General features: G+C 38.4%; 2 protein-coding genes across 2 annotated transcripts; one reads left to right on the plus strand and one right to left on the minus strand.

Annotated features, from left to right (window-relative positions):
• Window positions 1–1668: 1668 nt before the first annotated feature.
• On the minus strand, window positions 1669–6825 carry LOC143630623 (uncharacterized). The gene is made up of 8 exons (XM_077099590.1): window positions 6556–6825; window positions 3341–3397; window positions 3154–3229; window positions 2958–3037; window positions 2743–2792; window positions 2478–2562; window positions 2284–2382; window positions 1669–2175 (listed from the first exon to the last, which is right to left on the minus strand). The coding sequence occupies exons 1-8, from the start codon at window positions 6823–6825 to the stop codon at window positions 1960–1962; spliced, it is 933 nt and encodes a 310-aa protein (XP_076955705.1). The 3' UTR covers window positions 1669–1959.
• A 2566-nt stretch (window positions 6826–9391) lies between these two features.
• On the plus strand, window positions 9392–13530 carry LOC143630705 (RNA polymerase sigma factor sigB-like). The gene is made up of 7 exons (XM_077099637.1): window positions 9392–9613; window positions 11040–11317; window positions 11401–11931; window positions 12010–12240; window positions 12453–12593; window positions 12679–12879; window positions 12963–13530. The coding sequence occupies exons 1-7, from the start codon at window positions 9520–9522 to the stop codon at window positions 13242–13244; spliced, it is 1758 nt and encodes a 585-aa protein (XP_076955752.1). The 5' UTR covers window positions 9392–9519; the 3' UTR covers window positions 13245–13530.
• Window positions 13531–72089: the final 58559 nt, after the last annotated feature.

Genomic DNA, 72089 nt, shown 5'->3' on the forward strand with positions numbered 1-72089 from the left:
TTCAAATTTGCGATTTTCGTCCATGTGGTTTCATTTCACTTGCAATTAAACCTGAATTCACTAATCCCGTTAAGTATGATTGTTAAACCTATCAGCATGCTCTTCATGTGAGGGGCAGTTTTGTCCCCTTTTCCCCAAATACACCCCAGCCCCTCACGTGAGGGGGCTTGCGAATTCGGACTGGGGTTTATTTGGGAAGAAACAGGACAAAATTACCCCTCACGTGAGGGGAACGCCGGGGTTAATGAATTCGGGTTTACATGCAAATGAAATGAAACCATAGGGATGAAAATCGCAAATTTGAAAATATATGACTAAAACCGCTATATGGACAAACCACGGAGACGAAAATCGTAGTTTACTCTTACACATATTTGATATTTTAGTCTTAACTAACATCAACAAAATATGTAACCTGGATAACATGGAGCAGGTGGTGGATAGCTAGCGGGCGGGTAACAGCCTGGAGGAGGGTGAGGATGTCCATGATTCGGGTACGGGTATGGGTATGCAACGTGTGGAGGATAGTGTCCAGCGCTGTTGATAAGATGATTATGTTTGCATCCGCCCATTGTAAGTCTGATCAATCAATCAATCAATCAATCGAGACGGGTGCATGGTGCATGAGGGGGGTTGTGGTTATTTATGGTACTACTAGTGATGCAAAGAGAAAAGTGGATTCCAGACGTATGTTTTTGCATGTCGTTTATTCCGTTCACGCGTTGCCTCAACGCTGTAATATTTTAATTATATTCCACATTAATTGATTGATATACTATTTTATTACTACTGTGTTAACCTTTGATATTATAATTTAAGAAAAAGTTGAGATAATAAAGTAGTTATTCCACACAGGGATTCTATGACTTAATTATGGAGGTGAGCAAAAAAATCGGAACATACTGGTAAACCTGACCCGTGAGTACGAACTAGATTTCAGTTTCTCAAAAAAAACATACCCAGACTCACCAGAACAAGTTTCACCTCTACCCGGTTAAAACATAATAATAACTTGGTCAAGGAACTGTTTTCTACCTGACCTAGTTCTTGACTTTTGTTGACCAAACATAGAACCGGTTCCTACTCGGTTCTAGTTTGTGAAAATACCCGGTTTCCCCACCTCTAACTTAAATACGGGGATTGATCAAAGAGAACACACATTTCTTCTATCCCAAATTCCCAATACGCTAGTATAGATAAACCTTCTGACGTAATTATATGGGCTGTACGACTGACAAAATATGGTCATACGGGCAGTATGACCTTGTTATAGTGGCGTGTGTCATCACATCAGTCAATTTTGTGTAAGCCTGACATAATATACGGCCCACATGATGTGTCATTAAAACACATCATACGACCCATATGACCATTTTTCATTTTTCATGTGGGTCATGGTTAATTGTGGATACTCATCGGACAGTATGCCTTGTTGTAGTGGCGTGCCCTCACATCACACTTTTGTGTCAGTCTAACATATTATACGACCCACATGATATGTTATTGAAACATGTCATACGATCCATATGACCATTTTTCATCTTTTATGTGGCCTGTATGTAACGTGGATACTAGATAGCGTGTCAGTATTGTTTGTTTGGGTTTTCCTTTAAGCTACTAAATCATCTGTGAATAAAGACATGAGAATTTATGTTATTGAAATACAGAATGATGCCCATACATTCATTCTAAGTTCTAATATAACTATTCTTTCCTAATACAAGTTCTTGAATTATAATAGTCAAGACACTTCTTTAAACAAGCTACCAACATCTTGCAGGGGTCTTTACATTCGGGTTGCGGATTACAAACGAACCGCATTTCAGACACCGGTTTAATTTGACACCTTAATTTCTAACAGGTCTAACTGATCAAATATCTTTTTAGCAAAAATAGTAACGGGTTGAAAGCCAACCCGTTTATCCACCTAAGCAGGTAGTGTTGAATGGGAAGGAAAGCTTATGATAGTTTTTGGTACATTCTTCTATAAATCTTTGCACCCTCAAATTCTGCATGGATCTCTCTTTCGGTTCCAATCCCCATTGGGTTACTCACCAACCATCCTTCATCGTCACACTCAAGACTACTGTCTACGTGGACAAGCTTACCTGACTCAGCATCAAAATACTTCTGCATGTCGACAGCAACTTCAAGCACATCAGACTGTATAAACACCTGTTTCAAACATAATTCATGTGATTTAGGCTCATAACATAAAGCAACATCATGCTCCTCAGTTGAAACTTGAAAATGCAAAATAATAAACAATATTAATTAAAATACCTGTCCTCCAGGCATCAAAGTATCCACAATCGCCTCCACAAGAGGCTTCTGCACGATTCTTCTTTTATGGTGCCTTTTCTTAAAATGAGGATCTGGGCACTGAATAAAGGTCCAATAATATGTTAAAACCGAGAAAATGACCAACCGATTCGACGGGCATTACATTAATATGTTAAACTGAATAATATACTCACCAGTATTGAAACCAACATCAAAGGTCCAGGGTACGTTGAAATGAGCTGCTTGAAGGATATTGAGGCGTTTGCAAACAGAAAATGTCTGCACAAATATGCATAATTATTAGAGCTGCAATAAGATGCATATTTATAGGAATACTTATAACTTATTTGCTAAAGAAGCAAGGATGTGATGATAACTGTAGAGGTGTAGTTAATAACAGGCATGCGTTTGTACGAAAAAAACAATATATGAAAATTTAACAGGAACTTAGTAGCTTACACATTACTAAGAGCCAGCTCTTTCACCCATGTTTCAGCGCGTGTGACTAACTACAAAGGTAAATAATCCTAGCATTAAGACTGATGCAGAATAATATCACATACTAATCAAGTTAACAAACGTACGTAAAAAGTGGATTTTTTTTTTGTAGATGTGATGTTAACAAACTACACAAATTTAAATAAAAAGGTTAAAAGAATAATTATTTACAGTACCTTTTTACGTATTTCAAGGCCCAAATAGTTCTTGGAACCGGGATTTCTCTTAGCAAGCCACATGAGAAATCTACCACTACCTGAAGTTATATATATTCATGGAATAATTAGAATTCATTTGAATAAATCTATTAAAAACCGATTTTGCTTCACAATCACAATGCATTAAATGTAAGACATGCTTATAAGTTATTACCACTGCCTATGTCCATCACTAGAGGCAACTTCGGGTCTTCAAATACATCTTCCCAATTTGGTACTTCAGCAGGAACCTATTAAAATACAAAGAAAACCACAAGATCATGTTCATATCGGCTGTCGCATGACAAAGAGCTTAAAAATATAAACTTATTTTACCAGACTTGAGAAGAGAAACAACATACCGATAAACTAGAGCTAAGGGGGTTAACATGCTGCCTCACCCGAAGAACACCTAATTCCTGATAATCCATGGAAATAGAAGAAAAAAATGAGAATTGATTAAAAAGAAATCACTAAAATAAATATACCAATGTTCACTTTCACTTAGGAGGTCAAATGCACATTCATCATTAGTGGTGCAAAACTGCTAACGAGCCGAGCTGCTTGCAAGCTACTCGAGATCGGACCAATAAAAAGCTCGAAACGGCCCGAGCCTTATTGAGCCCAACCCTCAAATAAAGCTTGTCTAGTTATCGAGTCCAGAGCTTGAGCCTTGTATGGGAAGATCATTTAAGCTCGACAAGCCTTAAAGAGCCTTGTGAATTTCTAAATTTTATCTCTTTCGGACCTCAATGTATTAATTTAACACTGCACAGCCGATCTCGAGCTATGGGTGCAAACGAGCCGAGCTGCTCGCGAGCTACTTGAGCTTGGATCGATAAAAAGCTCAAAATACAGCTCGAATAGGCATCGAACCCGAGCCTTAACGAGCCTTGTGTATTTGTAAGTTTTACCTATATTGGACTTCTATGTATTAAGTTAACACTTCACAGCCGAGCTCGAGCCGAGCTTTGGTTCGTTTTTGGTACTAAATAAACGAGTAAACGAGCTCGAGCGGAGCTTAGGCACATTTAAGGTTTTTCTCAAAATATATAAAAATAAAAAGAGATATAAATTAATTAATATATAATAAACGAGTCGAGCCCGAGTTTGAAAAAAAAAACTCACGAGCCGAGCTCGAGCTTTAGAAAAAAAGCTTGAGCTTGAGCCCTTGTAAGTCAAATCAAGACGAGCCCGGGCTCGACTCAGCTCATTTACACCCCTAGCTCGAGCCAAGCTTTAGCTTGTTTAAGGTACTACACACGAGATCAAGCCAAACTTTAGCTCATTTAAGATACTGCACACGAGCTCGAGTCAAATAGGCACATTTAAGGGTTTTCTCAACGTAATAAAAACAATTAAATTTTATATAAATTAAAAAAAACAATAAACAGGCCGCCAAGCTCTAGCTTGAAAAAACGACTCACTAGCCAAGCTCGAGCTTTAGAAAAAGATATCGAAACAAGCCGAGCTTGGCTCAGCTACACCCTAAACCATCATATGCAAATTAATTAATATTTCACAATTACAAATTCAGCATTGATTGAAAAGTTCAAAATCATACAATAAATAACTATCATCAGTAATAAATTACACAAATGAACCTACCGAGTCGAGCTTAGGCTCGTTTACGGGTTTTCTCAATATATATAAAACAAAACAATGAAAATTTTATATAAATTAACTAAATAATAAACGAGCCAAGCTTGAAAAAACAACTCACGAGCCGAGCTCAAAACGAAACCGAATTCCATGTCATACCCAACTAAAATTCTTAGGTTGAAAACTTAAAAGCAAAAGGTTAACATTCAAAATGATATAACATAACGTTAACGAGTAATAATAAGTGGGGTGGGGTGGTTGTTTTTCCATCACTTGCAACACCCAATGGGGGTGTGCCACCTCACCCCATCCCATTCCATTGCTAGTGATGGAATTTAGTGGGGGTGGGATTTTTTTTTTTTACAACTTAAAAATTAAAAACAATATTACTAGAACATATTGCAACTTAAAAATTATAATTAAAAAAACAAAAGTTACATTAAACAATCTACTCCTCGTCCGAATCCGGAAATTCCAAACCTAAAGAACCTACATGTTCAACTAGATCATATCTCAACCGATGGTGAATATCTTCATCCCGCAAGTCTAATTGCACATTCTCAGGAACGGGAACTTGAGTAGGAGGATCCGGCACCCAATCTGGAGAAATTGCACGTCCGTCTTCTTTTATTAGCATATTGTGTAATATGATGCATGCATATACTATGCTAGAGATCATGGATTTTTTCACTGCACGAACAGGTCGACTAAGTATGCACCATCTACCCTTTAAGACACCGAAAGCTCTCTCGACATCTTTTCTTGCCGATTCTTGCAACTTCTTGAATGCCTTTTCGTTGACCTCGACAGGAAACGAAAAGGCTTTCACAAAAACAAACCATGTTGGGTAGATACCATCGACAAGGACGTAGCCACGCCTGTAGTATCTCCCGTTGACAAAATACGGACAGAAGGGTGCGGTACCATCTGTTACGCTTTGAAACAACGGCGATGTGTATAGAACATTGATGTCGTTGTTTGAGCCAGGAACACCAAAATAAGAATGCCAAATCCATAAATATTTGACGCAACCGCTTCAAGTACGATCGTTGCTCGTTTGATATCACCCCTAGCATACGCCCCTCGAAACTCCCGTTGACAATTCCTCCATTCGATATGTGTACAATCGATGCTACCGAGCATCCCTGGAAAATGCCATCTAGCCTCATGCGCGGCGTAAAGACGTGTAATGTCGTGTCTTGTTGGTTTTCGTAGAAACTCTTTGCCATACAATTTAATAATCGTGTTACAAAAGAATTGCAGACATTCACGTGAAGTTCTCTGAGACATTTGTAAGTATTCATCGAATTGGTCGGGTGGGTTACCTGTCGCTAATTGACGAATAGCGGATGTGCATTTTTGAAGCGCCGTAAAACTTCGTTTGCCCCTCGCGTCGTAAGAATCTTGAAAACATTCTTCGCTTGCTTCGACGTAGGCTACAATATTTAAAAATAAAGATTTCGGCAAACGAAACCGATCCCTAAACGTCTCGTCATTGTGTTTCGGCAAACGATCATCCACAAAATAGTCGTTCATTAGCACTTTGTGGGCATGTACACGATCACGATCCATCATTTTTTTCTTTGGACGGCTCGAGCCTTCAAGTTCGTTATATAACAACGGGAACCATTCAAGAATGTCATCGTCCGAAGACGAAGAGCTATCGGTGTCTAGCGGAAACGAGTTACTCGGAAATTCCATATTTTTTTGTTTTGTAGTGGTGAAAGAAATAGGTTTTTGAAGTAGAAGATTGAGAGTGTTTTGAATTGGATTTGATTTTGAGTCGGATTGAAATGGTAGGTTATTTATATTGTAAACTTTTTATTATTTTTTTTATTTTCCAACGGTCCATTAACGTTAATATTCTCCACCCCCGTGATGGCCACCACGGTCCAACCCCCATCACGCGTGATTGGGGGACCGGCGCCGGTGTTACAATACCCATCACGCGTAATGAAAATCATTTAGTTAGTACATCGGATACGATATGCGGGATGCTGAGATCAGCGTACTCCAATGCGACGAGCTGAGGGCTTCTAATTTGGGGTTGCCTTTGCTGTTGAGATACAGATGCAGCGGTTGAACAATTGCAAATATGGCGGACATAATTATTATAACTATAACTATGAAGCAGCAGTGAAGAAGAAGAAGAAGAAGAAATATTAAAAGATGCTGATTTGATAGCAGCAGTTGATGTGATTATAGTTGTGAAGATTGGGGTTTTCAGTATTATTGCCTTAGCCATAATCCAACCCAAGGGTTTGTATTGTAAGAGGAATAGGTGATATAACTTTCATTTAACTGAGTAAAAGGAAGGAGAAGGAGTAACGGAAAAAATATGTTACGTTAAAGTCTCATTTGAAAAAAGAAAAGGAAGGAAAATTTAAAAGAGGTGTTCTCGAGTTTCATTAAAAGAAAGAAAAGGAGAGGAAAGAAGAGAAAATGATGAGTAAAATAAAAGAATTTGTGTCTTTCTAAACTGGAAAGATATGAAAGGAAAATAAGGTGAAGAGAAAGAGATGATACCAAAAGAAAAAATAAGAAGAGAAAACTTTCTTTTCCTTACTCTTTTTTCATAAATGAACTCGGGAACACAGCGTAGGTGTCATGGTTTGAAAAACACAAAATTTAAGAAAGTTTTAATGATTGTATTTTTTTCTTAACAAATTACTATAACGTCCTTGACGTATATAAAAAGACGAAATTTGATAAAGTTTGAATGATTGCATGTTTAAGGGTAAATTTGGAAATTAATTAATAAAGTTTGAAAGTGGACATTTGTACTTAGACAAACTAAAAAGGAAATGTGGACACTTTCAAAAGGACGGAGGGAGTACTTCTTAGGACAAACTAGGAATTTACCCGTCGGGCATGTCGGTAAAGTCTGGGTAATGGTAAAACTCAAGTGTTGTCGGTCTCGAGCATTGAGATGATAAGTCGACGTGAATTCAGTCGGTTTCTTACGATACCAGAACTAAAACAAAAATGGCAGTTGATCGGTTTTCGTTACGGTGGTACTGGAACTAAAACAAAAGGCACTGACTTTACGCGAATTTGGTCGGTTTCTTTTTCATTTGTTACGGTACCGGAACTAAGACAAAAATAAAAAAGAAAATTGGCATCTGGTCAGTTTTCCTTACGTTCATTATGGTACCGGGACTAAAAAATGACATCAAAACCTTTGCATTGTCAATCCCGGTCTCCCGGACGTTGATGCAATGAGTTTACAAGAATTCAGTTTGTTTCCGTTACGTAAACAAATTTGACGTTAGGTTGGTTCTCGTTACGTTCGCTATGCTACTAATACTAAAAAGGAAAATCAAAATTGTATGGACAAGTTTGGTGCCGCCACTTGGTTAGCGACACCAAACTTCTCTTTTATATATATATATATATAATAATGGATATTAAATAAATTAGTTTTCAAATAAAATATTAGGCTAAATCTCTTTGGCATTGTAAGAAAAATGAACCGAATTACCTATCTGGTTATCATCAACTTTTAATGAGAATAAACAATTTTTTAAACATTTGTTTTTGAAATTATACATTAAAGAATTCAACCAACAAAAGAGCCAAAATCAAACTTGCTAGCTAAGACCAGGTGTTATGGTTGGGGCACCACTCAACGTCACATAAGCAAGCGATGCACCACCACGACAAGTGTTACGGTTGATTGGTAGAGTCAATATAGCCTTTGAGCTATATTAAAAAAAAATGGTTAACTAACACACATTTAAAACACTTGTTTTTGGGTTGGTTAAATAATGTTTCACTGTCTACGTGACATCACTTTTCATTAACTAATCATTAACCACAACAAATAATTTAAGCAAACCAAAAGCTTAGCCGACACCCAATGCATTGAAAGTCATGCAAGTCGCCACATGTATGCTTCGGGGATGAGAAACCAGTCATGTTGGAGGCTACACTAGTTTGTAAGCCCACGTTACTAGCCGATAATACCATGTCACCTTACAAACTAAATTAGTTGGCCATTATGATGCAGACTTAGCCGTCCCCGAAACATTCACGTGGCGAACGCATTAGAGGCCGGCAATAGAGGTGCACAAATCGGGTATTAGAAAAACCCGGTTTGGGGTATGGAATCAGGTTCGGGTATGATCGGTATTGGAAAATCGGGTATTAGCAATACCTGGGTCGGGTTTGGGTTTGGGTCCGGGATTTGCCTCTAAAAACCATACCCTATGTATCGGGGTTGGGTCGGGTATAGAACCGAGTATTCTAAAACCAGGTATTTGAATATCCTATTTTCGGGTATTGAAAAAACCATATTTTCGGGCTTTTTCGGGTATTTTTTGGGTATAGATTGGAATTTTTTAGGGGTTGCACTTTTTAGGGGTATTTTTCGGGAATTTTCCAGTTATTTTTCGGGTATAAATCGGGTATTTGAAAAACCCGGTTTCGGGTATGAAACCGGTTCAGTTTTTTGGGTATTACCGGGTACAAATTGGGTCCGGTTTGAGTACCAGTTTTGGTACTAAAATGCATACCCTATCCATACCCTGTAAGGTATGGGTCGGGTACGAGTTCAGGTATTAAAAACGCAGATATAAAATAACCGATTTCATGTTTTTTTTTCCAGGTCCGGTTCCGGGTTTGGGTTTGATCACCCGGATTCAAGAATGACTCTGGAACTTTAAACCCGAATAAAAAAAATCTATTTTAAAAATATTATGTTGAGGGGTGTCCATTTTGGTAATTTCACTACTTTGAGTTTAAAGGCTGCTTGTCAATGTTTGGTCCTCAGTTTCTGGTGCCTCCTTAAACAAAATCTCGTCTCTCACTTTCGTCATCTTCATACACTCTTTATCAAAAACAACTGTTTACAAATGTATGTCTGAATCTTGTTTACATGTATGCCACCAATATCATCATTACATGTATGCATCTACACAGCTTGTAGCACAAACAAAACATGTCCTCCTGTTTGCTACCTCAGTTCAAGTGCTTGCCAGATTCTTTCTCCATCCAGTTCAAAACACATAATAATCATCCTCATCCAAACCCATGTAAGATTGATTACATATCTTCATTCAGTTCTTTACTGTATATATTATTTTTTTAGTATTTTGATCTTGCATTGTTGTTTTGTTTCTGGATTAGATTTGTTAAGGTTTAGTTATAGTTATTTACCTACACTGTGCAATAATATCAAATTTCTAATTAAGTAAACTTGATTTTTTTTTTAAATCTATGGAATAATTTTGGCTTTAGTACTTTGAAAATGATCTGTTATAGTTATAGTAATGAACTTGCTATAGCCGATGCAATGACGATTCCTTTTATGAGTCGGCCTAGGCCTGTAGACAGTGGCGAAGCTTGGACATACACGTCGAGTGGGCCAGACTCAATATGTATTATAAAAGTTCATAGACTAGAGTGGGGCGGGCTCAAAATTTCGGTCGGAAACGGGTGAATTTATACCATGTATAAAAAATTTCGACTGAAAAAGGATAAATTTATACTGCCGAGTGAAAAAAAGGAGGATGGGCTCAAAATTTCGATCGGAAACGGGTAAATTTACACTATGTATAAAATTTTTCGGGAAAATAGTGGATAAATTTAAACTACCGAGCAAAAAACCGAGGAGGCCGGGCTCAAAATTCCGGTCGAAAACGAGTAAATTTACACTATGTATAAAAAATTTCGGCCGAATAAGGATAACTTTACACTATCGAGCGGAAAAACGGAGGGGGCCGGGGCCACCTCTGGCCCCAACTAAAGCTACGCCCCTGCCTGTAGACGAGCATAACAAGAATGTTGCGGTTTGTGAACCATTTGGCAGGACATGTTCGTTTATTTAATAAACGGATGAACATATGAACGAAATTTTGATTCATTTAATTAAGCGAATGAACTTGTACACATTTGTCATCTGTTTGTTTATGTTCGTGAACGCTTGTTTACGCTTATTTATGTTCGTTTGTTTAAGTTTGCTGTTAATATATTCTTCCCGTTACAACTTAGTTTAGGCTATAGTTTTAATAACCTTTTAGACTTAATACATTGTTTTCCACATTACTTTTAAGTTTTAGCTGGTTTTAACTCATTTATGTTTGTTCATATATGTTCAGTTATGTTCATTAACCTTCATTTATTCTATTAACGAAAGAACACGGACAAGAAAACCTCGTTCTTTAATTGTTTGTGTTTGATCGTTTGTACGGTTAAAGTTAAACGAAAGAACATTATGCATCTGCTTGAACAAATTTGAATCCCTGCTCAGTTGATTAACTGCTAAAATGTTACTCGACTTCATAGGTCTGTTTTTAGACCACTTTTGCAGTCTAAAAGAACGAAAATAGGCATGAAATAGTGGTCTGATTGCTATGTCAATGGAACTAGTACCTTCTCTACATGAATGAGATTTTAAAGTTGATTATTGTTTCTTGTGATCAAATTTGCTCTTAATTGTTTAAATCGGTTGAACTGCAGCAAAATGCAGAGAGCCTACTTCGTCCACGACTCGGTGCGTTTTATCAACCACAGCACCACCTGTATCAGTACAATCTACGGTTCTTAATTTAGAAAAGCTACAACTGTCATCTTTAGAACTTCATTCAAGTTCAAGTGCTTCTGACAGACAGTGGTCATCATCATCTTCATCATCGTCAACTGGAGTTCTTGATATTGAAAATTTAAAGCTACCGTCTTTTGAATCTCATTCAATAACCGCGAACAGACCATGGGCCTTTAATGGTTCAGTAGGTCAGGTCAGAATCTGCTAATGAGTCACTTTACATATCCAGTTGACTTATCAGAATATTATTAATTGGTATTTAAACCGTTTGTTTAGGTGAATAAAGAAACAATCTTGCCATCCGAATTAACCACAAAAGAATACGAAACTGCAGCTGCTGAAGCAGTTGCATTAGCAAAGGCTGCAGTAGAAGTTGCCAAAAGTGCAGCAGAAATGGCAATGAACAGTCAACAGCCCAAAACATTAGACGTCAACGAAAAACTTAAACTATCCAAGTCAGATAATTTCATAAACGGGCTCGGGTCGCAAACTGAAGAAACAGAACCAATAGCTGAAGAACTTCAGCTTCTAGAAGAACAACTATCAGCTAGCATAGCTGTGAGATCAAAGCGCCAAGTGGAACGCAAAGAAAGAAGAATTCGGGCAGCAGAACGGGCTGAAGCTGGTAGTCTGTCTGTGAAGTCTGCAGGCGGCAGAGGGCGGGGTGCCGCCAGTACCGTGGCAGTTAAACCTGGAGCAAGCAGAAGACGTGGCGAAAAGAAAGATGTTTTGGCGTTTTTAGGCGGAATGACTAATGCTAAGCTTTTAACTGCTGCTGAGGAAGTTGAATTTTCTAAAGGAATACAGGTATACAAATTTTTTTGTTTAATATTAATTAAATTAGTTTTTGTAATTTCAGAATATTATGTTGTTAATAATATACAGGATCTGCTGAAACTGCAAGAAGTGCATAAAGAGTTGGCGGCCCGTTTTGGGGTCCCGCCGACTTTTGCAGAATGGGCTGCTGCTGCAGGCATTGATCAGGTACAGTTAGGGAGACGGTTGCATTATGGTGAAGAATGCAGGGACAAAATGGTCAGAAGCAATATCCGACTTGTTATTTCTGTTGCAAGAGGTTATTATGGAACAAAGGTCCATCTTCAAGATATTGTTCAGGTATGCATCACCTTTTTACTTTTTTAGAAATGGCATTGACCAGTTTGACCGGGCAAAATGGGCCAGGCCGGGTTGACCCACAAACACTTTTTGGTCAGTTCGATAATAATACGTATTGTTGAATAGAACCATTTGACTTTTTTTGACCCATTTGATCCGTTTGGGATTAAACATAACAAAAATAACAAAACGACCCGTTTGACCCGTTTCAGGAAGGAATCCGAGGTCTAGTGAAAAGTGCAGAGAAATTTGATGCTTCAAAAGGTTTTAAATTCTCGACATACGCTCATTGGTGGATAAGGCAAGCGGTCCAAAGGTCACGAGTTGAACAAAGCAGGATTATTCATGTTCCAGTAAGAAAAACCAATGATCGTATATTCGCATGTTATGGGCATATTTGTCATTTCACTCACTTCATGTTTTTCTTTCATTGTACAGTATTATATGGTGGAAGTGCAATCTAAGGTGAACGAGGCGAAACAACGATTAGATAAGCAGCTCGGAAGACAACCAACCCGTGCAGAAATTGCAGTTGAAACAGGCATTTCCATTAAACGGATTCAGTCTGCAGAACACGCCCCGAAGCCAGCTCGGTCTATTGATATTCCTATCGGGTTCGATAACAATACCAAACTCACGGTTAGTCCTCGTCTCGTTAACTTTTTCATGATAACGGGCTTGTTATTTTTAGTAATAATAATATGACATTTCGGGCTTTTTAGGACCTTATTGATGATCCTGACCAAGAGACGCCCGAGGAGATATTAATAAAACACACAATGTCTGAGGATTTAGATAAGGTGTTGAATACATTAAATGAAAAAGAACAAAAGGTGATTAGGTGGCGGTTCGGGTTAAAAGACGGTAAAACCCGAACATTGCAGGAGATCGGGGATGTGATGGGTGTGAGCCGTGAACGGGTCAGACAGATTGAAATGTATGCGTTTCGCAAGTTAAGAAACACGGATAGAACTGACATTTTACGCCAATACTTTCCTCAATAAATCACACTCAGATGGAAGTCTGGAATATGTATATGTATATGCAAATGTGTACAGGGGAATCTAATGCAGTTAAGGTGTTCGGCTCGGGTCAAGTGATCGTTTTTCCTTTGACCCGAACCGAGACCTTGTTGCTAGATGAGTAACTATACGGGTTATTGCAAGACTTGGGCTTTTTTCGCCCTTTTATATTTTTATTTTTATTATTTTTAGCCATGGCAATGTATCATAATATTCCGAGGATGTTTGGTTCTTTATTCATGCATACAAGTGAAATAATTTAATTTACTTGTCCCAGTTTATTTATTATAATGATAGTGAGTTCATAGCCCTTTTAATGCTTTTGATCATGTTGTGAAAACATGCAATAACTTATTTTATGCTATGTTATAAGTGTTTAAATATATTCATGAAATCTTTTTGCGTAATTGAATGTGTGCATGTAATTTTTAATCTACACAACCATTAACCTTGCGAAGCCCATGGTAATACGATGATAGATCTATTGGCCTGACCAACCCACTTAGGTTCTCGTGAAGGCCCGTGTGTTTAGAGAACGACGTTAATCATTACATATTATTATTTTTTTGAACAGTGTTAATGAATCCTTCAAATGTGTTGCTGACTAAACTCATCACATCGGGATACCCTTGTTTTTCGATCTAGGAAAAACCCTCACATAAAGCCAACACCTGTGAAAATTTGGCCTAATACACGAATGTACGGTAAGATAAAACCCGTTTAGTTCAAGAATCCAACTAGTGAACGTCACCTACTCGCCGCTGAAACTAAATGACAGGGGCATGAATCGAACATGAGTCATATGAAACGCAAAGTCTCAATGGCTATAATAATATTAATAATACTATTCATTGAATTATATTATTAATATTATTCATTGAGTTGTAAATAAAATAGTTGAAAACTATTTATAAAAATTAAGAGCAGTGTTCTATGTATTTTAACTTTTACGTCATTGTAGATTTGTAGATGTAATTGGTAATTATTATACCATAAAATTTATTGGAATGATAGGCCAATCTATTCTTTCCTAGGCTCAATTACACATCCAATTTTCTATAGTGCTCCAATTATATAAATCCAAAAATATCACGCCCTACTTCATACAAAATCACAATACCTAATTCTCCTATTATTATCTCATCAGATACATATATTCAGTCTTGCGGCGCCGCAGCCGACAACGCTAATCGGTAAACTTTTGGTTATCATTGTTAGAGGAAAACAACCACCATCATCTGAGGTTACGATTTATATTTGCGTTACTAATTGTTAATTATTATATCTTGTTTTGAATTATTTCTATAATGAGAATTTTGTATTCATTTTATAATTAACTTTCATTTTTGTTACGAATATGCATACTTACTTCTAACCGGTTTTATAATGTAGGGAACTAAGGAATTGGAGATCCTATGCATCAATCATTATATCATGTTAATTATGGCATGTTCATGGTTCATAGCAGTATAACAAGCATATATGAAAATTCACACGGTAATGTTAAACTTCGTAGTTATGAAATTTCTATTCAACTACTTATTAGATTTATTGCACTATGTCACTGCTTAGGGTTAGTTGTTAGTTCGTCTTCTCTCAATAAAATTTTTTGTTTGAGGTTGTGAAATTCTTGTTATATTTAAACTCGTATTCAAGTTACTCTTCACATAATTACCATATATGAAATTTAGGCTGACTTATGCGTATCAACTTTCAAATCGTGTCTAAAGGTAAATTTGATATCCAGATTTTAGCAACCAACTTTAAACTAGATGTGATCAGCTGCTATGGCAGATGCCACATATGAAAAAATGCTTATGAGAAAACTTTTTTAGAAAATGGAAGTATTTATGAGGTTGATGAAGTTACATGTACCGTCAAATGAAAAGTATTCTATTTTTGTATCTTAAATGAAATCAACGAGCTATAATCGGCAGTATTCTATGTGATCCGAGAGTATGAGTAAGAAATAAATTCCTTACCATACTCTCTATTGTTGATAAAGTTACCTTTTAAAAAATATATTTTTAAGAACAATTGTTAAATGTGAAGCACATGTCATGTGTAACAGAGAGCATATATTTTATTGACGGATAGAAATCTAACTTACAATTTATTTATTATTGATACATGATATATATTGTAGTGGTTTCTTTCGGACAATTAAACACAATGTAATTATTGTCAAAATAAAAAAAAGTCAGAGATGTTAACCAATTGGTATTAATATATAATGTCTTGTTTTCATCTTCAGATAAGCGATTCGATACCAATCTCATACCAAGAAAGGAAACATGTAAAGCCATTGCCAAAGAAGTGTTGGACAAAATATACAACACAACAGATGATAGCGAATAATTGGCATTTTCTATTGATCTTTTAGTTCTTGACATCATGCTTTGTTGGCTGCAGTGGCGAAGCTTGGACTAAGATAACGGGGTCCAGACTCAAATGTACTACAAAAATTCACAAGCGAGGGGGGGTGTCGGAAACGGCTAAATTTACACTACGTATAAAAAATGTTGAGGAAAACGAGTAAATTTACACTACTGCACAAAAAAATAGGGGGCGGGCCCACCCGGGCCCTAAGTATACTTTGCCCTTGGTTGGCTGTCTTTTAATGATTTGTAATCTGTAGATTGAAGTTCACAAAAAACATCTTAAAGATAGAGGAGTGGCTGATGCTTAAGTTATTTTGGCTTTTGTTGATTGTGTATGCAAGAATATTTATCTTTTTTACTTTTTGTGGATTTTGTACTTTCATATGGTATGTTGATTTTAGCTTTTGTTTTTTATGTGAACGTGTGTATATGGATGTGTGAGGTAAACCATGAAGTCAATTGTATATTGATTGTGTGTATGCCCGGTAAAACATGTGGGTCGGGTTGAAAACACTGATTTTGAAGAATCACTATACTTCTCCCATAATCACGTCACGAATTCCTTTAGACGTAAACTTAGTAGCTATTGATGAACTACCAACTGTTTGTCACTGTGCCTGATGAGAAGTTGATCTAAAAGTTAGCAGACACTTATATGGACTAGCTTAATAGAGTGAAAGAGGGAAAAAATGGTCAAAACTTAAAATGACATAACTTGGGCTACTAGTGGAATGATAAGTCCCATTATGAGCCAAGGGAAAGCTCTTAATTGATGAGTTAGACCTTGTGAAAAACAACCATAGGTTGTTTGGTCAGCTATAACACCCGAATTCCTTATAATGGCAAACAATCAGATGTGAATTTTTAATAAAAAATTATTAACGTATGAAAAAGTTATGGCCGATTAAATCGTGAGGGGAAGTTGGTTTAAAGTTAAAAGATATATGTCAGTAAGGATCATGGGGAAACGTTGTTAGTGTTTTCTAAATTCTCAAAAGTTGAGTAAAGTTTATGTGGTAAACGTGTAACTTATAATAGAAAAGACAAGTCCGACTTACTCTTACAATTACTTAAAACTGAAAGTGTGTTGCTTTTCTAATGTGAGATCTATTATAAAATAGTATAGATAAAGATGTGTAACACGAAATGCTAACTCACCGACATATTATATACGCTAAGGTTTTTGGCTATAATGTATTTAATACATGAGGGTCAAGTTATTCTACAAATGGTAATAAAAATGAGAAGTGTGAGAAACTATAAATAATTGACACGTGTCAAGTGGGAACCAAAAGAAAAAGGGTATAGAGGTAATTGTACACATTTTCTCTCTTCAAATGCAAGGCACATGACCATCATTTTAGAACGTCTATAACTTTTTCGTATGATATTTTTTTTTAAAAAAGTTCATCATGATAACAAGCATTTTTTTTATCTTTAATATGAGTATGATTTTTGTTATATAAAATTTAAAACAAAAATTACGTCATTGTGTCTTTTCACACACCATTGTGTCTTTCAACTCATCATTTTGATTTTTTAAATACTAATAATACCGTTGTGTAATAATAATATGTAAAAATAATGATAAAATAACAACAAATTATCTAATACATAAAACACAATGATTAATACATGTTACACAATAACTTGAAACGTAAAACACAATGGTGAATATGTATAACACAATGACCTAAAACGTAAGACATAATGGTGAATACGTATAACACAATGACCTAAAACTTAAGACACAATGGTGAATATATATAACACAATGACTTGAAACGTAAAACACATGGTGAATACGTATAACACAATGACCTAAAACGTAAGACACAATGGTGAATATATATATAACACAATGACTTGAAACGTAAAACACAATGGAAACAACATATTCCACAAAAGAAAATTCTATAATACAATTCATATGAAAACTCAACTAAAAGACACAATGAACAACAAAAAAACACAATTAAAAAAACCCATTGATTTTTTTTATTTTTATATAACAATATGATACTCATATTAAAGATAAAAAACGATTATTATTATGGTGAATTTTTTTTTAAAAATAATGTCGTATGAAAAAGTTATGGACATTTTAAAAAGATGGAGGAATTTACATGTGCCTTGCATGTGGAGAGAGAAAGTCAACAAAGGTCGGTTATTACCTTCATGCCCTTTCCATCAATTTTTATTTATTAAATTAATCTTAACCATTCAAATCTAAGATCAATGGACTAGATTCCTTCTCACACTTCTCATTTTTGTTTTCCTTTGTATTTTAACTTTACCTTAATACATGAATTATTTATATCCATATGATAAGGAAGTATTTAGTATTTAAGAATTTTATATTTACAAGTTTTAATTATCTTTCTAATAATTGTAAATTGAACGTTATTTTGGTTAAACGTTATATTTAAGAAACACTTGTTTTCATACTGGTATTATTAAGAAATATATATCATGTTTTCGTCCAAAAAAATATATAACAAATTATCTCCTCCTTTGAAATCATATGTGTTTTTCAGACGATTTCTATATTTTCGCCGGTCGTACACGAGTCAATAGCCTAGTTCTTCAAATAAAGTTACTGGCTAAATTCATCACATAGGGATACACTCGTCTTTCGATCCAATGAAAACCCTCACCTAAGACCAACACCTGTGACATTTGCCCGAAGGAACGACAGTGCGATGAGATAAAACATGTTTAGTTCAAGGATCCAACTAGTGAACTCCACCTATTCGCTTAGTCTTCCATCATCGCTCGGTGCCACCGAAACTAACTGAGGGGGAGGGGGGCATCAATCAAACACAAGTACGTCACATAGAACACTAGGCCTCTCCCTTACCACTTCACCACCAACTCATTGGCTAAATTAATATTATCAATACTATTCATTGAATTATAAATAAATAGTAGAAAAATATTTATAAAATTTAAGAATAGTGTTATCTACATTTTAACTTTTACATACTTGTAATTATTATAGTGTATAATTTATTGGAATGGCCAGCCCACCTATTCTTTTCGAGGCCCAATTACACATCTAATTTTTTTAATGGTCCAATAATATAAATATCACGCCCTACTTCATACATAATCACAATACCTAATTCTCCTATTGTTATCTCATCAGATGCATCTATTCAGTGACGCGGCGCCGCAGCCGACAACACTAATTGGTAAACTTTTGGTTACCATTGTTAGAGGAAAACAACCACCATCATCTGAGGTTACGAATCATATTTGCATTACTAATTGTTAATTATTATATCTTGTTTTGAGTTATTTCTATAATGAGAATTTTGTATTCATTTTATAATTAACTTTCAATTTTGTTACGAATATGCATACTTACCTCTAATCGGTTTCATTATGTAGGGAACTAAGGAATTGAAGATCCTATGTATCAATCATCATATCATGTTAATTATAACATGTTGATTGTTCATAGCAGTGTAACAAGCATCTATGAAAAATCACACGGTAATGTTAAACTTCATAGTAATAAAATTTCTATTCAACTACTTATTATATTTATTGCACTATGTCACCACTTAGGGCTGGTTGTTAGTTCGTCTTCTCAATAAAAGTTCTTGTTTTAAGGTTGTGAAATTCTTGTTATATTTAAACTCGTATTCAAGTTACTCTTCACATAATAAAAATCTATCACATTAATTTTGCTTGTTTTACATAAAATATTTTCCTAAAGTTTAGTGTATATAAAATGATTTTCTTGAGATGCAATGTTAAAGTTTTCTAATGGATAGAGAAAGTAAGTTTTATTATTATTATTATTATGATTTCTTCAACCATATATGAAATTTAGGCCGACTTATGCGTATCAACTTTCAAATCGTGTCTTCTATGGCTAGATTGTGGATTAATTACTGAAATTCTCTATCGTTAATGCAATAAAGTTTATACCGCATTAAAAGTGTACACATATTCGAATTTTTTTAGCTGATTTAGAGTTTAGTCTCATTTTTGTTACAAAATAATAGGGATGTGAAACTCGTGTTGGGCCGGAACACGTTTTTAACCGATACTCAATCTGAAACGAACCCGTTCTGAAACAAATCCAGTCAGAATCTCACCGAATTTGTGTTGATCCGAAACCCGTCCCGACACGAAACGCATTCCATGCGGAAACTCGTGTTGGCTCGAAACCCTATCCGAACCAAAACCGATACAGAATACGCTTCGATCTGAAACCCGTCCTGCATGGAAATTTGTGCATGCCCGAAACCCATTTAGAGTCGAAACCCGTCCCGTGTCAAAACCTTTTCCGTGCCGATACAAGCTTGTCTGAAACCCGTGTCGGTCAAAAATCCTATTTGAACCAAACATGTTACAATTCTATACTCGTGTCGTGCCGAAACACATCTCGTGCTGAAACCCGTGTCGACTAGGGATGATCATTCAAACCGGTTTCTGGAACCGAACCGGTGGACCCGAACCGGAACCGAACCGGTTCCTACCCGTTTTTGGTAGGAACCGGACCCTATCTGATTCAACCCGATGATCCGGGACCGGTTCTTGAATTTTTGAGTTGGGCCGGGTAGGAACCGAAACCGAACCGGAACCGGTTCTGGAACCGAACCGGTTGGAACCGGTTAGGAACCGGTTCTAGCCGTTATAACCATTCTAGCCGTTGGAACCTGGTTTTATGGCCGTTTTTTGACCGTTGGGGTCAAAAATGGCCGTTTTTTGGCTCCCCCAATCACCCCACTACTAGTATAAATAGGTATTTGGTGTCATGGGTTCATCATAACACTCAAAACGCAAACCCGAACGCAAAAAAATACAAAAAAACGCTATTACAACGTTTTGAGTTCTCTAATCTCTTGTTTTCTCTTCTTCTATATTCATATTTGTTGTTATGGCTGCCTCACAATCATCGGTTGGTCAAGGTTCCATCGCCGAACCAAGTTTCGTTCGTATTGTACCTCATAATCGTAATCAAGAGATTTGGTGCAATTGGGATTTGGTTGAATTGAGTGACCATTCAATGAAGGCTCGGTGCAAGTTTTGTGGGATTTATTTAAACCCAATTTCGAATTCAAATTTGAAGAAACACATCGAAAAACCGTATTGCAAGGCGTTGAAAAAGAACGTCGATTCGCAACAAACGCAAATGGATAGTGAAGGCGGAATATTTACATACCAAATTGATCGAGTTCAAGATCGTATGGCGAAGTTTGTGATTCAAGAAGCTTTGCCGTTTAGCCACTTCGACAACCCTCGCTTAACCGCCATGATTCGAGATACGCTTCAACCACAATACACTCACGTAAGTCGTCATACTCTTAAACGTTATTGTTTAAAATTGTGGAAGAAGGCCAAAGAGGTACTAATTGCATATTTTGAAAATATAAATACGGGAATAAACTTAACTAGTGATGTTTGGTCGGCTCCACATGGTCTACCCGAATCTTATCTTTGTGTCACCGCTCATTGGGTAGACCCGTCATCGTGGGAAATGATGAAACGCACCATTGCTTTCGAACTCTTTGAGTATCCACATACGGGAGATAATTTGTTTGAAATTTTAGATTATGTTATAAAAACTTATAAACTAGAAAATAAAATATTTTCAATGGCATTTGATAACGCGTCGAATAATACATCGGCGGTTGATAAATTAAAATTAAAATATACGCCGATTTGCAATGGTGTATTTTTTCACTCAAGGTGTGTTGCACATATCATTAATTTAATCGTGCAAGACGGACTTGCTTCGGATGAGGTTACATCGGTTATAAACGATTTTAGAATAATGTTACATGAAGTTTTTAAGAAAAGTAAAAAAAAACAAATGGAACATAGAAAATTTTGTAAAGATACGGGAAGAAAAGCTTTGGGAGCTAATTGGGATGTACCTCATCGATGGAATTCCACTTGCATAATGTTACAAAGTGCTTTGAAACAAAAAGAAACTTTACAAATGTTTCGTTCTAGTCTTGCCGAGGATGATTTGGCAATCCCCTTTTCAAATGAGAAATGGGAAATTATCAATGACTTATCGACTTTTCTTGAAGTTTTTAAAACATCAACTACGAAACTATCGGGAACGTATTATCCGACAAGTCCCTTGGTTCTTTCGGAGTTATTTTTAATCGTTAACAATCTTAAAGAATTTGAAAATAAAAGTCCAATGTTTTCAAACATCATATTACCAATGAAGTTTAAATTAAAAAAATATTTTCTTGAATTGCCACCGATTTTTACTTGCGCCGCCGCTTTAAACCCAATGTTAAATGTTACGGGGGTTGAATGTGTTATAGACGAAATTTTTTCAGGCTTAGATATGCATGAAGTTGACCCAAACTTTTCAACAGAGGCAAAAAATTATTTTAACTTGAATTTTAAATTTATGTATGACTTTTATTTAAATAAATATGGGTCAAACATACACATGCCTACGCCGGGGGGGTCTTCATCAAGTTCAAGTGCTACTAGAGTACGAGATCCCATGATTAGCCTTATGAACACCGTTCGCAACGTAACGGCTAAAAAACAAAGGGGTAACACCCCTTCAAGCGAACTAGGAAGGTATAATGCATATGATTACTCTACCGGTTTATCCGAAGAGGAATATGGCACTTTTGATGTTTTGGCTTGGTGGAAGGTAAAGGAAACCCAGTTTCCGATTCTTGCCACCATGGCCCGTGATTTACTAACCGTCCAAGCTTCTACGGTAGCTTCGGAATTCGCTTTTTCTCTTAGTGGCAGGGTAATATCGGTGAGAAGAACAAGACTAAATTCGGAGTCGGTGGAGATGTGCATTTGCTTAAAGGATCACTTGGACTCAATCGATCGTATTCAACACGTAACCACTCTCGAAGATGAAACACCACTTGATGTTCGAGTGCACGACGAACAAGAAGGCATTTCTACAAGTAATTCCGAGGAAGAAGTCGCCGCTCAATAATTACGACGAACAAGAAGGCTTTTCTAGAAATAATATGTCACAACTTTATATTTATAAGTTTAATGTTTTGTTAGTTTGTTTTTGAAGATTTTAAAACATGTAACCTTTTTTTTTTGAACTTCTTAAAGTAAATAAAATGAATATTATGTTAATTGTTTTGTTTATTTTTCATGCTATACAAATACGAATCGTAGTTTAGAATCCAAATCGCAAACGAAAAACGAAAAAAAAAAAAAAATTTTTACAATGTAACCGGTTGGAACCGGTTACAGTGTAGGAACCGGTTTAGGAACCGGTAAGAACCGGTTCCATAGGTTAGGGGTCCGAGGGTGGGAGAACCGGCTCGGTTCCCTAACCGGTTCGACCCTGGAACTGGTTTAAAAGGGGATTTTGATTATAGGAACCGGTTAGAAACCGGTTCCGGTTCCTAATCCCAAACCGTTTTGAACATCTCTAGTGTCGACCCGAAACCCCTTTCTGGGCATCCATAACATGTCCCTTTTTTTGAGATAATAACCCACATCAATCCTTTTTTTATAGTTGTCACCCGACCGGCCCAACTGTATCCAAATCCAAGTTAAGGCTTTGGGCCCCAACAAAATTTAAGGCCCCCATTTTAAATGAGCTATATAGATAACATATATAACTTTTATTTAGTTGTTATAAGCAAAGTATTGTTATACCGTGGTGGTAGTTTGTCTCCGTTTTTTCTTTGTGATGATAACCAAGGTTCGGGCATCTTACATGTCAACATAAATAATATTTTTCTAGAGCCCCAACAAATAGAACAATAAAAGCCCAAAATGCATACATATAAAAATCATCTCTCTGTTTAGCAGGTCTTTTTTTTTTTTAAGTAATCTTAAATTAAATTATGTATTAGTTCAATGACTGAGTATATGTTGTTAAAAATGAATAATAATTTAAGCATATGCACTAGTTCCTAATTAGCGATCAAAACTTGTTTCGAGTTCATAAGGTTAATATTCAACATTATCTTATCTTGCTTATTTTTTCTCGAAATTAAAATGATATACGTGTATCATAATTGTAAACGTCAATGTTAAAAAGGACCAATTTGTGTGTTGTTTTCCACATGATGTTTTTCAGTATTCTGCAATCAAGTTGCATCATGACGTGTTAAAACATATTTAAATTATCGTTAGTTTTTTTAACGAAAAATAATCATGTACTAGGTTATATTATAAAATAGAGTATCTAAAGACAACTGAAACTATTTTAATTAAAAATTAACCCATTCAATTAATTGAATGTGAATTGGGATGATTTTTTTATTTAAAAATCATTTGGTGATTGATTAAGTTTTATTATTATTATTATTATTATTATTATACACACTAATCCTAAAGTTTTAAATTTATAACTATTATTATTATATTATTATTATTGTATCGACTGAACTAAGGTTTGAAATCTAAAACTATTATTATTCTTATCATTATAATTATTTTATCAAAGACTTGAAGATAAACTAAAATACCTTATTTGTTGTTTATGGGTTAAATTAATACATGGATTAGTCTATAGGTTTTTAAGTTAGTGTATGGGTTTCTAACTGGTTTACCGACCAAATATTATATCATCTAATTATTTATTAGCAATTTAGCATGTCTGATGGAAGTGCGTTATACTTTACAGTGGCTCACAAGATATCGAAAAAGAAACCGGCCAGTGAGACATTGAAACAGCTCCACACTGTCCTGTATATGAGGACAGGAAAGGTAATTGAGCTTCAATTAGTTAAATGTATGCATATTTGCTAGATATTTATTATTATTAAAATTGTCATCTCTTGATAGTAATTCATAAAGTTGTTGATGAACTCATATAAGCTAGATATTTATTATTATTGCAGGAAAAGCAAAAAGCTAAGATGCACATAAAGCTTAACAAGTTCTACAAGGAGAAGTTAATTAAGTTCTGTGATCTCCTTGATGTACCAATCACCAGAACCACTGCAAAAAAGGTTTGTTCGGTTCTTTTGTTATTCCAAGTATTTGTTGTCAAGTTTTCAAAAGAGTTATCCGCTCTCATATGATATAATACATACACGCGCGCACGCTCATGCACACACACATATATAGTTCTTTGGATGGCTTTGATTTAAACATACTATTGGACATAATACATCCTGTTTAAATCACATGATTTTGATTTTCTGGTGAAACCAACATGACATAATTTCTTTTTTCGGTCGCAGGACGTCATTGCAAAACTAATAGATTTTTTGTTGGTTCCACATGCCACAACTAGTGTGCTGCTTGGAGAGAAAGAACAGGTTAGTAATTTCAGCCTTAACTCCAAATATTGTTTGCAGACTATTTTCATCTCTAAGACCATATCCAACGTATGCACCGAAGTAAGAAAGTACCAAAACGATGACTAAACTTCGGGGCATATATTGTAGCTGAAATGAATTTGGCTAAACCGTGTAAATATTTAGTGTATACATTGGAAATGCTCTTATAAATTAAATATGTTCTTCAGTCAAGCAAAGGCAACAAACGCAAGAGGGTGAGCATGATAAGTCTAAGTGCATCAACTTCTGAGGTTACACCATCAAAGGTACAAAAATTTTACCATATAGGTTTCATCTTCCACATACATTATCTCATGCAATTAATAAAAATGGTTATATCCATATGGTGTTTATTTTCACAAAAGCAGAAAAGTACAAGTGCTTGTGAAGCAATTGTTGAGACTGAGAAGGAAGAAGTACAAGAGGAAAAGGATGCTGACACGGAAGCGGAAAATGGAGAGGAGGAAGATGAAGCAGCAAAGGAAGAGGAAGAGGAGGAAGAACATGATAGTGAAGAGGTTAGCTAGTCATTTCCACGTTAACTTCAAATATTGTTTGGAGCTACGTGTTGGACCATCAAGATATGTGGATTTGGATCTACGTGTTGGACCATCAAGATATGTGGATTTGGAGCTAAGTGTTGGACCATCAAGATATCTGGGGACTGTTCTAATCTCATACGTACCGGGATTAAATTTCTTATAGGGTGGTTGTGAATTTCATGATATGTATACAGTTTAATTTACTCATGAAAATTTCCAAAGATAGAGTTACTGTTTATTTTATTATAAAATCTATGTTCTCATCAACTATTTTAGTTGACACTTCGTATCTTTTTTAAGTAATGAAAATTAATAAGTTGAAATTGCATGATCATTTAGGGAATAAAGATTTAAAAGACCATTAATCATTTAATCAAGTTTATGTGTAGGTCCCTTGTTTTGGATCTAACAACACAACTAGTCTACTTGGATCAACCTCTACACTAGCTAGAGGAAATCACTAGTGAGGACTGGGATCTTCGATCTTGTTTGGTTATGTTTATTTCTGTGTGGGAAGAGAGAAGGGAGAGTGGAGACAGTTTGTAAAATAAGATAAGGATAACGTGAAATGGCAAAAGGTTAGTTTGCATGAGATGCACACACTATTTATAGTGTGTGTACTCATGCATATTCTTTTCATTATTCACGGCCCATTGGGCTCCAACATACATGGCCTTGGGCTCAAACATACAAACAAACAAAGTCCAACTAGCTAACGTACATTAACGATACATTATGATCAAATACGAAAGACTAACACAAAATGGGCCTAACAATCTCCCTCTAGTCTTTGGTATTTGTACCGTTAGCTTGCATCTTCAGACGGACTCAGACTCGTACTCAAACACCTCGTTTTGATCGAACAATTGTTTTTCAACAAGAAGACGGACAAACTTGTTGAATTTTACCACGATAGCGTTGGTATAGTCCCGACGCACATCTTCAACTATGCATAAGGGTGACTTGAGAAGCTTCATCAAGTCAGCCTTTCCGAACCCTGCCGGTTCATGTTCATCAAAGAACCGAAGGTCATGAGATCGTTCACAGTGAATAATGACCTCACCGTGAACGTTGTCGAACTCCCAAGCAACAAAATCATAAAGAAAGTCATCGTCGAAGGGCAAGCCATGAAAGATAGGTTCTCCATGATCGTCAGGCATTTTGTATCTTCGTCCCTTAGCCGGCTTCTTGGTGATAGGATTAACTTCCTTTGACTTGTATGACCTACCAGAATTTAGAGTGAACTTCGGGTAGTCATATTTCCACTCATGATTCAAAAACCGTTTGAACCATCCCTCCAGCATGCTTTCCTATTCTGGTCAACCCACCGTCTTTTTGAAGTAGTTCATGTTAAGGATTGACAAGGTGTATATCTCCATAAGTGAGACATGTCAGGTCGCCGTTTGCACGTTGAACAACCCAACTTTTGATGTCCTTGTGCCACCTTGCGTAGAGGATCGGAGCGAAGTCATGGTACAACTTTGATCTGCATCTCAGGCTTCCCATTCTGCTCACACTGTAGTATTTGATGCACTTTCTTGACATTCTTGGAGCAGACTTGGAAATGAGAGTCACAACATCCTCTTGAACAATGGGTTCTTCAATCACCCTCTCCGGAGTGTCCGAATTAGATGAGTAGTTGATGTCGTCATCAAGACTGTCACCTTTATTTTCTTCCACGGCTTCTTGAACTGACGAGCTGGTACCTGCAAAAGAATAAAGGTTGGTTGTTAGTTCGTCTACTCTCGATTAGACTTCTTGTTTGAGGTTTTGCAATTCTTGTTATTTTAAAATCGTATTCAAGTTACTCCTCACCCGATAAAAATCTATCACATGTGAATTTGCTTGTTTTGCATAAAATATTTCCATATATTTTGGTGTATATAAAATGATTTTCTTGCGAGACGATAGTTAAAGTTTTTCTAATGGCTAGAGAAAGTAAGTTTGATTATTACTAACTATCATATATCAAAATTCAAATCGTGTCTTCTAGGGCTAGATTGTGGATTAAATACTGAAATTCCCTACCGTTAATACAGTATAGTTTATACCGCATCAAAACTATATACATATTCGAAATTTTTTAGCTGATTTAGAGTTTAGTCTCATTTTTGTTGCAAAATGATAGGGATACGAAACTCGTGTTGGGCCGAAACACGTTTTTAACCGATACTCAATCTGAACCGAACCTGTTCCGATCCGAAACCCATGCAGAAACCATATCCAGTCGGAATCCCAATTCAGCTGAATTCATGCTGCTCTGAAACCCGTCCCGACACATAACCCATTATGTGCGGAAACTCGTCATGTTGGCTCGAAAACCTATCCGAACCACTTGTTTTCGTACCAATATTATTAAGAACTTTATATCATGTTTTCGTCAAAAAAAAATATATTACAAATTATCTCCTTTAAAATCACATGTGTTTGTTAGACGATTTCTATATTTACGCCCGTGTCGTACACGGGTCAATAGCCTAGTTCTTCAAATAAAGTTACTGGCTATATCATCACATAGGGACACACTCGTCTTTCGATCCAATGGAAACCCTCACCTAAGACCAACACCTGTGACATTTGCCTGAAGGAACGACAGTTCAGTGTGATAAAACACGTTTTGTTCAAGGATCCAACTAGTGAACTCCACCCACTTGCTTTGTCTTCCATCATCACCCGATGCCGCCGAAACTTATTGATGGGCGCATCAATCGAACACAAGTACGTCACATAGAACACTAGGTCTCTCCCTGACCACTTCACCACCAGCTGTCTAAATTAATATTATCAATACTACTCATTGAATTATAAATAAATAGTAGAAAAATATTTATAAAATTTAAGAATAGTGTTATCTACATTTTAACTTTTACATCATTGTAGATGTAGTTGGTTATTATAGTGCATAACTTATTGGAATGGCTGACCCACCTATTCTTTCCGAGGCCCAATTACACATTCAATTTTCTTTAATGGTCCAATAATATAAATATGAAAATATCACGCCCTACTTTATACTTAATCAAAATACCTAATTCTCCTATTGTTATCTCATCGAAGACATCTATTCAGTGGTGCGTCACCGCAGCCGCCAACGCTAATTCGTAAACTTTTGGTTACTGTTGTCCGAGGAAAGCAACCACCATCATCTAAGGTTACGAATTATATTTGCGTTACTAATGTTAATTATTATATCTTGTATTGAGTTATTTCTATAATGAGAATTTTATTTTCATTTTATGATTAACCTTCGATATTGTTACAAATAGGCATACTTACTTCTAATCGATTTCATCATGTAGGGAACTAAGGAATTGGAGATCGTATGTATCAATCACTATAACATGTTAATTATAACATGTTGATTGTTCATAGCAGTATAGCAAGGATCTATGAAAATTCACACGGTAATATTAAACTTCATAGTTATGAAATTTCTAATCAACTACTTATTAGATTTGCTGCACCATGTCACCACTTAGGGTTGGTTAAAAGTTCGTCTACTCCCAATAAAAATTCTTGTTTGAGGTTGGGCAATTCTTGTTATATTTAAACTCGTATTCAAGTTACTCTTCACATAATAAAAATCTATCACATTAATTTTGTGTGTTTTACATAAAATATTTTCCTAAAGTTTAGTGTATATAAAATGATTTTCTTGCGGGGCGATGTTAAAGATTTTCTAATGGATAGAGAAAGTAAGTATTATTATTATTATTACTATTATTATTGTTATTATATATGAAATTTAGGCTGACTTATGCGTATCAACTTTCAAATCGTGTCGTCTGTGGCTAGATTGTGGATTAATTACTGAAATTCCCTATCATTAATGCAGTAAAGTTTATACCACATTAAAAGTGTACACATATTCAAATTTTTTTAGCTGATTTAGAGTTTAGTCTCATTTCTATTACAAAATAATAGGGATATGAAACTCGTGTTGGGCCAAAACACGTTTTTAACCGATACTCATTCTGAAACAAATCTAGTCAGAATCTCAATTCAGCCGAATTCGTGCTGATCCGAAACCCGTCCCGACACGAAACGCATTCCGTGCGGAAAATCCTGTTGGCTCGAAACCCTATCCGAACCAAAACAAATACCGAATACTCTGATCTGAAACCCGCCCCGCATGGAAATATGTGCCTGACTGAAACCCCTTTAGAGTCGAAACCCGTCCCGTGTCAAAACCTTTTCCATGCTGAAATCTATCCTTGTCTGAAACTCGTCTCGGTAAAAATCCTATCTCTACCAAACCTGTTACAATTCAACACTCGTGTCGTGCCGAAACCAGTCTCGTGCAGAAACCCGTGCCGGCCGAAACCCCTTCCGAACAAACATGTCCCATCTTTTAAGATAGTAACCCACATCGATCCGTTTTTCTAAATTTGTCACCTGTCAAGAGCTGGCCCAACTGTATACTAAACCCAAGTTAGGGCTTTGGCCCCTAAAAATTTAAGGCCCCCATTTTAATGAGCTATATAAATAACATATATAACTTTTATAGCTATTATAATCAAAGTATTATTATATTGTGGTGGTAGTTTGCTTCTGTTTATTTCTTTGTGATGATAACCAAGATTCGAGCCTCTTACATGTCAACATAATTAATAAATTTTTAGAGCCCCAACCAATAGAACAATAAAAGCCCAAAATGCATACATATAAAAATCAGCTCTCTGTATGGTAGGTTTTTTTTTTTTTTTTTTTTTTTTTTTTTTTTGTAATCTTAAATTAAACTATGTATTAATTCAAGTAATCTTAAATTAAACTATGTATTAATTGAATGATTGAGTATATGTTGTTAAATAATGGATAATAATTTAAGCATATATAGTAGTTCCTAATTAGCGATCAAAACTTATTTCGAGTTCACAAGGTTAATATTCAACATTATCTTATCTAGCTTTATTTTTTCTTGAAATTAAAATGATATACGTGTATCATAATTGTAAACGTCAATGTTGAAAAGGATCAATTTGTCTGTTGTTTTTCATATGATGTTTTTCAGTATTCTGCAATCAAGTTGCATCATGAAGTGTTAAAACATATTTAAATTATCGTTGGTTTTTTTATAACGAAAAAATAATCATTTACTAGGTTATATTATCAAAAATAGAGTATTTAAAGACAACTGAAACTATTTTAGTTAAAAATTAACCTATTCAATTAATTGAATGTGAATTGGGATGATTTTTTTAATTTTGAAAGTACAACTCAAAATTTCTTATTTTTTACTTGCTTTAGGCCACCAAAGTTGTTGAGCTGGTACTGAGTTTCCCTATTCTTTCTTTATTTTGCAGACAAGCTTTAATGACATTTTTAAACAGCTTAGTAAGCACTCTCTACTCTTCATTTGGAACATCACAGTTTTACATTTCGCTAGTATCGATCCATTAAGCAAATAGGTCGATTTTTGCGGTGGTTTTATCTTTGACGGTCAAATGGGTTAAGCTAAATTCATAATATCTACTTAATAATTTTTATAAACACAGTTCAAATTTTCATCATCATAAGTTTGTTTTTTTATCCTAGTTAAGACAATCTATCTAATAAAAAAACAAAGAATAAAAGTTGAAAATACTTGGAGTTCTTTTTAATGACCTCGCCCCTTAATTTGCTATGCCTTTTTAAAACCAAGGTTTTAAGTTCTAACCAACTAGACCATTTTTTACATTGGGCCATAATGGCCATACATTACCAAGTAGTTTCTTTCGGACAATTAAACACAATGGATATTATTGTCAAAAAAAAAAAAAGTCAGAGATGTTAAGCAATTAGTATTAACATATGATGTCTTGTTTTCAACTTCAGATAAGCGATTCGATACCGATCTCAAACCAAGAAAGGAAACCTGTAAAGCCATTGCCAAAGAAGAATTGGACAAAATATACAACACAACAGATGATAGCGAATAATTGGTATTTTCTACCGATCTTTTAGTTCTTGACATCATGCTTTGTTGGCTGTCTTTTAATGATTTGTAATCTGTGGATTGAAGTTCACAAAAAATTAACATCTTAAAGAGAGAGTACTCCACTTCAGAGCATTCATATGCCGAACATGCTGTCGAAGGTTAAACATCCTCACATTACGTCTAACTGTTCTAGACTTACTTATATAGCGAATGGTTTTAACAAAATTATTGGATAATCTTGACGAGTCGACAGGTACGGGTCGACAGAATGGTCACCAGCAGCTAATGGATCACATGTGAAAGAAAGAAGTAGTCTTGTGTTGACCGAGTTTGTTGGAAGTGGAAGTCATGAGTTTGTTCCAGAAAAATAGGAGATAGTGGGTTTTAATTTAGCATTGTGTTTGATATAGTTTCTTATATAAATAGGATAGTATAGTACGTAAATTTTATTGTATTCTCTATTTTTCATTAAGAAAGTTTGCAAGCAATCCTTGTGTTCATATTGTGTGTGTGTGTGTGTAAAACCTGGGCTGAACCATCAAAAATAACGTGACCTTGTAGCACAAATGGCTCGAATATAATGCATATTTTTGTCAAGCAGGCTTAAATGCTAACATGCTCAGTGTAAAGATTATCAAAAATATGTAAATTAACACAAATAAACGGCGATTAAAATGATCTGTTGTCAGTTTATCAACGGGACAAAGCGAAAACATCGGGTCACCAATCTCTGTTCTTCGGTATCTTCATATATATGATGCAATACTAGCATTAGTGCCCGCGCGTTGCGGCGGGACACGTCAAAGGCATTTAATGTATTACCAACACAATCTAAATTGCAATCCAACTTTACCAATAAACCATAAAGACCACTAACACCACCAAGTCAAAGCTGTAACAATCAAATAAATGTCTTAAAGGTCAAACTTTGACTGCAGAAAGATTACCAACACCACCAAGTCCAGACAATAGTGACTGCAAAATTACCTATAAAAGATCTGTAGGCAAAGATATTTGTATATTATCCAAGTTACTTTCTTGTTAAATTTCCTATAACTCGTAAAAGTTCGCGAGTTAAAAAAAGAAAGGCAACCAAATAAGCAAAATGTTAACATAAATGTACCGTATTCAAGTAAGGCCTTCCTTGAATTTGCTGCAAAGTTGAACACAAATTTGAGGTATTACCAGGTATCAACAACAAAAAAGTAACTGAAACATGAAGACGAACTAATCTATGCAAGTAAATATGAAAAAAATGAAGATAAGATTTGTTTATTCATATACCCTTGGTGATTAGTTGGTGAAAACAAAATGGCTTTTGAAACCTTAGTTTAAGACGGTTTCATGGACTCCTCTAGCATTTTGACACGTAGTGTGGTAACAGATGGTTTTCCCATATGCAATCTCAAGTTTCTTATGGATGTTTTATCAACAATAGGTGAAATGGCTAAAAAAATATGGGAGACAGGTCATTGGTCCAACGGATTAAAAGGTCTATGTTACAAAACTCAAAACTTAATAGAAAAAAGTGTTTAAGGGGCAATCTAAACCGACCCATTTTAACCCAAGCAAAATCTCCTGCATCTGGGTCGATCGGTAGTTTGAAAGCTATGATAGAAGTTTGCAAGAAACATTTGATAATATCCACATACTGGATTACGTTTCATTTTTTTTAGTTTTTGGATTCATTTTTTTTTTGTTTCGTTTCCGTCCAGTTTCAATTCGGTTTTTGGTTTGGGTTTGCTTTTAGTCTTTTAGTTTCGTTTAAGTTTGGTTTCAACTTATTCAGTTTTGTTTCGGTTTAAGTTTTGATTTTTCCGGTTTCTTGTTTCTATTAGTTTCAATTTTGATTTTGGTTTTGTTTCAGTTTGATGTTTATGTTGTTGATTTGGTTTCCGTTTCAGTTTCATCTTTTTAATTTTGTTTTAGTCCGGTTTCACTTTATTCAGGTTTTCGGTTTGTGGATTTAGGTTTTCAGTTTCAGTTCGGATTCATTATTTCGGTTCATTTTCTTAGATTCATTTCAGTTCGGTGGTCATTAACTGAAACCTAAACGAAACCAAATACTGAAACCAGACCAAAACAAATATAAACAACCAAATAAACAGGAATGAACTGAATCGAGACTTAAAAAAAGAAATCGAACCGAAACCAGAAGCTAATAAACTGAAACCAAAGCAAAATAAAACTAAAAAACAGGAACCAAGGAACCAAAAAACTGAAACAAAACTAACGAAAATAATCTTACCAAAACGAACTCAAAAACAAAAAAAAAAGGAAAATCTTAATGAAAGAAAACAAAAACCGGGAAAAATCAAAACATTACATGGTATATCCAGTGGCGGAGCTTGAATGAAAACACAAGGGGGGGGGGGGGCAAGGGTTCAAAACTTTATGAAAAAAACGGTAAATTTACACCACGTATAAAGAGTTTAGGGCGAAAACGAGTAAAGTTACACTATTGAGCGACAAAATTTGGAGGGGGGGGGAGGGTATCCATAGGACTTGTTAGTTCAGTTAAAGCATATCATTTTATCATTCGGTGTTGAAGCACTTCAATTCGTCATTACGATTCTCGGTTTAAGGGTTATTGTTTATACAGTTCACAAATAGCAATATGTAGATAAAAGTTACCTTTTCGAAGGCCATTGCAAGATTTGAGAGATTTGGATACAAGTTTGGTGCACCTAGTATGATTTGTTCATTTTAAGAATATACATTGTAGGTTCCCAGCCGGATCTACACGAGATATCGCGTACTACGCAGGTGTGGAATCCCTACGTAAGATGTTACGAGTATAGAAAACAATACGGTTAACACACGATACGATAATCAAACACGTTGTATACCAACCTTAAACACGTGATACGAAGATCACTTGATTACAGACTCTCTCTCTCGAATACACAAACTCGTAATCTATTAACTGATTGAATAAGCCGTAACCTAAACCTTATATAGACACGACAACTTCGCCTGGGATGTTCAGGCGAAGTTGTCACTAACTTCGCTTGTCTAACAAGTTCGCCCATATCAGCGAACTTGTTAGCAACTTCACTTATACAAAACATAAAACATTACAAACGCGATTACAGACACTAGACACTGAACTACTGACATCATGCACCAACAGACTCCCCCTTGGCAGTAGCTTCATCTCTTTAGCTTCAAACACGTGTCTTGTAATCTTCAATCTTCTATCTTCAAGCATGCACTCTTTTTCTAACACAAACCGAGACAACTCTTTGATATTTCCTCGTTTCGTCTTTCCAAGCAGGAATATAAAAGATTTTCTTCTCATTGAGCACCTGCAGATCAGCTTGCGATAAGTTTACCAAATGCATCGGATCGTAAACTCTTAGCACCTCTTGTTCATCCTCGTCTTCCATCACTGCCTCAGCTGTCTCACAATCTACAAACCACAACTTTAGGTCTTTAAGCACATCCTTGGGCATTAGTTTCATCGGTACTTCTTTAAGGCACCGGATCGGTTTATACTTCATAATCATCCAAGGTTTTCCATCAGCTCTCAAACCTCTATCCTTGTCTTCAACAAGTTTTCCCTTTTGTGGCTTCAACAACTCAAATTTCTTCTCTTTTATACTTTCTTTCCACACAATTTTCCCAATGACTCTAGCCATATTATCGTCACTTCGATTGATTAACCCCAATCTGGCTAAGTCTTTCACTTCACATTCCGGCAGTGTATTCAACGATCTTAACAGTCTTTTAAAATACTGAACACCGTCATACCTTTTAATCACGAAGAGCCTCAACTGCTCATCATAGATCCAGCAAATAATCCCTTTCTTCGCTTCAGCATAGCCTTTAATGTTGTAACTCTTCTTAAACATTGTAGGGACCGCCGGTTTCTTCGTTTTGACGAACCACTGAGCATAGCCTTCCTTCCACCTAGGCTGCTCTTCCCATTCAGACTCATCGCTTCCAATCTGTTCACTCAAATCTGCTTTCTCAACATCTGGAATGTCATGCTCAATATTTTCCTCAACTATCTCTCCCTCTTCTATCTCTGTATCAATCACAATATCTCCACCAATCTTTTCTATCACATCACTTGGCAATACATCATCATCACCAACCAAAACATCATCCATCTCCTCTACGTCCACCACCACCAGCTGCAGTTGTCGACTCCCCCTGAGTTGTGGAAGTTCCAAGAGCTTGAGTAGTTCTTGGTAGCTCACCACCTGCATCTTTCGACGCATTGGGATCATCGTCTCTATCATTCCTTCTCTTGGTCCTCAACTCATCGCCTTTACAGCTCGTCTCCCCCTGAGATGCCAAGAACTCCTTCAGAGCATCTATGATCTTTCCATGTTCTACCAGCAGGGACGACTGCATCTGATTCTCTGCAACTAGGCGTTGAATAGCCTGGGTCTGGATAAGATTCACCCTTGATTGTTCTGCCACGACCCGTTCAAGTGCTGCTATTCGTTCTGAGTCTGAGAGGGTTGCATCGAAATCGAACCTCATATGTGATATGTCTTAAGTGTACTGAGGAGGGATTTCCGATGTCACCGGGACCTCAGAATTAGAAATAGACGTAACCGCAGGTGGTATCGTCACCGATAGCCCTGCAGTGGCCACAACAGTCGACTCTATAAATTGTGCCACGACCTCCGATGGAGTAACGGTCGGAGGCGGCAACGAAACTATTTCCGGAGCCGAAAGTTGGAAAGTAGTGGGTGGGAGGCCAAAAGTAGATGAGGTAACCACCACGGGAACACCCGTAGCGCTTGGCCTTGTAACCTGTAGTGATGAGGGAACCATTGTCATACCGGATAGTGCTGGTGGAGTGAAACGTACCACCCTAGAGCTCTCACCGGCTCCCGATCCTGCACCTATCCGTTCCCTTCTTGACCTCCTTATCAACTGTTGTACCTCTTCCTCATAGTCTGACTCGCTATCATCATCTGTTCTCTTTCTTTTCCCATGTAGTCTTTCTCGAGTCACCATAATCCTTCTAGCCTCTGCCACTTCATCATCAGAATCTGAGCCAGCCACCGTTGTAGCTGCCCTAGTAACATGCACAGTCGAGGCACGTTCAACTAGGACCTGAACGTTCTCCTCTGGATCCACCCGATCCATATCAAAGAAGCATTGACCACCAAATTCTGCATCAAGGTCCACGTTCTCCTCCGGTGACACAACAGGAGCAGCAGGTATAGCTTGAGGTGCTCCTGCCTGTTGTGGTGCCGGGTCCCTAAACTCATCCCCACGAGCAGGCACATACCCCGGGTTGATTAAGAACTCAAAGAGTGGAGTATGGCGAGGACGAAGCTCAGGTTTGCTCCTCGCACTGGAGGATCGACATTGGGCGAAGATCCGTTTGTTCACACTCTCTACATATCGGATCGGACGGCGCTGAGGAAGAGTTGGAGCAACATGATTCAAGATCATTTGTAGGAATCTTGGATACATGATGAATCGCTCACGCGCCATCGCTCTTCGTTGACGATCAATCTCATAAAAGACCATCTGACTAAAGCTGAATCGCTTGTTGTATGTCAGAGCAGTCATTGCTGACTGCATGGTCGCGCCCATGCCATCAGTGCCCGCCTTTCTCCCTAACATGCATACTATCATAACATGCATGAGAAAGCGCCACTGGTCAAGCAGAAATCCCTTCCTTCTCTGCGAATCCCCCAAGGGACCAGAATAACCCATCCTCAAAAATGCTCCATCACGGAAAGGAGCTACAAACTCTGTCGGGTCCTCTCTTGTCTCATTTCCAAACCGCAGAGCCGCCCGGATATGTTCAGAAGAGAACTGAACAATCTGATTGTTTACTGTTGCGCGCATCACCGGGGGTTCGACTCTACAGTCATATTCCACGGTCTGCAAGAAATCCTCAATGTTGGGTAAGGATATCGGCAGAGTTGTTGTAATGGCGTGGAATATCCTCGGCAGAGTTGTAGATCCGGCTCTGATACCAATTGTAGGTTCCCAGCCGGATCTACACGAGATATCGCGTACTACGCAGGTGTGGAATCCCTACGTAAGACGTTACGAGTATAGAAAACAATACGGTTAACACACGATACGATAATCAAACACGTTGTATACCAACCTTAAACACGTGATACGAAGATCACTTGATTACAGACTCTCTCTCTCGAATACACAAACTCGTAATCTATTAACTGATTGAATAAGCCGTAACCTAAACCTTATATAGACATGACAACTTCGCCTGGCATGTTCAGGCGAAGTTGTCACTAACTTCGCTTGTCTAACAAGTTCGCCCATATCAGCGAACTTGTTAGCAACTTCACTTATACAAAACATAAAACATTACAAACGCGATTACAGACACTAGACACTGAACTACTGACATCATGCACCAACATACATATATAAAAGAACTTAAAAGCTAATCAGATATTCGAGCATAAATTCATGTCACTAAAAAGGTAGCCTGCAGTTTAGCAAGCGGGATCAAATCGTCGCCACAAATAATATTAGCATAATCGCCTCATATAACCTTTGTAGGGAAAATGGTGGGTCATCAGTAAAAGTATGAAGAACTGCAAAACATTATCAAAAGAATGTAAATTCTTCATATTTTATACCCTTGAAAGAAAGGAACATGAAATAAAATTTTCAACACATCAAATTGAAAGGCAACAAATACAAATAAAAATAAGAAAGGTGCATGATTGAGAAAGTACCGTCATCCAACCATTTCGCCATTTCAACAGTTGTCTCTCCAAGGACCATATGCTAGTCGGTTCCATACATGTTTACAAAGAATCAACTGTAAGCAAAATGCGCTGCAAATTTAAAATACATACAAACCTCAAATACTTGTTTATTTAGGTTGCAAACAGACCAACTAAAACTCAACTGCAAACAAACTATATATACAAGCATACATTAAAACTGGGTTGATTACAAGCATAATCAGAGGTCATGAAACCAAAATAACTGAACGTAGCCAAAGCCTATAGAAATCGACGATTTGCTTCTAAGTTTTTAAATAAATCAATGTCACGGTTCAGTTTTTGTTTTGTTATCAACAATAACCAAAAAAACAAGTGGACTTTAAGTCATTTATAGTTTAAAAAAAATAATAAATGGTGTAGACCAAAAATTTTAGTTCCATATATGTAACTGTCGATCGATCGTTGATCAAAAATAAAAAAAAATAGACCCAAAGTTTAAGGCCCAAATCCATTATTTTGGGATTATTTTTGCCCCAAGTACACCCAAAATTTGAAGCCTGTGAAACAGAAAAAACCAAAACTGAAGTCATTGTAAAAAATGGAAAACCAAAACAGAATAGTTTTCTAAAACCAACCCACTCCAACTCTTGCAAAACCATAAATCAAAAAGATTTATAAGACCTTCCAAGATGGGGAGTCAAAGGCATAATGTATGGCCTCCTTAAACTGATCCTTGTAATTAAGAACTGAATGACCACCATAAGTGATTGCAATTGACAACACCTTCAGCTGATACTCAAATGGTGTTTCTAGGGCTAGAGAATGTGTTGATCTTGCCTATAATTAAACAATACATATTTATTATAATTAAGTATCAACAAAAGATGGAATGTCAAACAAACGACAAATTATTGAAAGAATTACAAAACAATAACCTTATTCAAAGATTGGCCCGTCCCACAACTCCTATAAGAAAAAGGAAAGAATCAATTGACTTATATTTTCAAGATCCCAAATCTTGATGGTTTTGTCTAGGTGAAGTAGTAAAGTAATAGCACAGAGGGAATTTGCGTCTCATAGTCTCGCCTGCACATTATTAATAGGTAAAGTATAAAATCATAACATGATAACAATTCACATGTCCATAACAATCTTCAATTAACAAAGTAACAAATCAAGGAAGTTTAATACCTGAAGTCGAATAAGCTAGAGCCGGCCCAGAATCGATACCACATCAATCAAATCGCATGTGATAATGTACCTGGTGTGACCGGCTCTACATCAGCGCCGTTAACCACAGTCCACCACCATCGGTCAATATCTCTATCCTCTCCTCTCCGCTCATTGTGCCTGATTGACAAGACCCCTGTGACGAAATAGATGTGAATGGATAATAGTGTAATACATATGGAAAACGAATCATCCACTCATCGGGTATTATGATCATAAATTCCATCATTCAATTAATTACATAGCAGCTCAATTCAATTAATTCTTTATTGATTGCAATTGAATGTTAACGGAGATGAATTGTAACATCTTGCCTGAGATGAATTGTAACTCTTCGGTGACCTAAATTAAATTTAGCGGCGTCTCTTTACAGGCATCTTAAAAGGAGCCAAATTACAATCTTGTCCATCTAAAATGTTTTATATATAATATAGATATATATAATGCGATAGTTAAGAGGAAATTTAGAGGCATGAAAACCATGTATGAGTATGACATGCACAACACAAAGAACAATATAAGAACAGCAATATAGAAGGAAAATATGACTCAATCCTTGTAAATGATCACCAAGTTGTAACCTCTCCACTTAGGGCATCTCACAAAAGATTTTGAATTTAATCAAAGTTCATTAAAAGATAAAGGTGAGTTCATAACCCTGTTAATGCTTTTGATCATTGTGTGGAAAACATGCAATAACTTATTTTATGCTAGGTTATACATGCAAAAGTGTGTAAATATATTCATGAAATCTTTTATATTTGCGTAGTTGAATGTGTGCATGTAATTTTTAATCTACACAACCATTAACTTTGAGAAGCCCATGGTAATACGTACGATGATAGATCTATTGGCCCGACCAACCCACTCAGGTTCTCATGTAAACGACATTAATCATTATGTGTTAGTCATTAATCATATATTTCTTTTGAACATTTAATGAATCCTCCAAATGTGTTACCGGCTAAACTTATCACATCGGGATACACTCGTCTTTCGATCTAGGAAAAACCCTCACATAAGGCTAATACTCGTGAACATTTGGCCTAAACACGACAGTGCGGTAAGATAAAACTCGTTCAATTCAAGGATCAAATTAGTGAACACTGAAACTAAATGACCAGGGCCGTCTCTGAGAATTTATATGCCTCGGCTGAGCCGAAATAAAAAGGCCCGTAAACTCTAACAAGTAACAAAATATTATAAACAAAAAATTTTTTTAGGCCTTAATGGGTTTAAAAAAAACTTAAAAATGGCTCAAGTGAGAATATAGCTTGCAACCTTTTGGTTGGAACTCAAGCCTCTTTACCACTAGCAGTGGCGGATGCAAAGTGTTGGCACGGGTAGCACCCGCTCAACTTCTCCGGCGAAGTGAAGTATTTATATATTTTTTAACATTTTATGTATAGAGTTACCTCTGGAGTTATATTATGTTATCCCTTAAGGATTTTAAAACCCAAAACTTCACCTTTCAAAATTGTGAAGTCAAAGATGATTAAAAGCCTATAATTTAACTATAACTTCTTAGTCCAACTTAAATAACCGGGTGAAGGCACGCGTGAAACGCGTTACCGCTATGTGCGAAACGGGAAACCATGCGCCGGCACGCGCCAAACGGGTAACCGGGTGCTGATATGCGACAAAGGCGTAACACGGCGCAGACGCGAAACTGGGTCCAGGACGAGCGAAACGTGTAACCGAGCGCCTGTACGAGTGAAACAGCTTACCAAGACCCGATATGCGTGAAACTGGTAATCAGATGCTTGTACACAAAACGGGTAACCTGGAGCTGGTATAACGCGAAACCAGGCCCGTGACATGCGAAACACGTGACTGGGTGCTTGTACGAGCGAAACACATTTATGAACCCCAGTACACGCAAATCGCGAAACTGGGCGCCAATCCGCGAAACGGGTGAAATTTTTTTTTCTTAGTGTACAGTTAACTTTTTTTACGCTACCCCTAAAATGTAACATCCCAAAATTTCGAATAATAACATTTAATATATTATTTATTACGATGGGAAAATTTACTTGAGTTGATAAATAAATAATAAAATAATAAAGATGGAAAGATAAGGAGGGTAATTAGATGGATTAATTATGAACAAAAAAGAAAGATGAGCCTTAGGTCCATGGGCTTAAGGGAGTATAAATACCCCTTAAACCCTAATACTTTCCATTTCCATCCATTCTACACCTTTGCCTGCACCATAAAACACGCACACACTCCCACTCACGGCCGCGATTAAGAAGAAAGTCCAAGGCCAAGAACGAGCATTATTTATTGATAGATCTTGACTACAAGAGCAAGATACAACCCGAAAGTTCATAACCAAGCTAACCCGTAGCCTTGAAACGTTAAAAGGTATGTTCTTTACACATAAAGGTTACGTTTTATGAACGGTTTACCCTAAAACTTAACCCTAGAGTAGATCGGGTATATATGGATCATAAAAATACAAACTTGATGATTAAAATGGACTTGATGAACTTATGGGTATATACGGTTCATAAAGGAAACCCTAGATCTAGCCTAGAACGCTTTAAATCTATAAAGGTTTAAGCTTTATACCTAATACAGGTTAGATCTAGGTGGTGTAATAATAAAGGATGCATGACAGTTAAGAATAGTAGGTAAGGTTGTTAACATTAATAAAATCGGTACCTGAGCTAAGCAAAGATTGAAAAGATAGGAAAAACGCAATCTGAAAGCATTAGACATGAGTTTTCGGTCAACCTAAGTTTTCGATTGAGTTCTCGGTCAAATATGGGTTCTCGGTCAACCCATGTTCTCGGTCAAATATGGGTTTTCGGTCAAATCTGGGTTCTCGGTCAACGTGGGTTCTCTGCCTTGAGTTCTCGGCCACCCAGTTTGGCCTGAACCCGGTTAGGCCTAGATACCTTAATGGACAGTTGAGCTGACTTAACTAGGTCCACAAGTTGTTAAGCCCATATCCTATCTATGACAAAACAAGCCCATCATCATAAACTAAACAGACTAGCCCAACTTAGACAATACGTTGGTTAACTAAAATACCGACTTGTAAATTATATGGTTAATATATATATATATATATATATATATATATATATATATATATAACAGTTAGCCGTGCACAATTAAAGAAGGGAATAACGATTAACGGAGAGCGTAACAGGATCCGGGTGAGTTTCTAGCCCCATTTCTTGTCATGTTTTCGGGGCAGTGTGCATACTCGATGTGATTAGTTAATACACTTACCTTAAGTGGTAAGTGTATGCCTATTATGATATGTGTGAAGGTTATGAAAGAATGCTTGACGGTACATGAACGATCTTCGGATATTGCATGTATTATCAAGAGATAGCTTGAAGGTGTGATAGTATATATATATATATATATATATTGTATGATGTATGTATGTTATAGATTACTGAGTATATAAGAAAGTATAAAAAATTTATAAAAAGAAAAGGAAATTATGATATGAAGGAATTGAGGGTAAAGGGTGGTAGACCCTAATAATATTTGTGAAGAAGGGTGGCAGACCCTAATAATATCTGTGAATGAGGGTGTCAGCTGACCCTAATAATATATGTGAATGAGGGTGGCAGACCCTAATAAATTTGTGAGGTTATAGGGCGGGAGGCTCTTTAAGGGTGGTAGACCCTAATAATAGGGCGAAAGGCTCTTTAAAACTTATAAATATATATGTAAAGAAAGATAAAATATGAAGTACAAAAGAAGGAAAGTATGAAAGTAAGAATGAAAGTATATACTTACGTATGTATAAAAGAAAGTAAAGAAGGTCAAGTATGTAATATAAGAACACATTGTATGTTACCAGTATTAACTAGAACTCACTCAGCGTAGCTGACTTTTAGTATGCACGCAGATGAATAGATTGAAACAATTACTTTGAGGAGGACACATGGCAGGATTGGACGAGGCTGGCATCTGAAGATTTGCCGTGATGTTTTGATACTATAATTTAAGTTATGTTTTTAAAAGACAAATTATGGATGTTGTAGCGAATGATTTAAGTTTTATTATTTTTTGCGAAATTTTTTAATTAACTCTGATATTTAGAACCGCGTTTATGAGTAAATCCAACGTCCAAATTAGGGCACCGGTAACGGGCCTTACATAAAACTATGTTCTAGATCCGCCACTGACCACTAAACCAACCTAGTTATTGTATAATTAGAGTGAAACATTAAATATACATACTTCGTTTTCATAAAAACATATATAAAAAAAACTGTGTACCCCCAAAAATTAAGTGCCCCGATCGGTTGCCCGCATTGCCCTATGCCCGAGCCGCCCCTGAATCAAACACGAGTGACATGAAACGCAAAGTCTCAATGGCTAAATTAATATTACTAATACTATTCATTTAATTATATTATTAATACTATTCATTGAGTTGTAAATAATATAGTTGAAAACTATTTATAAAATTTTACAGCAGTGTTCTATGCATTTTAACTTTTACGTCATTATTGATTTGTAGATTTAATTGGCAATTATTATACTATAAAATTTATTGGAATGGTAGGCCCATCTATTCTTTCTTAGGCCCAATTAAACATCCAATTTTGTTTAGTGCTCTAATAATATAAATCCAAAAATATCATGCCATACTTCATACATAATCACAATACCTAATTCTCCTATTATTATCTCATCAGATACATATATTCAGTCTTGCGGCGCCGCAACCGACAACTCTAATTGGTAAACTTTTGGTTATCATGGTTAGAGAAAAACAACCACCGTCATCTGAGGTTAGGAATTATATTTGCATTACTAATTATTAATTATTCTATCTTGTTTTAAGTTATTTCTGTGATGAGAATTTTGTTTTCATTTTATAATTAAATTTTAATTTTGTTAAGAATGGGGATGCTTATTTCTAATCGGTTTCATCATGTAGGGAACTAAGGAATCAGAGATCGTATGTATCAATCATTATAACATGTTGACTGTTCATAGCGATATAACAAACCTCCATAAAAAATTCACACGGTAACGTTAAACTTCATAGTTTCTTTTCCCTTTTTACTAAATTTAAGGAATATGAATGTTGACAAATGTATGAATATATGATCATGATTCATGAATTGTGTATCTATGGCTGAATTTTAGTTCCTCATGTATCCTTCGGCTTTAATAGTTTGTTTAAATCCTTTTATCGCAAATGAAAAACATTTTGTTTGCCTTTGTCAAAGATGGCTATGCATATTAGAAGTACATAAAGGTTTTATCTAAGGGATAATTTGTTGTCAATTCTGATTGTTCACTTCTATAAACATACAAATGTTTCCTTTTTGATGAGCTAATGTTTTATTTGGTAATTTCATATTTAAAGATACCATTTTCATACATTGTTTTAATGATGAGAAGAGGGCTTTTTGTTTTTTCACTTTTTTCTTATTACTAGATAGACTCTTCACGGTTATATTGTAGATTGTCCACTTTTGTATATTAAAGTCTTGTGATTAAGTTATACATCATTATTATTTTAAAGTTTCTTAATTCTGATTACTTATTTTTGGGTGTTTAGCTAGGGTCTCTTACATAATTAAGAACATAATATTTAATGCACGTGAACTCATATAAGCTAGATATTTATAATTATTGCAGGAAAAACAAAAAGCTAAGATGCACAAAAAGCTTAACAAGTTCTTCAAGGAGAAGTTATTTAAGTTCTGTGATCTCCTTGATGCACCAATCACCAGAACCACTGCAAAAAAGGTTTGTTCGGTTCTTTTGTCATCCTAAGTATTTGTTGTCAAGTTTTCAAAAGAGTTATCCGCTCTCATATAATATAATACATACACGCTCGCACGCTCATGCACACACACATATATAGTTCTTTGGATGACTTTGATTCAAACATATACATCCTGTTTAAATCACATGATTTTGATTTTTGGTGAAACCAACAAGACATAATTTCTTTTTTCGGTCGCAGGACGTCATTGCAAAACTAATTGATTTTTTGTTGGTTCCACATGCCACAACTAGTGTGCTGCTTGGAGAGAAAGAACAGGTTAGTAATTTCATCTCTAAGACCATATCCAACGTATGCACCGAAGTACGAAAGTACCAAAACGATGACTAAACTTCGGGGCATAGACTGGAGCTGAAATGAATTTGGCTAAACAGTGTAAATATTTAGTGTATACATTGGAAATGCTCTTATAAATTAAATATGTTCTTCAGTCAAGCAAAGGCAACAAGCGCAAGAGGGTGAGCATGATAAGTAAAAGTGCTTGTGAAGCAATTGTTGAGACTGAGAAGGAAGAAGTACAAGAGGAAAAGGGTGCTGAAACAGAAGCGGAAAATGGAGAGGAGGAAGATGAAGCAGCAATGGAAGAGGAAGAGGAGGAAGAACATGAAAGTGAAGAGGTTAGCTAGTCATTTCCACGTTAACTCCAAATATTGTTTGGAGCTACGTGTTGGACCATCAAGATATGTGGATTCGGAGCTACGTGTTGGACCATCAAGATATCCGGCGATTGTTCTAATCTCATACGTACCGGGATTAAATTTCTTATAGGGTGATTGTGAATTTCATGATATGTATACAGTTTAAATTACTCGTATGAAAATTTCCAAAGATAGAGTCGCTGTTTATTTTATTATAAAATCTATGTTCTCATCAACTAATTTTTGGTTGACAATTTCGCATGTTTTTTAAGTAAAGAAAATTAATCAAAATTGCATGATCATTTAGGGAATAAAGATTTAAAATACCATTAATCATTTAATCAAGTTTATGTGTAGGTCCCTTGTTTTGAATCTAACAACACAACAACTAGTCTACTTGGATCAATCTCTACACTAGCTAGCGGAAATCACTAGCGAGGACCGAGATCTTGGATCTTGTTTGGTTATGTTTATTTCCGTGAGGGAAGAGAGAAGGGAGACTAGAGAGAGTTTGTGCAATTCTTGTTATATTTAAAATCGTATTCAAGTTACTCCTCACCTAATAAAAATCTATCACATGTGAATTTGCTTGTTTTGCATAAAATATTTCCCTAAAGTTTAGTGGATTCGAAATTTTTTAGCTGATTTAGAGTTTAGTCTCATTTTTGTTGCAAAATAATAGGGATATGAAACTCGTGTTGGGCCGAAACACGTTTTTAACTGATACTTTGAACCGAACCTGTTCCGATCCGAAACCCATGCCAAAACCAAATCCAGTCAGAATCCCAATTCAGCCGAATTTGTGCTGCTCTGAAACCCGTCCCGACACGAAACCCATTATGTGCGGAAACTCGTCATGTCAGCTCGAAACCCTATCCGAACCAAAACCGTAACCGAGCACGTTCCAATCCGAAAGACGTCCCGCATGGAAATCTGTGCCTACCCGAAACCCATTTAGAGCCGAAACCCGGTCCAAACCGACACATTCTGATCTAAAAACCGTCCCGTGTCAAAACATGTGCTTGCCTGAAACCCGTCTCGGTCGAAAATTCTATCTAAACGAAACATGTTACAATTCTAAGGGGGGGGGGGGGGGCTAAAAGCTAGTTAATATATATAATAATTAACTAGCTTTTTATTCAGAACTAATTCATTGCTGGGAGAGTTATCTTGTTAAAAGCGGCGCTTGAAAGTCTGCCGGTATATTATTTCTCCATATTTAAAGTTCCATGCAAGGTGATGGAAACCTTAGAGAAGATTATGAAGAGATTCCTTTGGGGAGGGTCAAAAAATGTTAACAAGATGCATTGGGTGGCATGGGAGAGGGTTACTCTTCCTAAACACAAGGGAGGTCTCGGTATCTCTAGATTGAGAGATGTTAACAACTCCTTGCTTGCAAAATGGGGATGGAGGTATAAGACGGAGAATGATGGTCTTTGGTCCAAAGTTGTGGAGTCTATCCACAGACAAAGAACTGGCTGGGAGTTGGTCCCGGTTAATAAAAAATATACGGGGGTTTGGAAAAATATTGCTAAATTGGTGAACAAATTAAAGCTAGAAGGTAGTAAGCTTTAAGATTTAATTAAAGGTACGTGGGGTGATGGGAGAGCAATTAGCTTCTGGTCGGATAATTGGGTGGATGGTGGCACTTTAAGATCGAGATTCCCAAGTTTGTACAAACTAGAGAAATATAAGCAGTGCAAAATAGGAGATCGGTTTTGGAGGCAAGGATACTTTTTCGGTTGGGCTTGGGGTTGGGTTAAAAATCCAGTTTCAGATGTTGAAAGGGCTGAATGGGAGAGTTGCATCCGGCTAGTTGGAAAGAGGGCTCAGATTCGTGGGTTTGGTTGGGTGCTTCGAATGGTAGAATTTCGGTAAGATCGGTTAAAGGGTTGATGGCGAAAGAGAAGGAAAACGCAAACATTTATGCTTTGAATTGGCGTAAGTGGGTCCCGCTTAAATGTAATATTCATGCTTGGAGAGCGGAAATGGATCGAATTCCTACAAAGGAGGCTCTAGGAAAAAGAAATATTCCTATGGCAAAAATGTGTTCTATTTGTGGGACGCGTGTAGAAACCGCTAACCACATTTTTACAAATTGTTTGGTGTCCATGGCCATTTGGGAAGGAATTTCTCGATGGTTTAAGATGTCTCCTTTTTCGGCGTCTTCGGTGAGAGATCTTCTAAACATTGCAAAAGCTTCTGGACTGGAAGCTCAAAAGAAGGATATGATGCACGGGATTATCATAATCTCGTGTTGGAGTATTTGGAAGGCGAGGAACGAAAAAAATTTCAAAGGTAAAGAAGAGAAGCCAAAAGAGATTATAGGCGAAATCAAGTCGTTCGGTTTTCTTTGGTATAAACATAGATTGAAAATAAAAACGTTAGAGTGGTCTAAATGGTGTAATCTAAGTTTCATATAGTGGTGTGTTCTTGAGGCGTCTCTCCAGGTTGTGGAGGGCGTCTGTGTTTTGGGTTTGGTAGGTTGTTTTATAAATTTTACAGTTCAAAAAAAAATTCAGGACTCTTAATTACCCTCACTTGTTATGCTAATTATTGTAACTTGAAATCATTTCAAGGCAATGTATCTTTTTTATAATGCAAGCTCGTATATACATATATGTTGACCAACAGTCATTATACTCGACTTACTGCGATATTTGAAGAAACACGGATCCAATCCCCTGGAATGGGTCCTGGATCCAATGAGTCCACAGGGTAAAATACGATAACTACTAACACAGTATGAGCACAACTTCCCAAAGTCCAATGACCGGAACCTGCAAAACAGACACCGTGAGTCTCGTTACAGGAAGGACGAGGTGGGGGGTCTTCCTGTAACCACCCTCCGGCGTGAGAATAAGTAACGTTCGTAGTGAAGAGAGTACTGAAGTAAAGTAGACTAAGTGTAGTCCGAATGTAAGTGAGTGAGTGTGAATGAATACCTCATGCAGGTTGACAAGGTATTTATAGTCGAAGAAGGTAGGAAGGTGATTGGGCCAGCTGTTCTCTTCTAGAAGATCTTAATAACTGCCTGGACGCGTGTCTTCTTATGATAGGTTGAGCTATACGTCTCATATGCATGGGTATAACAACCTGGACACGCGTCACCCAATGATAGGACGAATTGCACCCTGGCCATGTGCACGGTTATAACAAACTGGCCAGGTGTCCCTCTTTCATTGGTGGGCAGGTCACGTACTCCTCAAGTAAAAATCGTGGACGTTCTTCTAGAGTGTAGTTAGTTATTGGCAGCTGTCTAATTGGCATTGCCCTCTGGTCATATTGGCGGATCAATGTCTTGTCCTGCGGATGCCTTCTGAGGGTGCCAGGATGCTTCCGCGCGTGGTATGAGGACGTTCTTCCTCTTTCGTGATATGCGGGTGATCCATATGTCCCGCGGGTGATATGTGAGAGGCTCCTTTATGACCCGTGGGTGATACTTAAGGGTATTTGGGTCTTTTTGGTACCCTACATCTATAAGTCCCCCCCAGTCCAGTGTTTCTTCCATGTGAAGTCTTTATGCGGGTGAAATTCTTGACTTAATGTATTTCGGGGATTTTTGGATTTTGAAGTTAGGTAGAAAATATCTTCTGTTGGTATAGATAATCATGAAAAAGGAACAAGTTGACCACTCGCAGGCACGTGAACAGATGATAGGATGTTTATGCCGGCTGTCACTGTACCCGACTGCGCTGCTTTTCTCTTTTTCGAATTTCCCGCGTGACGTGGGGATTTGTGATTAGGCGATGAATTTCTCTCTCCACTGTTCATATCCCATCGCATTAATTGCGATGGGTATAAAAGGAAGAGAAATCTTCTAATTGAAGTTTTATCGCCTTTATTTTTTAATTTCCTTCTTTGCTTTCTTTCTGATAAAGCATTGAACTCTTTCGTACTCTTTCTACCGAATTCTTCTGCAATGTCGAACGTTCAAACTGAAGTTGACGAAATAGAAATTTCATGGGACTATTCAGAATATGAGAGACTGCTAGAGACTTATGGCATTCCACCGGAGTGGGAGCCAGAGTTTCCCTCTCCGGGCTCCATAGCCAGTTTATCTCTCCCTGGTAAAATGGCTGTTTATGCTGATTATTTCACCTGTGAGAATTTTCGTCTTCCTTTGACGAAATTCTTTATGAAGGTATTAACTTCCTACGGGATTCATCTATCCCAGCTACACCCACGTACTGTAATGTGAATTCGTCATACGAATTCGTATGTATAGCACGTGACCTAGTGCCACATTTTGACCGATTTCCCGTTTTTTACCGACTTACCAACCGTGATGGTTGGTATACATGTCAATGTTTTTCCGACCGAAGTATTGGGTACAAGGTTGAGAAGGTGTCCGCCGACTGGCGTTGTAAATTCTTTTGGATTTCTGAGGACGTGGTACCTGTTGCCATGGTCCGTCGTCCGGTTAATTCTCGTCTTCCGGACGTTGTTACAGCTGCCCATGAAGGGCGTGATTGGTTCCGCACTCTAATGGCGGAACCAACGCCGATGCGGGCACTACCTGAGGAAGCCCTGGTGTGGGCAGGCATGAGCCGTTTATGGGCCTCAGAGTTTATGGAGCCCATCTTCGTTGACTTGTATGAACGTAAGTTAACCCTACTGTTCTTTCTTCTTCTTTGAAGTTTTTTTTATGATTAAATTCTTATCTTTTCAGCTCGAGGTTCTATGCTCAATGCCCTTTTTGAGGATAGAGGTTGTGTCCGACATAGCATTCGGGATGCCGGGGACCAACCTATTCTTGAGAAAACCAAGTCTCGTTTCCTTTTTCCAAAGAAGGTGCGAGCTGAGCCTATTGTCTCGAACGCCACCTTTGAGACAGGTGCGTATGTTCTAAACCCTCATCCGCTTATTGCTATTACTTCTTATGGGACGATCACCACTTTATTATCGAGTGATGATGATGGTGATGCTTCTGATTTTTCCACCTCTCAAGAGGAGAGGGGGTCTGATGACGATGCACCTGAATCTTTTTCTGTCTCCCATTTATTGGCAGAATTAGAGAAGAAGAGGGCTTTTTTGGATTTTCAAGCAAGTCAAGCGGACACCAAGAATGCGGATGCTGAGGCGGGACCTTCAAAGAAGAAACGAAAAACCCATCGTCCTAAGAAGCCACAGTACAGTCTTGTCGATCGCATTGACACGGTAGAAGGTATGTATTACCCTTGGGGTTTTTTATTGTTTTTGGTTATTAGCTAAATGTAGCTTTTTGTGCAGATCCACTGATCTTACCGGAAGATGTGTCTGAGAGGTTGCCTACTCCAACTCCTTAGACGGAAAGGCAGCCGTCTCCTCCTCCAGAACGGGAAGCGGGAGACAAGTCTCCTACTCCTTCCACTGAGTTTGTCGCGGATGATCAACCAACGTCTCCTCCAACTGAGACTATCATGGAAGAGAAGGTGCCGACTCCTTTGGTTGATACGTCGGCGGAGAACCCATCAACCAGTCTGGGACTGATAATCATTTTGATTATCTTTTCCAGACTGGAAGTATTACTGGTGACCAGCAGACCAATCCTGCTGTTAATGAGGAAGGCTTCAGAACTGAGGAGTCTCCTCTTCGTCCTCCTCCACAACAATCATCGTCTTTCCCAGTTCGCCTAGAACCTTCAGGTTCCCGTTACTATGGAGACGCGAACTTGGGTGATAGGCATGATTTGTTTGTCCCTCATGGGACATTACTAACGGATCCCGGTTCACTGACCCCGGGGTCTGTATGAGTTTTATGAAGCATTGTGCGCCACCTGCTGAGATGGCATATCAACGTGACCTCTCCCGCCACGATCTTCATACGAATGTAGCTTATCACCTGGCTAATGCCTTAGCTGGTAGCCAGGAGGCTTTATGTGAGTGGCGCACTCTAGGCGGGAAGGTGGGAGAAGCTCGTCGAGCCGCTGAGGCTGCAAAGAAGGAGGATGAGGAGCACCGCGTTGCGGCCCATACTACTAAATGGAAGCAGGCCGATGCGGAGAACTCTCTCAAAAGTGAGCAAGATCGCAATGTTGCAGCTGCTCGCCGATGGAAGGAAGCTTGTGAAAAGCAAAATTCCCTTCTTGAGGCTGCTCGGGCCAAGGCTCAACAGGAAATAGATGATTTGGTCCGGGCACAAGGAGTAAATTCGGCCTTGGAAAATCAAGTGTCTCTTCAAAGCACTCGAATCCAGGAGCTTGAAGCAGAGTTGAAGTTGCAGAGGGAGCAAAATGAGCTTAAAGACAAAAGTGCCCTTGAGGTTCAAGCTGCTTATGACTCCCTCCTGCGGCTCATGAGGAAATGGCCGTGGGATCCCGGGCTCTTCAAGTGCGAGCCGAACGCGCGGAACATGACCGCTAGTGGTTCCTCGCCCGAGGGGTTGATGCTGTAAGCTTTTTTCTCTTTGAGTGTTCATTGCTTACTTCTTATTTTTGATACTGAGAACTTTGTATTTTTATCCTGATAGGTATTCCGCCATATCAAGGGAAGTAAGGAGCTTACTGACAGCTTTGTCAATGTAATGACTGCCTCCTCTTCGCTTGGTCGTGTGATAGGCTTTCATGAAGGAATGAATTATGCTCAAAGTAACCGTTCATTCAAAGATCATCCTCATCACGGCCTTGACGTCAAACAGGAGCGTAGGATACGGGTTGAGGAACACGATGGTCTACGCTTCCCGCTTCAGGACATGCTTCCGAGTTTGCTTCCGCTCATGACGGTGCGCAACAGTTAAAGATCTATTTGGGCGAGGAGTCTGAGGATGACTCTTCGGAAGACACGTCATTGAAGGATACGGAAGACAAAACAACCTTGAACCCTTAGAATAGGTTTAGATGTTATGTATCTTTATAATTTTCCTTTCCACTTTTGTAATCGTTTTTGGATAATTAATGAGAAAGGTCTTTTTGTCTTTTTGTGAGTATCTAACTGTTTTAAGAGAAATATCCTTAAGAGGTTTTTGAAATTTGAACTTTTTGAAAATTAGATAATCTTGATGACGTGGCGGAGAGAGACTTCTTAGGAGCAGTTGATAAGACGTTATGACGTTTTTGACAGCCTGTATTCAATTTCTTGAATCTCCCGCCTGACGTGTCAGTTATCTGACGGTCCGCGGTTTCTCTGTCCTCTGACACTCCATCGGTCGCATTGATTGCGATGAGTATAAATGCATCACGTGTGATTTCATTCAACTCTTATCAGTTTCAAGTTCTCTCTCGTTCAAACACTCAAAGCATAAAACTTTCTAAGATTTTCTTTTTCTTCTTATTAAATGGCCGGAGAAAAGAAGGGTACTCCCACCATTAGTGAAGTTATTGTAGGCCTTAAACAGAAGGACTTTGATGACGTTGTAAATGTCTATGGTCTGGCCCTGAATGGGAGCCAGAACTTCCGGCAAAAGGTTCTGTTGCCACCAGTCCACCGCCTAAGAATATGGCTGCGTATATAGACCATTTTACGACCGGACACTTCCGAATTCCGGTGACGAACTTCGTCCAGTCGGTCTTGACAACATATGGGATTCATATCTCCCAGGTCCGTCCTTTCGGGATGTTACGAATTCGACACTTCGAATTCTGTTGCCAAGTTCGAAATTTCGAACCGTCTGTCGGCATGTTTGCCGTATTCTACAAAATGACCTTCCGCGATGGATGGTACAGTTTTGCTTCCACCGGGAAGAACGTTTTAGGCATGGAATGGATCCGCAGCCTTCATGGCCGGAAGCCTAAGTTTTTCTGGATCTGGGAGGAGGTTATTCCGTTCCCGATGACCCGTCAAAAGGCGGAAGAAACCATGCCAATGGTTCCGGCTTTTGCCCACGAGGGGCTTTCCTGGTTTAAAACCCTGACTGCCACTCCAACTCACATGCGCCCAATCCATGAAGGAGTGATATGGGTTAAATTATATATAAATATTATAACTATTCCCTACACTTTTGAGTAGCTTTAGGGTTGTTTTTATTAAATAATTTGCCTAGTTGTTTCATATTTAGTTTTTAATTATTTCTAGAGATAAAAAGCTAAAACTATTAATCTCAGATAAAGTCTCTTGTAATTTGTATGCATTATTATATTTTATTCGATCGGGTTAAATCTAAACATTTATACAACCAATAAACAAAAATAAATAAATAAATAAAGAAAACGACTTGAAAGTTCAAATATTTGTTATTTTAAAATTATGGTGGTCATGGACTTATTTGATTCGTTTTTTTTCAGCCCAAGAATTAATGGAAGTAGTAGTCATATGGGTCTCACTAGTTCGGTGGGCTTAACCTAAAGTTAAGGAAAGAAATTAATAAAAGGAAAAAAAACTAATATTCTATAAAAAGAGAGGACACGGCTGATTGAAAGAGGGGATCGGTGCACAAAGTCAAACAGGAAGAATATAATTAGGAGGAGTTGGCGGCTCGTGACAACACAAAGTAAAAGAAGTAACATTATTACTACTATTATTGTTCTTGAGGTGGGGTTTTTGGTGCAAACAAGGTCAACTTTATTTTAATATTTTGATGAACCATAATCTCTATTTTACTTTTGTTTCGTATTTAATTATGAGTAACTAAACTTTTACACTACCTAGTTTTTGGTTGAGTACTCTGTTAGATTTGATGGTTTGACGAACTTCTATTATTTGACGTTGGTTGATTTAATACTTTGGTAAAAGTTTTCAATTGGTTTGGTCATAATATTGTTGCGTAATAGAATCTAGTTTCTTACTTTAATATTTATTCCACTTGTGTTTAATAATTTTTTTGGAGATTGTTAGGCGCTTGATTAGGTTGGCTACTTTGTGTTTTCAACTTGTTTGCGGTTTATGATTGAAATAACCGTAGGAATTATTTTTAAAAGTTTACTAGATTTTTATTATTCTTTCACTAGAGAGGCCGGGAGGCAATTTAGTGTTGTGTCATCTTTGTCTTTTGCGGGTTTGGTTAATAATTGCACATGAGTGGGTTATCCTAGGTCCCTTAGATTATTGTGATACAAGTTTTGTTCAACTTAATTAAAAATACCATCTTTATATTAATATATATTGTATCCGAAGAGACCGGGAGGTGATTTGGGTAGTGGGGTACCATAGTATTATTAGGTAAGGTGAGACTGGGAGGTGATACAACCCTTTAACAATTGAGCTTAACATGTCATTAGAGTTCTAGGGTGTCGTCGGTGAGGCCGGGAGGCGATCTAGCGTACTTTAGTTGTCTTTAGTGTCATATATTTTTTAGATTTTGTTTTTCAAACAAGTTAAGTTCGTTAGCTATTAAGTTTAACTAGTAGGATTCCATTACCTAGGTAATCGTTTCTCATATTTGTTTTAAACCCAATAATTTTAAGCTTTATTTTTAGTTTAAATTTTATTTAGTTAAGTTTTATTAGTTAAATTAATATAAAAAAAATTCTAAAAAATCAAAAGAAAGTCTAGGTTAGTAATCTTTTAGGTTTAATAATTAGAGTTTATCCATAGTGTCCTAGGTTCGATATCCGTTCTTACTTTCTAACAACATTGCGACCGGTACACTTGCCGATTGTGTGTTTTTTTAGGTGAATTCGGTAAAACTTGGTACTTAATATTATATACGTTTTTCACACATCAAGTTTTTGGCGCCGTTGCCGGGGACACTTGCAAATTCTTTGTTTAAACCGACTTGATTATCTGATCATTTTAATTGTTTATTTTCTTTTTAGTTATTTATTTTCTTTCTTTCTTTAGGTGCTTTTACTTGCTGTTTTTGCCTTTAGTTTTAGTTAATTTAAAAATAAAAAAAAATCTAAAATAATTTTTTTATTTTAGTTTATGCATAATACCCGTTCTTAAGGCCCACCTTTATTCATTGCATCAAAAGAGCCTGAGAGAGAGTTTCAAGAGCTATTTAAGGAGACTACTGATAGCGAGAGCGATTCACCCGACATCCAGGTTAGCGTCTCTACTCCTAGAATAAATATGGGCGACGCCGTTCCACCACCGAGACAAACCGTCCATGCTAGAGCCAGCGATGGCATCATGGGAGCCCGATCTGCAATTGTTCGACCTGCTCCGACTAATAATCAAAACTGGTAAATTCCATCTCACGTCATGAATTCCATCACCAATTCTTCTCAGTTCCACGGCTTGGATGACGAAGATGCTCCGGGACACCTGTACCGATTCGTGCGGATCTGCGAAACTTTTAATATTAATAATATCTCGTCCGACGTCATTCATCTTAAGTTATTCCCGTTCTCACTTTCTGGTCGTGCTGCTACATGGTTTGACTCTCTTCCAAACGCCTCAATCGCCACATGGGCCGACTTGCAATCCAAGTTCCTTAGGAAGTATTTCCCTCCATCAAAGGCCGGGCGCCTACGCGAGCAAATCCGTTCTTTTCATATGGACCCCGATGAGTCCTATTATTCCGCCTGGGAGCGTTTCCAAACTCTTATAAGTCGTTGTCCTCAACATGGCCTAAACGATTGGGCTGTGGTTGAAATTTTCTATAATAGTCTTACTCCCAAAACCCAACAGCGGTTCAATACCGCTGCCGGAGGAAACATGCTCGATAAACTCACCATAGAGGAGGCTGAAGAAATGTTCGAGAGCATTGCATTAGGGAATCATCATACACTGAGTAGAAGGTCCGTCTCGGCTACCAAGGCCGCAACCATCTCAGCATCACGTGGAGTGCATCATGTTGATCAGAATACGAGTGTGTCGGCAGATGTGGAGGCACTGAAGAGGGAAGTGAAAGAGCTTAAGTTGCAAGCTCGTAGGTGCGAGATATGTCATGGAAATCACGAGACAGCCGATTGACCCGTTGATTCTCAGGAGGAGGTATATTTTCTTGCTAATCAAAACCGTACCTTCAATTCTGGGTGGCGAAACAATAATTCTAACTGGCGGGCAGGTAACACCGGTTATCAGCAACGCCAGAATCTATTCCAAGAACCCGCTCCCAAACCTGCTCCTGTACCAGATAGTACTTATAAGATCGAGGAGATGTTGGCTAATCAATCTCAATTGTTAAATCAGCTCTTACAAAATGATGCCAACACCAAATCCACTCTTTTGCAGCATGAGACGTTTATGAAGGGACAACAGGTCGCATTTCAGAATCTCGATGCCAAGTCTGGTGAGTTGTCCGCAAAGATTGATCAACGACCCACAGGGAGTCTTCGAAGTAACACCGTCCCTAATACTGGTCCCACCTATTCTAAACCATTTCAAAATGCTCAGGCCAAGGCAGTAACCACCCAAAGTGGACGAGGTGTCGTTAGCGATACCCCAAGAGAGGAGGAGGAAGTTGATGAGGAAATGGAGATGGAGACACCGCCTGATAAGGTGAACCAAAGGCGAGGCCTAGCAAGTACCTCACGGTCAGGCGGTGTGTTAGTTGAGAAGGAGAAGCAGGTTGAACAGGAACCGGTGCGCGTCTATAAGCCAAAACCGCCATATCCCGGTCGTCTGGTGAACAAAAATGATTCGGAGCAGTACTCTAGGTTTCTCGACATGCTTAAGAAGCTCCATGTGAAAATTCCATTTATTGAAGCTCTCGCGAACATGCCAAAACACGCCAAGTTTCTGAAAGATTTGCTCACTAATAAATAGAAACTTGAGGAGCTTTCGACTGTTACTCTTAGTGAGGAGTGTTCTGCCGCCGTACAGAACAAGCTTCCTAGGAAGATGACAGATCCTGGCAGCTTTACCATTCCTTGCTTGATTGGTAATCTTCATGTTAGCAATGCTTTGGCCGACCTCGGTGCAAGCATTAACCTCATGCCGTATTCTGTGTTTGCCAAACTTAACGTGGGAGAGCTGCTTCCCACCCAAATGAGTATCCAGCTGGCAGACCGATCCGTTAAGTTCCCAAGGGGCATTGTGGAGAACATGTTGGTGCAGGTGGACAAATTCATTTTTCCGGTCGACTTTGTCATCCTCGATATGGATGAGGACTCGAATGTTCAGCTCATCCTCGGTCGTCCTTTCTTAGCCACCGCATGCGCTCTCATCGATGCTGCCGATGGCAAATTGACTCTTCGAGTTCATGATGACACGGTCACATTCGACGTGTAGAAATCCATGAGGCATACTCAGCAGCATGATGACACTCTCTACTTCATCGACACTTTCATGATGCATTTAGGCGACTATCTTACGAAGGTCTACCAGAGAGACACGTCCGACACCCAGATCATCGATGTGGAGAATCAGTCATTCGAGATGACAGAATTTGATTTTGATTTGCAGGATAAGGAGGAGCAGCAGTTACTTGAGACGGGAGGACACGAGCCGATCATGAGTTCCCTAATATTTTCTAATGTCCTTGCGGTTGAAGAGCGAGAGTTTCCGATCGAAAAACCATCAGTTGAGAACCCCCCATCTTTAGAGCTAAAAGATTTACCATCTCACCTCGAGTATGCGTTTTTAGGGGAGGGGTCTCAACTTCCCGTCATCATCTCTTCGAGTTTGGAGACGGAGGAGAAGGAGAAGTTGATGGTCGTTCTGAAATCTCATAAGCATGCCATCGCATGGAAGCTTATGGATATCAAAGGTATAAACCCGTCGTTCTGCACGCATAAAATCTTTATGGAAGACGAGTTTAAACCTGTGGTGCATCCACAGAGGAGGCTTAACTCGAACATGCAGGAGGTCGTTAAAAAGGAGTTTATGAAGTTGCTCGATCCTGGTTTGATTTTTCCGATCTCTGACTCCGCGTGGGTTAGCCCAGTCTAGTTGGTCCCTAAAGAGGGCGGTATGACAGTTATCATGAATGAAAATAATGAGCTCATACCGACACGGACTGTAACAGGGTGGCGATTTTGCATCGACTACCGCAGACTTAACGAGGCCACACGAAAGGACCACTTCCCGCTTCCATTCATCGATCAGATGCTTGAGCGTTTGTCAGGACAAAAGTTCTACTGTTACCTTGACGGCTTTTCCGGTTATTTCCAAATCCCCATCTCCCTGGGTGATCAGGAGAAGACCACATTTACATGTCCCTTTGGCACATTCGCGTACCGACGCATGCCATTTGGATTATGTAACGCTCCAGCCACATTTCAGCGGTGCATGGTGGCCATTTTTCATGAGTTAATCGAGGATTCCATGGAAGTCTTTATGGATATTTTTCTGTCTTTGGGAATTCCTTCGATGATTGTTTGCGTAACTTAGATCGAGTGCTCGCTAGATGTGAAGAGACGAACCTTATGCTAAATTGGGAGAAATGTCATTTTATAGTTCGTGAGGGTATTGTTTTAGGTCATAAGATTTCTAGTGCGGGGATTGAGGTAGATAGAGCTAAGGTAGACACCATTTGCAAACTTCCACCGCCCACTTCGGTGAAGTCTATTCGTAGTTTCTTAGATCATGCGGGATTCTACCGCCGATTTATATAATATTTCTCGAAAATTTCCCATTCGATGACCTAGATTCAAGAGAAAGATAGGCCGTTTGATTTTAATGAGGAGTGTTTGAGGGCCTTTGAGTTGATTAAGGAGAGGTTAGTGAGTGCTCCTATTCTTGTTGCTCCTGATTGGACTCTTCCGTTTGAGATCATGTGTGATGCGAGTGATTTTGCTGTTGGAGCGGTGTTAGGGTAGCGTCGAGAGAAACATTTTCATCCCATCTATTATGCTAGAAAAACCCTTAACGATGCTCAGAAAAATTACACCACGACAGAGAAGGAGCTTCTTGCGGTTGTTTTCACATGCGATAAATTCCGATCCTATCTCGTGCTTTCTAAGACTATCATCTTCTCTGATAATGCGGCTCTGCGATACTTTTTCTCTAAGAAAGATGCGAAGCCTCGACTCCTTCGTTGGATCCTTTTGCTTCAGGAGTTCGATATAGAAATTAAAGATAAAAGAGGAGCTGAAAATGTCGCCGCCGACCACTTGTCACGACTAGAAAATTCTGACTTGGACAAGACCCGGGAATAGGGGATTGGTGATGATTTCCCCGGTGAGACTTTATTGTATGTTAAGGCGAGTGATGAGGGGTTTCCATGGTTCTCTAATCTTGCGAATTATCTATCCTCTGGTGAGTTAGTTCCCGGGCTGACATATCAGCAAAAGAAGAAGTTCTTTGCAGATATCAAGTTCTACATTTGGGAGGATCCATACTTATTCCGTATTGGCTCGGATCAGGTGATTCGAAGATGTGTTTTTGGTGATGAAGCTCGTAGTATTCTTCGACATTGTCATGAGGGCCCGACTGGTGGCCATTTTGGTGCAACTTATACCGCTAAACGCGTGTTTGATGCAGGATTCTATTGGCCGACTATTTTTCATGATGCACATGAGTTTGTTCGTTCATGTGCCGCGTGTCAGAGAGCTGGTAATATCTCATCCCGAAATGAGATGCCCCAAAACCCCATCCAGGTGGTTGAGATCTTCGATATATGGGGCATTGATTTTATGGGTCCGTTTCCTATGTCTAGAGGAAACAGATACATCCTCGTTGCTGTCGACTACGTGTCCAAGTGGGTGGAGGCTCAAGATCTACCTAGAAATGACGTGCGGGTTGTAGTGGGATTCCTTAGAAAACTATTTGCTCGATTTGGTACTCCTAAGGCCCTGATCAGTGATCGAGGTACCCACTTTTGTAATGCTCAGATGGATAAGGTTCTGAAACGTTATGGGGTCACCCATCGACTTTCTACGGCCTTCCATCCAAAGACTAGCGGTCAAGTGGAAAACACCAATCGTGGCATTAAGAGGATCTTAGAGAAAACAGTAGGGAACAGTCGCGGGGACTGGGCTGAAAAGCTAGATGATGCACTCTGGGCCTTTCGTACTGCATTAAAAACGCCTATAGGGACCACTCCCTTTCGGCTAGTTTATGGAAATGCGTGCCATCTTCCAGTAGAGTTAGAACATCGTGCGTATTGGGCTTTAAGAGCCATAAATCTTGATTTATCTGCGGCGAGAAAGAGTCGATTTCTTCAAATTCACGAGGTTGAGGAGTTACGGAATGAGGCGTATGAAAGAAGTTGGGGGTATAAAGAGCAAACAAAGGAACATCATGATAAACATATTAAGGGGCCCAAAGAGTTCAAGTGTGGGGATAAGGTGCTTCTGTATAATTCCCGGTTGAAGTTGTTTCCGGGTAAATTGAAATCTCAATGGGCTGTTCCGTTCGTTGTGAATGAGGCATTTCCTTATGGAGCAGTTGAGATAGAGGCTAACGATGGACATTCATGGAAAGTGAATGGGCATAGACTGAAGCATTATGTTAGAGGTCCACTTGGTGATCGCGAGGAGGAGGCGATCTACCTTGATCCGCCTGGAGAGTAGACGAGGAGAGCACACTCGGGACTTTGCCCGAGTTGTATAATTTGTATAAAACTTAGTTGCATTATTTTCTTTTATTTTTATTCTGCTTTATTTTGCTTTATTTTTCTTTGAGTCTTTTAGTCCTTAGAGTCTGTTTGATTTCTGCTTTGGGTTGTTTTAAGTTTTATTTTGCAGGATTGGATTTTCTTGTTCGTACGCAATCGCCATTCGGACGAGGATTTTTCTGAGCCTATCATATTGTAGAGAACACCCGGAATCTGCGGCCGCGAATGAAATGCTATACGGTCGCCTTGGAACGAGACTTGTGAAGATAACTGCATAATTACCAGAGGAGTCTGTTCCAATTTATAGCTTTATTTGCTTACATTTTTTTATTCTGCTTTATTTTCTATCCTTTTCTATTCCTACATTGGGGACAATGTAGATTTTAAGTGTGGGGATGGGAACTGACGTTTTCTTTTGATTAAAAAAAAAGTTTAAAAAAAACAACAATAAAAAACAGTTTCAAATTTTATTAAAGAAAAAGAAAAAAAATATAAATATAAAAATAAAAAAATGGTTAAAAAAAATTTTAAAAAATGTCCCGAATTTTTAATGATTTTTTTGCAAATAATGGAAAATGATAGAACAATTTAAGATTGGTTTTTAAAACTACTATTATATATGAGATTAAATAAAAGATAACGCACTAAACTTGGGATGTGTCGGTAGGCCCAACTAGCTTTGATAGTCCTCTTTAGCAGATTTTATATATCTAATAATATGAAAAAACGGTAATACCAGATTTCGATGCTTAGGGAGGATTACCATAATCTGAAAACTTTGAGATGGTAAGAATTAAATGCACTCAAATCAGCACACCACCACATGCCCATCTTTTTACGAGCTTAGAAATAGTTATATACTTTAGGATGATATAAAAAAAAGAAAAAAGAAAAGAAAAAAAAGTATGTTTTGAAAGTTTATTATGAAAGTTATGTATTGTATTATCAAAAGTTGTTCAAGAAAAGCAAAATGCTTGTGAAGAAAGTTATGTATTGTAAAATGCCAAATGAGCATTCTTTAAAGTTAGTAAAAGAGGTCAAAGATGCAAATACTAGACGGGACTTAAAGTTTACGTGTTACCTTGGGGATGGTGACTCTAAGGATACACTATTGGGGCTCGAAGGTTCTTAGTCAATAAATATCAAATTAGGAATTTATAGAACAAAGTTCAATAATATTTAGGAATAGCTTGTACGACCTCCACATGACCATTCATCCATCAAAATTTCACCGAGTGCATCTAATTAGTACCATCAACGAGTCCTTGGCTTATGGTGATTTGTCAAACCAGTTTGCTTTGACTCTAGTTTTTCTAGCTCTCTTAGTCTGAGATGGGGTAGGTGTAGCCGTGGTTTTTAAACTTAAAGCGCTTAATGCAATTGGGGGCTTGATAGGCTGGTGGCGGGTGATATGTGAGAGGCTCCTTTATGACCCGTGGGTGATACTTAAGGGTATTTGGGTCTTTTTGGTACCCTACCTCTATAAGTCCCCCCCAGTCCAGTGTTTCTTCCATGTGAAGTCTTTTTGCGGGTGAAATTCTTGACTTAATGTATTTCGGGGATTTTTGGATTTTGAAGTTAGGTAGAAAATATCTTCTGTTGGTATAGATAATCATGAAAAAGGAACAAGTTGACCACTCGCAGGCACGTGAACAGATGATAGGATGTTTATGCCGGCTGTCACTGTACCCGACTGCGCTGCTTTTCTCTTTTTCGAATTTCCCGCGTGACGTGGGGATTTGTGATTAGGCGATGAATTTCTCTCTCCACTGTTCATATCCCATCGCATTAATTGCGATGGGTATAAAAGGAAGAGAAATCTTCTAATTAAAGTTTTATCGCCTTTATTTTTTAATTTCCTTCTTTGCTTTCTTTCTGATAAAGCATTGAACTCTCTCATACACTCTTTCTACCGAATTCTTCTGCAATGTCGAACGTTCAAACTGAATTTGACGAAATAGGAATTTCATGGGACTATTCAGAATACGAGAGACTGCTAGAGACCTATGGCATTCCACCGGAGTGGGAGCCAGAGTTTCCCTCTCCGGGCTCCATAGCCAGTTTATCTCCCCCTGGTAAAATGGTTGTTTATGCTGATTATTTCACCTGTGAGAATTTTCGTCTTCCTTTGACGAAATTCTTTATGAAGGTATTAACTTCCTACGGGATTCATCTATCCCAGCTACACCCACGTACTGTAATGCGAATTCGTCATACGAATTCGTATGTATAGCACGTGACCTAGTGCCACATTTTGACCGATTTGCCGTTTTTTACCGACTTACCAACCGTGATAGTTGGTATACATGTCAATGTTTTTCCGACCGAAGTATTGGGTACAAGGTTGAGAAGGTGTCCGCCGACTGGCGTTGTAAATTCTTTTGGATTTCTGAGGACGTGGTACCTGTTGCCATGGTCCGTCGTCCGGTTAATTCTCGTCTTCTGGACGTTGTTACGGCTGCCCATGAAGGGCGTGATTGGTTCCGCACTCTAATGGCGGAACCAAAGCCGATGCGGGCACTACCTGAGGAAGCCCTGGTGTGGGCAGGCATGAGCCGTTTATGGGCCTCAGAGTTTATGGAGCCCATCTTCGTTGACTTGTATGAACGTAAGTTAACCCTACTGTTCTTTCTTCTTCTTTGAAGTTTTTTTTATGATTAAATTCTTATCTTTTCAGCTCGAGGTTCTATGCTCAATGCTCTTTTTGAGGATAGAGGTTGTGTCCGACATAGCATTCGGGATGCCGGGGACCAACCTATTCTTGAGAAAACCAAGTCTCGTTTCCTTTTTCCAAAGAAGGTGCGAGCTGAGCCTATTGTCTCGAACGCCACCTTTGAGACAGGTGCGTATGTTCTAAACCCTCATCCGCTTATTGCTATTACTTCTTATGGGACGATCACCACTTTATTATCGAGTGATGATGATGGTGATGCTTCTGATTTTTCCACCTCTCAAGAGGAGAGGGGGTCTGATGACGATGCACCTGAATCTTCTTCTGTCTCCCATTTATTGGCAGAATTAGAGAAGAAGAGGGCTTTTTGGATTTTCAAGCAAGTCAAGCGGACACCAAGAATGCGAATGCTGAGGCGGGACCTTCAAAGAAGAAACGAAAAACCCATCGTCCTAAGAAGCCACAGTACAGTCTTGTCGATCGCATTGACACGGTAGAAGGTATGTATTACCCTTGGGGTTTTTTATTGTTTTTGGTTATTAGCTAAATGTAGCTTTTTGTGCAGATCCACTGATCTTACCGGAAGATGTGTCTGAGAGGTTGCCTACTCCAACTCCTTAGACGGAAAGGCAGCCGTCTCCTCCTCCAGAATGGGAAGCGGGAGACAAGTCTCCTACTCCTTCCACTGAGTTTGTCGCGGATGATCAACCAACGTCTCCTCCAACTGAGACTATCATGGAAGAGAAGGTGCCGACTCCTTTGGTTGATACGTCGGCGGAGAACCCATCAACCAGTCTGGCACTGATAATCGTTTTGATTATCTTTTCCAGACTGAAAGTATTACTGGTGACCAGCAGACCAATCCTGCTGTTAATGAGGAAGGCTTCAGGACTGAGGAGTCTTCTCTTCGTCCTCCTCCACAACAATCATCGTCTTTCCCAGTTCGCCTAGAACCTTCAGGTTCCCGTTACTATGGAGACGCGAACTTGGGTGATAGGCATGATTTGTTTGTCCCTCATGGGACATTACTAACGGATCCCGGTTCACTGACCCCGGGGTCTGTATGAGTTTTATGAAGCATTGTGCGCCACCTGCTGAGATGGCATATCAACGTGACCTCTCCCGCCACGATCTTCATACGAATCTAGCTTATCACCTGGCTAATGCCTTAGCTGGTAGCCAGGAGGCTTTATGTGAGTGGCGCACTCTAGGCGGGAAGGTGGGAGAAGCTCGTCGAGCCGCTGAGGCTGCAAAGAAGGAGGATGAGGAGCACCGCGTTGCGGCCCATACTGCTAAATGGAAACAAGCCGATGCGGAGAACGCCCTCAAAAGTGAGCAAGATCGCAATGTTGCAGCTGCTCGCCGATGGAAGGAAGCTTGTGAAAAGCAAAATTCCCTTCTTGAGGCTGCTCGGAGCCAAGGCTCAACAGGAAAGAGATGATTTGGTCCGGGCACAAGGAGTAAATTCGGCCTTGGAAAATCAAGTGTCTCTTCAAAGCACTCGAATCCAGGAGCTTGAAGCAGAGTTGAAGTTGCAGAGGGAGCAAAATGAGCTTAAAGACAAAAGTGCCCTTGAGGTTCAAGCTGCTTATGACTCCCTCTTGCGGCTCATGAGGAAATGGCCGTGGGATCCCGGGCTCTTCAAGTGCGAGCCGAACGCGCGGTTAATGACCGCTGGTGGTTCATCGCCCGAGGGGTTGATGCTGTAAGCTTTTTTCTCTTTGAGTGTTCATTGCTTACTTCTTATTTTTGATACTTAGAACTTTGTATTTTTATCCTGATAGGTCGTCCGCCATATCAAGGGAAGTAAGGAGCTTACTGACAGCTTTGTCAATGTAATGACTGCCTCCTCTTCGCTTGGTCGTGTGATAGGCTTTCATGAAGGAATGAATTATGCTCAAAGTAACCGTTTATTCAAAGATCATCCTCATCACGGCCTAGACGTCAAACAGGAGCGTAGGATACGGGTTGAGGAACACGATGGTCTACGCTTCCCGCTTCAAGACATGCTTCCGGAGTTTGCTTCCGCTCATGACGGTGCGCAACAGTTAAAGATCTATTTGGGCGAGGAGTCTGAGGATGACTCTTCGGAAGACACGTCATTGAAGGATACGGAAGACAAAACAACCTTGAACCCTTAGAATAGGTTTAGATGTTATGTATCTTTATAATTTTCCTTTCCACTTTTGTAATCGTTTTTGGATAATTAATGAGAAAGGTCTTTTTGTCTTTTTGTGAGTATCTAACTGTTTTAAGGGAAATATCCTTAAGAGGTTTTTGAAATTTGAACTTTTTGAAAATTAGATAATCATGATGACGTGGCGGAGAGAGACTTCTTAGGAGCAGTTGATAAGACGTGTATGACGTTTTTGACAGCCTGTATTCAATTTCTTGAGTCTCCCGCCTGACGTGTCAGTCATCTGACGGTCCGCGGTTTCTCTGTCCTCTGACACTCCATCGGTCGCATTGATTGCGATGAGTATAAATGCATCACGTGTGATTTCATTCAACTCTTATCAGTTTCAAGTTCTCTCTCATTCAAACACTCAAAGCATAAAACTTTCTAAGATTTTCTTTTTCTTCTTATTAAATGGCCGGAGAAAAGAAGGGTACTCCCACCATTAGTGAAGTTATTGTAGGCCTTAAACAGAAGGACTTTGATGACGTTGTAAATGTCTATGGTCTGGCCCTGAATGGGAGCCAGAACTTCCGGCAAAAGGTTCTGTTGCCACCAGTCCACCGCCTAAGAATATGGCTGCGTATATAGACCATTTTACGACCGGACACTTCCGAATTCCGGTGACGAACTTCGTCCAGTCGGTCTTGACAACATATGGGATTCATATCTCCGAGGTCCGTCCTTTCGGGATGTTACGAATTCGACACTTCGAATTCTGTTGCCAAGTTCGAAATTTCGAACCGTCTGTCGGCATGTTTGCCGTATTCTACAAAATGACCTTCCGCGATGGATGGTACAGTTTTGCTTCCACCGGGAAGAACGTTTTAGGCATGGAATGGATCCGTAGCCTTCATGGCTGGAAGCCTAAGTTTTTCTGGATCTGGGAGGAGGTTATTCCGTTCCCGATGACCCGTCAGAAGGCGGAAGAAACCATGCCAATGGTTCCGGCTTTTACCCACGAGGGGCTTTCCTGGTTTAAAACCCTGACTGCCACTCCAACTCCCATGCGCCCAATCCATGAAGGAGTGATATGGGTTAAATTATATATAAATATTATAACTATTCCCTACACTTTTGAGTAGCTTTAGGGTTGTTTTTATTAAATAATTTGCCTAGTTGTTTCATATTTAGTTTTTAATTATTTCTAGAGATAAAAAGCTAAAACTATTAATCTGAGATAAAGTCTCTTGTAATTTGTATGCATTATTATTTTTTATTCGATCGGGTTAAATCTAAACATTTATACAACCAAGAAACAAAAATAAATAAATAAATAAAGAAAACGACTTGAAAGTTCAAATATTTGTTATTTTAAAATTGTGGTGGTCATGGACTTATTTGATTCGTTTTTTTACAGCTCAAGAATTAATGGAAGTAGTAGTCATATGGGTCTCACTAGTTCGGTGGGCTTAACCTAAAGTTAAGAAAGAAATTAATAAAAGGAAAAAAAAACTAATATTCTACGAAGAGAGGACACGGCTGATTGAAAGAGGGGATCGGCGCACAAAGTCAAACAGGAAGAATATAATTCGGAGGAGTTGGCGGCTCGTGACAACACAAAGTAAAAGAAGTAATATTATTATTATTATTATTGTTCTTGAGGTGGGGTTTTTGGTGCAAACAAGGTCAATTTTATTTTAATATTTTGATGAACCATAATCTCTATTTTACTTTTGTTTCGTATTTAATTATGAGTAACTAAACTTTTACACTACCTAGTTTTTGGTTGAGTACTCTGTTAGATTTGATGGTTTGACGAACTACTATTATTTGACGTTGGTTAATTTAATACTTTGGTAAAAGTTTTCAATTGGTTTGGTCATAATATTGTTGCGTAATAGAATCTAGTTTCTTACTTTAATATTTATTCCACTTGTGTTTAATAATTTTTTTGGAGATTGTTAAGCGCTTGATTAGGTTGGCTACTTTGTGTTTTCAACTTGTTTGCGGTTTATAGTCGAAATAACCGTAGGAATTATTTATAAAAGTTTACTAGATTTTTATTATTCTTTCACTAGAGAGGCCGGGAGGCAATTTAGTGTTGTGTCATCTTTGTCTTTTGCGGGTTTGGGTAATAACTGCACGGGAGTGGGTTATCCTAGGTCCCTTAGATTATTGTGATACAATTTTTGTTCAAGTTAATTAAAAATACCCTCTTTATATTAATATATATTGTATCCGAAGAGACCGGGAGGTGATTTGGGTAGTGGGGTACCATAGTATTATTAGGTAAGGTGAGACTGGGAGGTGATACAACCCTTTTACAATTGAGCTTAACATGTCATTAGAGTTCTAGGGTGTCGTCGGTGAGGCCGAGAGGCGATCTAGCGTACTTTAGTGGTCTTTAGTGTCATATATTTTTTAGATTTTGTTTTTCAAACAAGTTAAGTTCGTTAGCTATTAAGTTTAACTAGTAGGATTCCATTACCTAGGTAATCGTTTCTCATATTTGTTTTAAACCCAATATTTTTAAGTTTTATTTTTAGTTTAAATTTTATTTAGTTAAGTTTTATTAGTTTAATTATTATAAAAAAAATTCTAAAAAATCAAAAGAAAGTCTAGGTTAGTAATCTTTTAGGTTTAATAATTAGAGTTTATCCATAGTGTAATAGGTTCGATATCCGTTCTTACTTGCTAACAACATTGTGACCGGTACATTTGCCGATTGTGTGTTTTTTTAGGTGAATTCGGTAAAACTTGGTACTTAATATTATATACGTTTTTCACACATCAAGGCCATGGTGAGTGCGAAGATGAGCCGTCTATGGCCATTTCCTTCCTTGGAACCTTACTACGAGCAGACTGACAAGAGTAAGTTTGGGAATACTTTTTCTCTTGTTTTAATATACCTCAGATTTCTGACTGTTATCATTATTCGTGTAGGTGAGGGTTCCGCCTTCAGCACCTTGTTAGATCATGAGGGAGGAATGATGGTGTGCCGCCCCATCGATGAAAGGGATGTGCCTTTTCTTGAGCGCACCCGTTCTAATTTTGTGTTTCCCACCGCGTTTCGCTCGGAACCCGTAGTTTCCGAGGCGACGTACGCCAAAGGTGAGGCATACGTTAAAGATTGCATCCAGAAAGGTGAGGGAATTCTAAAACCCCGACCTGTGACTGCTATTACTTCCAGCGGAGTGGTTGTACTCTTTTCCTCCAGCGAAGAGTCGTCACTCTGTGAAGGAAGTTTTCCAGCTGATGCTAACAAAGTTGTGGACTCAACTGCAGGTCTTACCCGCCAAAGGGCCACTACTAGCCAGGTAGCATGTCAAGATGATGTTGACATTGTTGCGGGAGGAGACCATCCCCAACCCGACGATGTCACTACTGAAGGTGAACATCCGGTTGTTGATGCGGACGTTTCGAAGGTGGCTGGCAAGCGCAAGGTTAATCCTGCCAAAGCTGCCCCTAAGAAGAAGTCTAAGAAGGCTAAGCCCTCTGCTTTGGAAGCGCGTTTGGACCAACTTGACGCGGGCGATCCTTCGTTAGGTAAGCAAAATCTTTTTATTTGCTAACTGCTGTGAATTATAATATTTCTAACACACTGTTAATGTTTTTCAGTGAACCTTGATAACCTTTCTGAAGGTGTTACAGGTTTGAAGAATTCCACTTCTCTTCCGCCACCACCGCCTCCTAACACTGCTAAGGATCCGGTGATTGTGGCGGATGATTCTCCTCTGAAGAATAAGGAGGTCGATAATACTGAACACGTCAGTATGTCGCCTTCTTATAATGTCCATCACTTTAGGGATCAAGGAGGCGTGAGCATGTTTCCTCACGCCCCTCAGACTTCTCTGGCTCCTCAGGAGGAAGATCCTACCCCACACCAACCGCGTTGGTCCTTACGTCGGGATTCAACATTCCGTGACATGGACCTATGTTTTGAATACTTGCGGGAGAGTCTTCCTCCTGGTGAGAGGGAGCGACGTCGCCATAGTATTCACCAAGAATTATTGAACTCCAATTCTTATTATCTGGCGAATACTATTTCTACTAACCAGGAAATAACCAGGGATTGGTTGGCGATGAATGAGCAATGGGACGAGCTGGCGGCCTCTGAAACCGAGGCCAAGGAGGAAGGTCTTAAAGCTATAAACGAGGCCCGAGAGGCCCTCCAGGCTCTGGAGGAGGAGAAGGTTGCTCGATCTGCTGCCGAGGATGCCAGGATTGCTCTCCAAAAACAGTTGGATGAGCAAGCCAAATCAATGGATGAGCAGGACAAACTGGTGGAGGCTCTGCGAGCTGAATCAGCGGCCAAGAACAGGCGTTTGGCTGACCTTAATGACAAGAACTGAGAACAGGCCTTAGAGTGTGCCGGCCACAAGATGGATCTCGTCCGGGCCAAGGCGGACCAAAAATGGCTACTATCGGAAGCTATCCCCAAGGTATGTACCTTGTTTTTATTATAAATAATCTAAGTGTTTAGAGTTACTTATATATGATTGTTCCAACAGGTCATCGCCAATGTTCGGGCAAGTGATGAGCTTGGGAACTGTGTTGCTGTTCTCCTGAAGGCATCCAAGCAAGCTAGCCGCAAACTGGGTTTCAAGGAGGGTTACCAGTTTGGTTCAACTTCCAGGATTCCTGAGGAGTATATTTTGGCTAGCCAGGATACTACTGCCATCTTTAAACAAAAGTAAAAGGATTTTGATTCTTTGAAATTTTCTTTGACGGGGCGGATATCTGAGCTTGCGGATAAGGAGGACATCATCAAGCAGCTAAAATCTCTTCTTGAACTTGATGAAGAAGATGCTGAGGATGTGGGGGGCGAAGGTGCGGGACATAATGATGTTGCACCATAGATAGATTTTTGTTTTTCTTTGCAATTAACCTCTCCATATCTTTGTAATCCCTTTTGTATGAATAAAAAAGGCGTATTTTTATATCTGGTACACTTTGTTTATTTTTCATAATATAAGTGTTTGGAGGATCTTCTTTGTAAGCCAATAAAGGATTACATAACAATACAAGTCTTAATCGACTGAAATGAAAATTTCTATAAATGAGGCATAAGCCGAATTACAAGAGGTGAAATTACATAGATTGTGAATATCTAATTAGGCACGCAGGCCAAAAGAAAAACGAACTATATGTAGCATTTCTTTAGTTGGGCCCCTTTCCAAGTTCTAGGGATCTCAGTCCCATCCAACTTTTCTAACTTGTAAGCACCTTTAGATAGAACTTTCTGAATTTTATAGGGTCCTTCCCAATTTTATAGGGTCCTTCCCAAGTTGGGGCCAACTTGCCCGGAAGCTTCATTATTGCGGAAGACATAGTCTCCCGCATCAAACTCACATCTTTAGACCCGCGAGTTATAATACTTTTGCAACTGGCGTTTGTAATTGTGCTCGTGGATCGATGCTAGTTCTCTCCTCTCTTCGAGGAGGTCAAGGTTCATCCGGAGTTCGTGATCATTGTCCTCAATCAGTAAAACTCGGTCGGATGGGATTCCAATCTCGGCTGGAATCATGGCCTCTGTGCCATAGGTTAGACTAAAGGGGGTTTCAGAATTGTTGGAATTCTTTTGGGTGCGAAAGGCCCATAGTACATGGGGTAATTCGTCAACCCAACCCGTCTGTTTAGTCCCTAGTCTTTCTTTGATTCCTTCCTTGATCGTCCGGTTAGTTCTCTCAACCTGACCATTCGCTTGCGGGTGGGCTACAGAGGTGAAGATTTGAGAAATGTGTAACTCTTTTAACCATTCTTGTAGCCCACTGTCCCCGAACTGAGTTCCGTTATCGCTAACGAGTTCCAGAGGAAGACCAACCGGCATATTATGAATTCCCACATGAATTTCTTAACACTTGTTGTTGTTATGGAAGCAACCGGTTTAGCTTCCACCCACTTCGTGAAGTAGTCGATGGCTACTATCAAGAATTTGACACGTCCGAGGCTTCGGGAAAAGGTCCCATTATATCAATTGCCCTTTTCTGGAATGGCCAAGACGAAGTGACTGGAACTAACTCGTTCTTTGGTCGCAGCGTGTTAGGAGCATGACGCTGGCATGAATCACACTTTCTGATTTCGTGCACAGCATCCAAATGCATTCCTGGCCAATAATATCCAGCGTTCATTATCTTTGCTACGACCATACGTGGGCCAGCGTGAAGACCACATATGCCTTCATGAACTTCTCTAATTAGATAGTTCGCGTCCTCAGCCTCTACACGTCGGAGTAGTGGTCCGAGGAAGGAACGTCGGTATAAAACACCATCATGTAACTGATAGTTCAAGGCTTTGT

The sequence above is a fragment of the Bidens hawaiensis genome, unplaced genomic scaffold (genome assembly GCF_021521415.1).
Source record: "Bidens hawaiensis isolate Kalapana, Puna unplaced genomic scaffold, B.hawaiensis_p1.1 tig00005780_1, whole genome shotgun sequence".
NCBI classification, from domain to species: domain Eukaryota; kingdom Viridiplantae; phylum Streptophyta; class Magnoliopsida; order Asterales; family Asteraceae; genus Bidens; species Bidens hawaiensis.

Excerpts from the sequence above, each read along its gene's own strand:
- LOC143630623 (XM_077099590.1), bottom strand. The coding sequence starts at position 6,825 with ATGGCTAAGGCAATAATACTGAAAACCCCAATCTTCACAACTATAATC. Across the intron at positions 3,230-3,340 it reads CCCTTAGCTCTAGTTTATCG|GTTCCTGCTGAAGTACCAAA; the intron begins GTATGTTGTTTC and ends GTATTTTAATAG. Across the intron at positions 2,176-2,283 it reads CTTTGATGCCTGGAGGACAG|GTGTTTATACAGTCTGATGT; the intron begins GTATTTTAATTA and ends TGTTTGAAACAG.
- LOC143630705 (XM_077099637.1), top strand. The coding sequence starts at position 9,520 with ATGTCCTCCTGTTTGCTACCTCAGTTCAAGTGCTTGCCAGATTCTTTC. Across the intron at positions 11,318-11,400 it reads TTAATGGTTCAGTAGGTCAG|GTGAATAAAGAAACAATCTT; the intron begins GTCAGAATCTGC and ends CCGTTTGTTTAG. Across the intron at positions 11,932-12,009 it reads AATTTTCTAAAGGAATACAG|GATCTGCTGAAACTGCAAGA; the intron begins GTATACAAATTT and ends AATAATATACAG.